The sequence below is a fragment of the Castanea sativa genome, chromosome 9 (genome assembly GCF_040712315.1).
Source record: "Castanea sativa cultivar Marrone di Chiusa Pesio chromosome 9, ASM4071231v1".
Lineage (NCBI taxonomy): Eukaryota > Viridiplantae > Streptophyta > Magnoliopsida > Fagales > Fagaceae > Castanea > Castanea sativa.
The window spans coordinates 10034812-10106900 of record NC_134021.1 but is presented as its reverse complement, the minus strand read 5'-3'; the positions used below and the strand labels follow the sequence as shown (position 1 = coordinate 10106900).

The window sequence follows — 72089 nt, the reverse complement described above, 5'->3', positions numbered from 1 at the left end:
AAATATGTAGGTATAGTCTAAGCATCATGTCTTCATAGACCATACTTTGTGGCCCATATTGAACAATACCGAGTCCAAGTTTTGTAAATTTCCACAACCCAACGGGACAAGGAAAGAAGCCCTCTAAATTATAAGTTATCTTCACATAAATGCTAAATTTTATTCAAATTGAATGTTATTTATTATTCGACCAATAAAATTATTTTTATGCATAATTTTTTACTACAAAAACTTGAAATTTAAACAAGTCATTGATCACATAATTATTGATTTTTTTTTAAATTTTCTAAGTATGGAGAATATAATAAGAACATACAATCTAATTATTAGGTTTTCAAAATTCACATTCAATAAAAAGATATAGAAGGCATTTGAAGGGTTTCTCTTCAAACTAGTTTGGAGAGAAACCTTTTTCCCAAGCCAAATCCTCATTGCAAAAATTATTATTATTATTTTGAGAAAAACACACACGCATAAGAAAGAGGTAATGGAGTTTTAACGTAAAGACGCACCAGAAACTCCACTTAAAAGTTATGGTAACTTTTAAGGGAGAATTTAAAAGTATAGTCAAATACCCAAATGTTTTAGGGTCCATGCACCAAATTTATATTCCCTAACTCATGGAACAATTAATTGATATAACTGCTAACCCCTGTATATGTATAGTCAAATCCCTATCATAAAAAGAGCTCCCTATCTATGTGCGTTTGGAAGTTTAGAGGGGGAGGAGAGAGTAGACGATATTAGGGGTACCGAGGAAGTAGAAGAGAGAGAAGGGAAATAGTTATCCATTTTCTTATTTGAATGTTTTAAAAATTATAATGTGAAAGGAGAGAAGATGATAATACATTATATAAATTGACAATCATCCTACTCATTTGTTTTATTTAAAGAAATAGATATAAATTGATATCATAAAAGTGAAATTGCAATTTTTTTTTAATAACAAGAAGAATCCCTCCCCTTTCCTCTCCTTCCAAAATCCATTTGAGGACTTAAAAATAAAGAGTTTGAAGGAGTATCTCAATTCTTATCCCTCCAAAGCCCAAATCCCCTCAAATCCCTTCCCCTTCCCTTAAAATAAAAAATTCAAACAATGTTAATTAAACACCCCTCAATCTCTCCCCTCTACTCTCATTCTCTCCTCCTTCATCCAAACACACCGTTCATTTGTGTCCATTTAGTTTTGTTTTTCCCCTTCAAGTTAACCTCATTGATACTTTAAAACGATGGCAGTTCACTTTTCTTTATAATTAACAGTATACCCAACTTCTAATCCCCAATATTATTGATAAAGTAAAAGGTGTGTCCATTTAGTTTTGTTTTTCCTTTCAAGTTAACCTCATTGATACTCAAACGATGATAGTTCACTTTTCCTAAAGATTCGCAATATACCCAACTTCAAATCCATAATACACACACACACACACACATATATATATATATATATATATATATATATATATATATATATATATATATTTTTTTTTTTTTTTGGGATAAGAATCCATAATGTTTTTGATAAAGTAAAAAGTACATTTGACATATTGTACATCCTTATGATTGGAAACTTAAAACAATAAATAGGATTGGATGTGATATGCCCAACCACCTTGAGGACCCTATTGTATTGTGGACTTCGCGTGAAAGAGAACGTTGTTAATGAGAATTTCATTATGCTACAAGTACGGTTCACATTGGTTAGGGGACATTGATCTTCATGAACATGGGCATTTACCATTACTAGCCCACCATCTAGGACAAAGACTGGCTATGGCATTATCTCCGTCGACTTGGGCATTTTAACAAACTATTTAAGAAATTTTTTGATATTATTTTTATGAAATATGTAAAAAAGTAGTAAAAAAAATCAGTTATTTATTTTTATTTTTTATTAAAAAATTTTAAAACTATTTCTTAAATAGGGTACTTAAAGGTATCTGTTAACAAAATCCAATTATAAAAAGCAGCTTGCTTATGTTTTGTTGATCAATTAATAATGTAATCAAGGCACGTATAATCTAAACAAATCAATATTGTACTGTAATTGAAAACTGATTAATAATATATCACTCTACAGGGATAAGTAATGTCACCCACCAATAATATTATAGTTCATTTGTGCAAGATGGGAAAATGGTTGAAATCCCAGGCTTTTAGGTGTGTTCTATTAATTAATTGAGTTTATGTCAGCGTCAAATTGAACAAAATATCTTATGGTTCTCATATCATCATTCAGCGATCAATACGTACAAAATTGTTTTAGCCTCAAAAGTCATCAATCAAATCATCGTGAAACTCCACAACAATGTCAAATTGTCAAAGTAGATATTAAGACAATTTCTCCACAATATTATTAACATTATTGAAATATTACTATTGTTTTGATAAAAAAAATCGAAATGTTAATTAAAGGAAAATTATTAGTTTATGAAAAGTAAAGTGTAGATTTTAGATAAAAGAATTGTACACTTTCTCCAAAAGTGCTAAATATTTGTCATTTTGAAAGAATCATTTTGCCTATAATATGCACTTTACATTCCATTATTCATGTAAACTAATATGCAATTGTCTGTTAATTGAAAGAGAAGTACACTAAATAGTGGCAGGTGCCATATCTTTATTTGGGAATTTTTAGTTCTCTAACTTCTTCTTGTGCTGGCAAACATAAAACGCAAGGAATTAATGTACTGTAACTATATACAATGCAAGGCCATCGGCCATCCACAACCAAAACATTTTTATTTCAAAGTTTTGACAGTTGTATAGAGTAATGTATTATTTAAAATTTTAAATGTCCTTATATTAGACATATTTTTAATTTTATAATATTTAATCTAAATCATAAAAAAATTAATTTTAATATAGATATTTGTAGGACGACTAAATTTCGAGTTTGAAATAAAGTCAAATAAGTAAAATAATTTCACAAATGCGGATTTGTATTGTTGAATGTGTGGTACAATTCTCTGAAGTTACAAAATAGTGATCCTCTAATTCGATCTCCTTGAAATATTTGTTGATTGAAATTATGGTAATGTGATTTTGATTTGAACAACGAATATCCTTCAATTTGGCTGAAGAATGGATCGAAGATGTTTGAAACAAAATTATAACGAATCTCTAGCTATGAGCTTGTTAGAAATTCTTTCTTCTTCACGTTTTTTGTGTTCTTCACTTGTTCTTCGTCTTTGAAGGTTTGTGAAGGAAGTTTTTCAGGATTTTAGAGGCTTGAATCCGTAGAGCTTTACTGATTTGTGGTTTCTTGAAGTTTCTGAAGGCTTTTGAGCTTGATTCCAGTGAACTATGAGATGTAGGCAAGTAGTTTGGATGATTCTGTTTCGAATGTTCTTCTTATTTGAAGGTTGAAGTTCTTGAAGTTCCTAGAGACTTTAAGGCTTGATTATAGCAGAGCTTTTGTACTTCTGAATCTTGGTGTCTTCCAAGATGTCTTCCAAGATGTGTTGGTGTCTTGGTCTCTTCCAAGATGTGTCGGTGTCTTCCAAGATCTCTCCCAAGATGTCTTGGTGTGTAGAAATGCCTTATGAAGGCTTCTATTTATATGAGTTTGGGGGTGGGTGAGCAACATGTGGCAAAGTTCGATTGGTGACATGTGTCACAATTTAATTGAAGGAGCTTTAAGACTTTTTCTCCAAGACACGTGGCATCTTTTGATTGGCTTAAATGTTTTGATTTTCAAGGTGACACATGTCAGCATCCGATTGGACTACCTGTGTCATTGCTTACACACGCTGGGCTGCTTATGTCATTGCTTACACACGTTGGGCTGTTTATGTCATTGCTTACATGTGCTGATGTGTGATTGGTTTTTGCATGCTTTTTGTGTCTCTATTTCAACGACACTTGGCAAATTTTTGTTGGTTTCTGAATGGTGATAGCAAAATCTAATAGCAGTACGTAACGCTTTGTAATTGGTCATACTTTGTGAATTTGGTAGTATGATGTGTCAGCTTATGATAGGTCAGAAATTTTCCCTCTCTACAATATTAATTTTTATTTACTTTAAGACTATGCTTAAAACATAAAAGGGTAAAGAGAAAGATAATCAAATTAATCTCAATAAATATAAGACGTAAAAAATTTGTGGATTGCTTAGATGATCATGAATCATGATCTTAGATCACTAATAAAACATTTAATGGAAGATCATGATAAAACATTTAGATGGCAAAGAGGTGATACACGGTTGGATCATGGTTGCCCTAGCCCCGCCCCATCTCTTCTTCGAGGAGAGAAAAACTTGTGCAAGATGAGTTGGAGATATTTTACTAATCTTAATTAGATGACTCTAACATTAATGAGATAAAGGGAAATGATGACTATGAGAAACTAAAAAAAGAAGAGACAAATGTTTGAAACTGGTTATAAAATATATATATATATATATTATAGCTATGATTAAGTTATATATATAATATAGATAATAGGTGGGAAATTTGCACTAAGCGAAGCAAAGCAAAACGGGTTAGGCAGGATGGATCATTTTTGACATCCCCTCATCTATATATATATATATGTGTGTGTGTGTGTGTGTGTGTGTGTGTGTGTGTTTTTTTTTTTTTTTTGAAGTACATTCAATAAACAGTTCTGTTTTCAATACTTTAGATTATTTTGATATACAACTGCTTGGCTGGTTCTACCGCCTTACTTTCAATTATCATTTACTTTGAATTATTCTATATATCTGTTATCTGTTGTGCTTCCGCCTTCTGCGCTGTAGTCCTTCCCCCTTTATGGTATCAGAGCCATTCTTTCCTTGGCCAATAGTGTTGTTGTGTCTTTTATATTCTGTCTGTGTCTGCCTGACCTTGTGATACTTCGTTGTTGTGTCGATCTTACCGTCGTTGGCGCCACCGTAGTCGTAAAGTGAATTCTGAGAACTGAATAGTAAGGCCCGTGAAGCCAAGAGAGCGTGAGGGCATGAGAGGTATACAGTTGATTACGATATGTGTTACGAAATGCAACGGTTGTGAGAAAAACATGAGTGTTATAACTAAGATAGATATCGATAGGATGTGGAGATCCGACTCCTCTGTTAGCTCTAGGACTGGTTGTCCTCCTGATATTGTGAATGAAGAAGACCTCACTGTTGGAGAAAGTGAGTACCCAGATTTTAGAAAATGGAATATCCCTAAGATTTCTACTAAAACTGTTTATGATCTAAATTGGACTGAAAAAAGTATTTTCTCTGAATATAGAGCTAGAACTGTTGAACAAACCTTTTCTATTTCCAAAACTCATGAAAAATGTTGTTTATTTTCCAAGAAAAATATTAATGAGTTTTTGTCCAAGAAAAATCTTAAATATTTACGCATTGGTTTGGTTCAAGTTGCTGTTAAACCTTTAACCAAAAAAGGAATTGATGCTTCTGTGCTTATGTGTTTACGTGATGCTAGATTTAAGAAATTTAATGATAGCATTCTTGGTATGATTACTGCTTCTTTGTATGATGGTCCTGTTTAGTTTGATTGTTATCCTAATCTTGCTCTTGCTTTGGATGATCCTAGTATTATTAAAGCTTTAACTTTGAACATATTGACATTTGGTTATGATATGGATGATGGTAGTAGACCTTTTACTCTTATTTACCGTATCTTTTATAGACTGCTTGATTCCCAGCTAACTCCTTGAGCTAGAGGACGTGATCCTGTTGGAAAAACCATGTTGATTCAATGTTCCACCCCTGATGCTAAGATCAAAGTCCCTAAAATGATTCAATGACAAGATATTACTCTTCCCAGAGAATGGACTTCGGAACAAATAGCACCACCTGTTAAACCTGTTTTTGATGAACTTGATCTTACTAAAATTGCTCAATATACTAATGGAACTGTTAAAATATTTTTTGATGATACCAAATGTTTTCCTAATAACAAACCTTTAAGAATCAATGAAGGAAGAAAATCATTTGCTGGATCTGAAAGTTTTGTTAAAAGAAATTCTGATGTTGATAAATTTTTGGAAAAGAATTTTGATAAACTTGATTTAAGGCTAAAAGGAGTTGCTAGCAATAATTCCCAAGTTAGCAATACTTATTATTCAACAAAACCTGAATTTCCTTTTGATATTAACAAAGAAGAAGAAGATGCTAAATCTAATGCTCCTTCTGGATCTAATTTTCCACCTATTGAAAACCTTAATTTTGAAAATCAATTACGTGTGATTAATATGATGGATATGAATTTTAAAATCCCTGCTTTTCAAATTGATATGGTTGCTTTAAGTAATGAATTCTTTTCTAAAGCAAACCGTGATAAAAGAAAATATTACCAAAGTACTTTTGCTCAGTCTGAGAAAGACAGAATCAAAAGGAAATGGAGAGAAAAAATGAATTTGCTAAAACAACATATTTTGTTTTTTGATTATCTAGAAAATTATTATGTTTCAAGAAATGAAGTTCACACTAATTACTTGAACGTAATAAGAAAATCCACTTTTGTTAAAAAAGAGAAGATTATTGTCCGGTCTAGTCATCCACCTCTTGAAACTGTTTTGATCACCTGTTCAAATAATAAAGAAAGCACCGAGGTAAAAGCCTCCCCTTTCAAAATTGCTAATGATAAAACTCCTGTTTTTGCCATTATTGAACAAAACAATTTTACTAATGAATCTTTGCACATTATTGGTCAACAACTTGACCGTATTAAAGAAAAAACTGTTGAAAAAACTGATGTTTCAAAGTTTGAGAAACCTTTGATTGATTTACCCAGTCAAAGAAAAAATATTGACTTTAAAACTTCTCAAACTAAGACTTTTGATTTAGTTGCCTCTCAAGGATCAACTGTTGAAAAAATTGAAAAAATGCTTGCTGATTTAAAAGTTAAAACCAAGCAAACTTCTACTTCTAGAAGCACTGCTTGTGCTATTTCAAGAAATGAGAAAGAAATTGTTTCTGATGAAGACACAAATTCTGACTCATTATCTTCTAATTCTTTAAAAAATGCTTTTGATGATGGTTTAAGTTTACCTGAAATTAAAAGATTTTTTTGGAAAACCCAATCCCACATCTTTTACAAAAAATTGGTATTCCAAACCTACTCCTCCTGATTTGCAGTTTGAAGAAAGATCTTTTCAAACTCAATTTTCTGTTTCTGCTGAAAAACTTTATGAGTGGAATATTGATGGTTTGTCTGAACAAGAAATTATAAACAAAATGGCTCATATGTCTATGGTTGGTATTGCATACATGAACAATCATGATAATCTTGATCACCTTAATATTGTTGATTTGCTTGCATCTGATTTTACTGGTTTTCTTCGAGGTTGGTGGGATTCACATCTCACAGAAGAATCCAGATAATCCATTGAACATGCTGTTAAAAGAGATACTGATGGTATGCCCATTTTTGATGAAAATATTAACCGTGGTGTCCCTGATGGTGTTAATACTTTGGTTTACACCATTCTTAAACATTTTGTTGATACTCCTTCTAATATTTCGTCTGGAATATCTGATTATCTGAATAATTTGAGATGTCCTACTATGTCTGATTACAGATGGTACCAAGATGTGTTTACCTCCAGAGTCATGCTTAGAAAAGACTCTACGAAGCCTTATTGGAAAGAGAGGTTTATTGATGGTCTACCTCCTATCTTTGCTCATAAGGTAAAAAATGAATTAATTGGTAAAAATGATTCTATTAATTTTGATAATTTAACTTATGGTGATATTTTCAGCACTATTAAAAACTTGGAATCAATATGTGTAATGATGAAAAATGGTTAAAACAACAATTAAAAGATAAGAAAAAAACTAAATATGAAATGGGTAATTTCTGTGAACAATATAGTTTACCTCCTATTGCCCCTTCCAGGCAAAAAGGAAAAAGTAAACATGATAAGGTTTATAAAAGTTATTCCCATAAAAAGCATAAAAGATACAGAACCCACTTTGTTAAACCCAATGATTTTTATGATAAAAAGAAATTTGCTTTTAGAAAACATGATAAACAAAGATCAGGTAAAAGTAAATGCTTTAACTGTGGCAAATTTGGTCATTTCAATAAAGACTATAACCAAAAACCTGGTAAATTGAAAAATAAGCTGAACATGTTAAAAATTAATGATAGTGATCAACATGAACTATTTTAGATTCTTGAATCTGCTACTTCAACTGATTCTTTTGAAGAGGATTTCTCCTCGTTTGATTCTTATTATCGCTCTTGTAGTGATATTTCTAAATCTCCCAATATTAAACTTGGTTGTAGAGATTCTTGTTGTAATGTGATAAAATCTGTTATAATGTTAACTAAAAGTAAAGAAAGCGATGATTTATTATTAACATTAATAAGCAAAGTTGAAGACCCCAATTTACAAAAAGAATATCTTGACAAGTTTATAAAAAACTTAACAAAAGATGAAAAGGTTCAAAAACCTAAATCTACGATACGTTTTGAAGAAACTTTGAAAAGATTTAATAAAAATAAATCCAAAGAAATAACTGTTAATGATCTTCAATATGAAATAAAAAATGTTAAACAAGAAATAATTCAAAAAAATGATGTAAAAACTATTAAACATGATAATGATCATCTAAAAAAAGAATTGTTAGTTCTGAAAATTGATAAAAATATAGATAAACACCAATCTGATAATGATGAGCAAGAAGACGGAGATGAATCCGATCAACAAGCTTCTCCTTCTGGTAGTGTTTTTGACAAAGTCTTGATTAATTTGATTGACAATCAACTGTCTCTTGTTAAACATATGCTGCCCAAATGGTACACTAAAGTCAAAATCATTGTTGCTCATGATTATGCTTTTGATGTTGTTGCTATGATTGATTCTGATGCTGATGTTAATTGTATTCAAGAAGGACTGATTCCTTCTAAATATTTTGAAAAATCTACTGAGAGATTGGTTTATGCCAATGGAACAAAAATGAAAATCAAATATGAATTGAATAATGCTCATGTTTGCCATGATAATGTTTGCTTTAAAATTTCCTCTGTGCTTGTTGAAAATATGACTGATAAAGTAATTCTTGGTTTGCCTTTTACTAATCCTTTATACCCTTTTCTTACTGAAGATGATGGAATTACTACTGATCCTTTTGGACAAAAGTAAAATTCAAATTTTGTTCAAAATATGAAACCCATGACAATGCTTTTAATCTGGTCCATGCTAAAGTTAAACACCTTAACTTCCTTCAACAAGAAGTTAGATACAAAAAAAATTATTGAACAACTTTCTAATAGAATACTACAATCCAAAATTGATAATTTTAACAAAATATTGATGAGTGATGTTTGTTCTAAACTTCCTAATGCTTTTTGGTATAGGAAAAAACATATTATTGACTTGCCTTAAGTTAAAGATTTCAATGAAAAAAACATTCCAACTAAAGCCCGTCCCATTCAAATGAATGCTGAAACTGTTGAATTTTGTAAAACTGAGATTAATGATTTGTTGAAGAAAAAATTGATCAGGAATAGCAAATCTCCTTGGTCTTGTGCTGCTTTTTATGTCCAGAAAAATGCTGAGATTGAGAGAGGAACCCCTCGCCTAGTGATTAACTACAAGCCTATGAACAAAGTCTTAGAATGGATTAGATACTCTATTCCTAATAAGAATGATCTAGTTCATAGACTAAGTAATGCTGTGATATTTTCCAAATTTGATATGAAATCTGGATTTTGGCAAGTCCAAATTAACGAGAAGGATAGGTACAAGACTACTTTTACCACACCCTTTGGTCACTTTGAGTGGAATGTTATGCCTTTTGGCCTAAAAAATGCTCCAAGTGAATTCCAAAATATCATGAATGATATCTTCAATTGTTTCAGCCATTTTACTATTGTTTACATAGATGATGTATTGATCTTCTCCAACTCTATTGATGAACACTGGAAACATTTGTACTTGTTTCTACACACTATCAAACGAAGTGGTCTTGTTATCTCTGCCAAGAAAATCAAATTGTTTCAAACCAAAGTAAGATTTCTTAGTTATGATATTTTTGAAGGACAGATTCGTCCTATTGATAGAGCTATTCAATTTGCAGACAAATTCCCTGATGAAATTATTGATAAAACCCAACTTCAAAGATTTCTTGGTTCCTTAAACTATGTTGCTGATTTTTACAAAAATCTGAGGAAACAATGTAAACCACTTTTTGATCGGTTACAAAGTAATCCTCCTCCTTGGACTGATATTCATACTTCTCTTGTTAAACAGATCAAATCTCATGTTAAAACTTTGCCTTGTCTTGGTATTCCAACAGTTAATGCCTTCAAAATTGTTGAAACCGATGCCTCTGACATTGGTTTTGGAGGTATTCTGAAACAAAGAGTTTCACCTGACTCATCCGAACAAATTGTTCACTTCTACTCTGGAGTCTAAAACACTGCACAACTAAATTATAGTACTATAAAGAAAGAAATTTTAGCTATTGTATTGTGCATTTCAAAATTTCAAAGTGATTTGTTGAACCAAAAATTTCTATTACGAATTAATTGCAAAAGTGCAAAATATATTATTGAAAAAGATGTTGAAAATATTGCTTCCAAACATATTTTTGCCAGATGGCAAGCTATTTTAAGGGTTTTTTTATTTTAATATTGAATATATTAAAGGTTCTCAAAACTCTATTCCTGATTTTCTTACTTGTGAATTCCTGCAGTGCCACAATGGCAAGTAAAGGATCCAAGGATAAGAATCCTGCGGCAACACCCAACCAAATTGTTTAAAAAGAACCTGTCTCCCCTGGAGAAATTTTTAACCGTTTTACCCCCTTAGGAACAATTCCTAAACCTAATTACTCCTCTGTTCTGGCTTCTGCCTATGATCTTTATGCTTTGACCCCTTGTTAACTAGCCAGTTCGAACTATTTATCCAAGAAAACCCAATGCTTCCCAATATGTTAAAAAACAATATTCCCAAAACTTGTTTTTTGTTGAACCAAACCGAGCTGCAATCAAGAATCCTCTCCAGATTGCAAAAACCTATTTCCCTCCAATGTTTCACTGGATTGCCGAGCATGGTGGTAAAAAACTAGAATATTATTCTGACATTTTACGCCAAGAGAATTCCATTGTTATCAATACTATTTTTGATTTACATGATAAAACCAAAATTATTTACCACAGTGTTTACTTGAAAAACATTACTACTGAAGCTAGTTGGGGACATTCCCCTACCTCAACAAAAAGACTCCCCAAGCACCCTATCCCATATTCATACCATGATTATATTGACGCTTGGTTCAGATTCATGCTTCACCAGAATGAAACAATGACTCATTCATGGTTTATTAACTTTGACAAAGAATTTGATGCCAATGTTGATTTACCTCTTTGGTTCACTCGTTGGTGGAATCAATTTGGTCCTGATATTGATATTTTCCCCAAACCTCTTGTTGACTGTTTCAATTTTTTTAAACAAGGCTTTAAGGTAAATGCTCATAATGCTAAATTCTCTGCCCTTCTCCACTTTGTTAAACGTTTCAAAGTCCCCTGGATTCTAAAATGGCAATATGAGAAAGAAGGAGATATTCTTACTAGACATTGGTATATTAAATGGTGGGACAAGTTTGGTTACATTTCACAAATATTGGACAATGTTTACCGAAGACCGCCTCCCTAGCATCTACTCTCTAGCGCCCAAACTACTTCCAAGGCTCCCTCTACTTCACAGGCCTTAGATATTGATAATTTGAGTAAAGATGATTTATATGTCCTTCTCAAGAAAAAGATTGAGGAAGAAAAGGAGGCAGAAAACAGAAATTCTAACGAAGAAGGTTCTATTGCTGAAAGTCCTTCATCTCCCTTACCCCCAACCTTATTCGAAAGATTGGTTTGGGCATGGTGAAGAATATGATGAAAATACTCTTGATTTAGGAGCTTGTTGATCCCCATGTTTGTCTGACCTGCACAATGGCTAATGATATTTCAATATTCACCCAAGGGTAAAAGTATTTACTGCTGCTGCCATGATCTCTTTATTGACTACTTTTGGCACTACCAGCCAAACCTCTTTCGGCCCCAAAAGCCGACTTGATTCCTTCCGGATATGAATAGTAAAAATGTCACTATTCACTTTGTACTATTCACTGCTTTATTTGCTTATTTAAAGGGGGTTGTCCCTTATTGAAAACTCAAAATTCTCTTCTAGGATTTCCTTTAGAACTCTCTCTAGGACTTCCCTTAGTTAAGAATATCTCACTGATTATACAAAGCTTGTAACTAGAATCAGGACTAGCTTTCAAGCCTTATACTACTATCCCTGTTGATCATTGTAATCTTGTAACTACTACTACTGTAAGTGTTTTGAAGTACATTCAATAAACACTTCTGTTTTCAATACTTTGAATTATTTTGATATACAACTGATTGGTTGATTCTACCGCCTTACTTTCAATTATCATTTACTTTGAATTATTCTATATATATATATATAATCAAAACTTTTGAAACTCTCACAATTTTTCACGTCAGCACAATATTTAAATAAAATTATCATTTTATTTAAATAAAATTATTTTTGTTTAGTCCAAACTTAACAAGGAATGAAACTCTATCTCTCTAATAAGTATAAATTAAATTCAAACTCAAACTCAAACCTTGATAATCTATATAAAAATAAAAATTCTGATAGGACTCCAAAAAAAACAAAGATAAAAAGAGACTTACTTTGAAAATAGGACTAAAAAAAAAAAGGACTCATGTTAGATTAAGAAAAAGAGAGAAAGAGAGTCCTAACCTGCCCTCCTCAAAGTCTTAACAATTATCACCTCAAAACCCTAAACTTAACTTCATTTTAAGATTCTAAAAAAAAGAGATAGACTCATGTAACAAAAAAAAAAAACAGTCAGGATTAAGAAGAAAAAGAGAGAAGAACTCCTGTTAGGAGTCTCTTTTCTCTCCTCAAAACCTTAGGAATTACCACCTTTAAACCCTAAACTTAACTTCACTTTAGGATTTTTAAAAAAAAAAAAAAAAAAAAAAAACAAAGACTAATGTTAAAAAAAAAAAAAAAAAAAAAACCACACAAGCAATATGATTCAACTTTCTTCTTTAATTAATCAATTTTATGTTGAATTTTTTTATATTGATATTATTAATAAAATTTCAATTCAACATATGTGGATATTTGTTTATATTGTTATTAATGAATTTTATTTTTTATGTCGAATTTTTTATTTGCTTTCATATGTGCTTGAGATTTTCTTTCTATTCTATTATTTTATTATGTTTAGAATTGATTTTCTTTTGAGTATTTGGGTTAATCTCCATATTTATATTGACATTGTTTTCGTGGGTTTGGTTTTTAGATTGAAATTTCTACTAATTATTTTTTTTATTGTACATGGCAAATAAAGCATCTCTATTTTTTTGGAGAAAAATCAATGATGTAACCTATGTCTTCCAGCCTATGGAACGATCAATTTTTATTTGGTATGTTATATAAAAATTTGTTGAATTTGGTTTGGTTTTGAAGTAGAATTTAGGAATTCTATAAATTTTGAAGTTTTAAGTCTTAGGGTTTTTGGTATTTCTGTCTCAAAAGGTTAATCTTGATTCTTCACCTTAAATGCTTTTTATTTAGGTTCATGTGATTTTTTGTTTTCTTATTAAAAGCTATGATTTTTTGTTGATTAATTATTTGTTTGGATTAATTTCAATTAATTATTTGTTTGGATTCAACATAAAAGATAATGAAATTAAGTATTATAATTTTGATATTGTTCCATGTTTTGAATTGTCTATATTGTTATTACTACGAGAAAGTCATAGTGCTACTCGAATTTAAAATTTGGTGTGTCTTCCTCATACCATGGTCTTTGTTTATATATTTGCAGTTTATATTAGTTTTGAGTGTGTGTTGGTGTGTGTATATAACTATTGGGAGTTTCGGTTACTCAAAAAAAAAAACTATTGGGAGTTTTGCTTTATTAATTGAAGAATTGTAAATTACTTTATAGGTTTCGGTAACTATGCACTTGCAACTTAATAATGTTCAATATTAGACAACACTTCTAAACTATGGAAAAGTATATAAATTAAATATTTCATCATTTTTTCAAAGTTAATAGCTTTTCCATGTATCGCATGGGTTAGCGACTAGTTTAATGTTAATTTTCGTTGCAAATTGGATCATGCAACATAGTCAAAGCAAAAACGCTAATGCTTTGGCTAGCATCACTATGTAAAACAGAGTAAAATTTGTCATTTTGTTCTCTTTTAGATTGAGGAAAATTGTCTTGCTGTTAATCTTTTCTTCTTTATGTGGTTATTTGTTTTAAAAAATATTTCGAGTACAACTTTATATAAAATAAATATAATGAAAAAGAATAAATAATCCTAATTATTCTTTTGAAAACCAATAACTATATTATGAATTTTGGGATTGAAGTTGTTAGGACATATGTGATTCATGTTAGGAACATATGTCATCATGTATTGGTTAATCCTTTGACAAAACGCACTTTACTTGTAATTAGGTAGATCTAGGATGTGTTTAATACTTCAAGGAACAAGGTTTCAAGTTCAAGTGTTACGGCCATTCAAATCTGTCCAAGAATCAAGTGATGAAGTGCTGGTTTTTAAAACTTGACAGCTAGTATCTATCAAGATTTAAAAAGCTATCTAAGCCCGAAACTCGACAGCTGCTAGACAGATAGGGTATTTATCGAGAATTATGAAAATCAGATTTTCAGTTCTGATTTCATTCCAATCCGTAAGTATGTGTTTAGGCTTCTTTTTTTCTCACAACCCTAAACATATATAATGATTATTTTAAAGACTGTCACGAGGAGCACAGTTGCACAAGTGTGAAGCAAAGTGTTGTTCATGCAAATTGTGACCAGAAACTTAGTTTGTCCTAGTTCTTCTTGAAGAAGTTGCTGTGTTTGTACACCGTAAGGTTTTGTGACCAAGCAACTTCGTAATCGAACTTTGCAGTCAACATCCTTCTCAAGTTTGTGATTAAGTCACGTATTGGGATCCGCGCATCTATTGGTTAGTTAAGTACTGGCCGTGCATTAGAAAGAGAGATTGTCACTATAGAATAAGTCCAATTAGGTATTGGGGTAAGGGTTCAACTGTAGGTTGATATAAGGTATTAGGATTCCTTTACTTGTAACTGCTTGTTGTGATAATAGTGAATTCTTGGGAGTGGTGACCTTAAAATCACCCGGTGGAGTTTTTGCTTTGGAGGTTTTCCCCATTCGAAAACAAATCACCTTGTCAACTTTATTTTTCGCTTCATTTTTTTTTTAGTTGGTAATTTGTTTGTGCTGCCACGTACATTGCATGTTAATTTGATTAATTAATAAACTTAGTTAATTAATCAATTAATTCATTACAAGGGGTCAATACATTCTTAGCCTATCAAAAGTTTTGTTATTACGACAATTTGCAACAAAAACATGAGGTTGTGTTATGTTGTGTGTTATGTCGTGTTCTTGACCACATATTGTATATGAAATTTCTAGAAAAAAAGGTTTCTCAAAAAACAATTTTATAAGACCACATTTCAAAACACATGGAACTTATGTATAAGGAGTCAATTATATGAGACCAAGACAGTCTCATAAGATTCCCTTGTTTTTTACGGTGTTCATTGTCCCTAGTTGAACTTTATGAAATTTGGTCCCCACTTATTGAAGGGCCAAGCTTGATCTTGGTGCTTTTTTTCACGATTTTCATTGTCCCTAGCTGAACTTATAAAGAATTAAAGATCCAATTAGCTTGACCTTGATAGGTGACTCATGTGTAATCTATTCTTCACAACTACTATATATAGAAGTATCAATAGTATCTCATTCACCACCAACATATCCATTCTAGCAAAATTTTGCTCTGTCCAAGGTTTCAAAAATGGACGCACAAAAGCTCCTCTTCACTGTTCTCTGCTTTTTCCTCTTATTCCTTCTCTCAGGTTTCCAATACTATACATAAAGCTAGCTGCTTCTTTAATATTTTCCATAAAAACCAAACTTTTCTAATACATGCATTTGTGTGATTCGTTTAATTATTGCAGGGGAACAAGTCGTTCAAGCACGTTTAGCTCATCACCACCACCACCACCGTCTCTTTGATTTTCGTCCATCAAAGCTCTTTGTCTTTGGAGATTCATATGCTGACACTGGTAACAACAATAAATCTGAAGCTAACTCTTGGAAATACCCTTATGGAATCACTTTTCCTGGAAAACCAGCTGGTCGTTACTCAGATGGCCGTGTCCTCACCGATTTCCTTGGTGTGTCCCTTTCTCTCTCTCTCTCTCTCTAATGATTTGCTTTTTTTTATTATTTATCTTTAGCTCACTTTTTGGTACAATGGATTTGCTTTTCATTGTGTATTGTCATAAATGGTGGGTTCCCTCTTCTCTGCTAGCTTGCCACAAACACAATGCCACTTTTCTTTGTTATTTATAATACTAGATGTCTGTGTGATTCTCTCTTTCGCTTAAATCTTGCATTATTGGATCAATTTTTTTAAAGTTTTTTCCTTTTCTCTTTCTATCTTGTCAGATCATTAGCATCCTATTATAGCTATGATAAACTCCAGTCTTCCTTCGCACAATCACTCATGTCTTCACGCTGCCCCTATCTATTTCACACTCTTTTTTTTTTTCCTCATGGCTCAAATGTAGAGCCTTCTTTATGAAAAAAAAAAAAAAAAAAAATCGTGGAATGGCAGTGTTGAGATGTGGTTTGAGAGTCCTAAAGATGTGAAAGTCATACAAATACAAAAACTACCATGGAATACATATGGATTTTTTTATCAAAAAAAAAAAAAAAAGCTCCACAAACTCTAGACGTAAAATCGTTGTAGCAACTTCTTATCTCTCAAAACCGGATGGTCAAGTTGGAGTCATTGTGTTGTGGTAGGCCAGTAACTTTTCTATTTAGGAGTTCTTATTTTTCAATTTGCATGAAAAGTTGTATTTCTGGTATAAAGTTGTAGTTTTGGTGTTTTGCTTAATTTCCACCATATTTGCTGTTTACTGTGCGAGAGTGGAGGTTAATTAATTTTTTGTGGTTCATGTTTGAATAAAAGAGAAGTAGGCGGGGTTAGTTTTGTTATTTCTTTTCCTCTCCAATTCTGATCTTTAATATAATTCTTTTATTTATTTGCTTGATTATAAAGTGAATATTTATGCATGAGAAATTTGGTTTGTTTTCCTATGATCTCACCAAATTCATGGAAAAGAAACTCTGGACTGTAACAACAGTCTATGATAGGTATGTAATAGTGATTATTAGCATTTGGATGCATTATAGTTTCTTATAGCATTATTCTTGAGAAATCAAAAGGCATATATTACACCTTTATCCAAAGCTTTTTTATGTTCTTGACATCATACTTTTAAGAATTGTAAGTTTTGATTTATAACTATTAGATTTTTCCAATGAGAATCTTCACTTGGAAATATTGAATTGCATATTTTAAGTTTGAAGTCACAAAATTAGGTAAGTTTGACAGATAATTTTAAAAGAAAAGATAAAAATTAAATTATAGATAGATGCCAATGGGTATCTGAATTTTTTATTTACAAGGCTTACATTAATTAGATTGGCTTTTTTTGGGGACGGTGTTTTGAAATTCTTTTATGTATTATTATAGGAGGTTGAATTTTTAATGAGAAAGTATACTGCTTTGATTTGTGATTAACGAGTTTCTATAACTTAAGGGTAGTTTTTGGTTTTCTTTTTATGTTATAATATGCTCATGAACTTTGAGGTTTGTAAGATTTTTTTTTGAAGTTTGTGAAAATTTTTGAATTATACTTTTTATTTTCCTCCTATTATTATTAGAAGAAAAAGTCCCCTAAGAGGGATGAATTGCACCTCTATAGATTTGAATTTGATTTAAATTATGAAATATATAATTTATTAGTAACTCCTCTTTAATTGTTAAATATGATCATGAATTGAGTTATGATTAATTGATTGATGATCAATGTGATTGACCAAGAATTTAAATTTATTTTTTCTCAATTAAAAAATATTAAGTGGTGCTTTCTCTCTCAAAAAAAGGAAAAAAGGTTAATTCAATTTAATTTATAGACAGTTTCCTACTGATATAGATTGTACTTAAAATTGTAAAATATTTAGTAATGTATAGATCCTATGAAGTTAAATATGCAATTATTATGTGCCTCCCTTAAAGGTAATATATGGACTTAACTAAAGTTTTACATCCTTCTCAAAAAAACTAAAGTTTTGCATGATGAATAATGTTTTTTTTTAGTGCATTGTGGTAACATGGTTGAGATTTCTATGCAAACTACAAAGTGAGTAAATGCTAAAAGAAATATTTACTGTATAGTGATTTCAAGGTCTCTCCGAAATCATAGGTTTTTCCATTTTTGTACAATGATTTTGCCACCACTGACCTACATGCAAGTATTTTTTTTTTTTTTTTTACAGTCTATATGCACTTAATTCGTCTTTCAAATAATATTTACTATTTGTTGTTTGCAGCATATATTGTTTGGGTTAAATAGTTGAACTATGCTAAATTAAGAAGACTTGCAAGATTAAAAAGAAGATTGATTATGAATGAACAATGATTTCTCTATTAGGAGTGACATTGCTTAGAGTTACAAACAATTTCATGGTATAGGTAGAATTAGAAAGACAGATCTCCATAGTTCTGACTTGAAAGTAAGTCCATAAAATAAATATATATTTTTGGCTTTTAAATAATACTATTTAAACACTGTTAATGAACATTGTTTTTGGAGTGATTATATTTATATATGATTATCTTCTCATGAAAAAAAATTTATATACGATTATAATCAGTGTTTTTGGAGTGATTATATTTATATAAGATTATAATTATTTAATTAGTTCTTTAGTCATTCAACAACATTAGTTATATTTTTAGACTAATATATGTTCATTGAGTTGATCTTACACCAACTTATGTCCTTAATTTTATTGGGGCATTTTGACTGAAAAATATAATATATACATACATGTAGCATGATTTTTGCTTTCAATTATATAATAATAGGCATTTTGACTGAAAAATATAATATATACATACATGTAGCAAGATTTTTGCTTTCAATAATAATAATAATTCATTTAGCTATTATTATTTTCAATAAAATTATACATTTTACGAGTTTACGCTTAACTTTGTTTCAATCCTTTTATGGATTCTTTCTAAATATTAAATTTATATTTTTTTTTCATGCATATATATACTCACACATGTAGCATGATCTTTACTTTCAATTATATAATAATAATTCATTTAGCTTTTTAAAAAAATAATATTATATTTTTTATGAGTTCATACCTAAAACCGTGCAACTTAGATTTTTAAATAAAAATAGATATTATTTTTTTTGTTCTTATCTTTTTCTCCTATAATTTCTAAGTTGATAAGTCTCAATTTGATTATAATCCAAATTCTTCATCTAATCTTTTTATTATTAAATAAATTATATTACAGTCATAAGAAAAGAAAAAAAAAACAGCAACTTTATTGGAAAAACAAAAGATAGAAGTTTTTGTTCATACTAATTTACCAAAAATGTTTTTGGATAAAGTTTAAAAAAAAAATTGCAAATAAGGTAATAAGTATTTGAGTTTAAAGTAAACACTTTCTCTTTCTTCTAAAAAAAGTATCTATATATAATAAATGTTTGTCCTTCTTAAAAAAAAGTTTGTTGTTTTTTTCTTTTGGTTATAAAAAAAAAAGTTTCCTTTTTTTGATAAAAAATGTTTTCTTTTTTCTTTCTATTCATATGACATTTTTTTTTATTCTAATTTTTATGAGATTTATGAGATAGCAACAAACAAATTGATTAGAAATCTTAATTCCAATAGGATTTAAATACTATATCAGATGAAACTCTATCTATCTATCTATCTATATCTATATATATATATATAGTGAAGTTTATTCTAATATATAAATGTCTAAATCTCATGACAGGTATGCATTCTTTCTTCATTATTATTTTTTTCATTTTGTTTAAGCTATTTTTCTTTAACTTCAAAAAAATTAATAAAAACTTCTCACATACGTTTTAACCCAATTCATAATATTAAAATTTTGTGTTGATTTATTCTTTTCTACAATAATTAGTTCAGGTTTTAGTTACATACTCACACTTTCATTTCTCAAAGTGGTTGAAAAAACAAATAGGTTTATTCTTTGTTCTTTAGTACATTTATATCTTAATTTATAGTTTGTGTTAATTTTTTAATTTTAAATTATGAATAAGTTTGATTATATTCTTTATATTGAATTTAAATTGTTGTTTATAGGTTTTTGGTTGTGTTATATCAAAAAAAGAGTTTATATAAATTTGGCAACAAAGCTAAATAGATAAGCCTAATAAACGTTTATTAATAATAGTTTTATCAATAACTTTTTATTAACTTGATTTAAAAAAAATATAATAGAGGGTTAATTTATTAATGTGATTTAAACTCTACTAAAACATTTTTAAGGGATTGGTTTAAAAAAAATTTAAAGTAATTTTCTAATTATTAACTACTATACGCTAACTTTTAACTACCAAAACCTACAATTGAAATACTAATCCGTATGAGATACCACGTCCACAGATTGATATCTTAGCTATTATATATTATACATTGACATTTTTTTTTTCTTTTCAAAAGAAGCATTTCTCTCCCCCCCCCCCCCTAAAACAAAGGGATTATAATAAGAATTAGATAGACAAGGGTAAGACTACACCATCTAAGACTACACCACCTTTTTTCTGCAATAAATGTTAAATTCAAAACATTTTTCCACGTATACACACACATGTAGCATGCAACACACAGGACTTAAACTTTAAGTTTAAACTTAAACTTGGTAAGGCGAAACTCACTCAAATTTCAGTGTCTTCTTCTATGCTTTCAAGGACAAAAATTAAATTCTCATGTGAGTCTCTCTCTACTTCAAATTTTTAAATGTTTAGTAATTTAGATTGTTCTTAATTATTGAATTAAGAATTCTACTTAAACATAATTTCAATTATTGTTTTGGATAGTTTTTAACTATTAAATTCAAGGGTTTTTCATTTAAATATATGTGATTAATTGAGCCTTAAAGTTCAATGTATTATTGAAAATCATTTTATATATATTTTTAGGTACCTCTACCATCTTCCATTCAATTACACACACACACACACATTTTATGATACCTTAGTCTCACATAACATGCCTTCATTATGTAACTTAAAAGTAAAATATTCATTTATTTTTATTATTTATTTTAAGTAAATTAATAAAAAATTATTTACATATGAATTTCGACTAAACCGTGCAAGGAATGCTAGTTATTTTCAATTCATAAAGACTACAAATAAACTCATTTTCATACTCTATTACACAACTTGCTTAAAAATTAACTGAGTTATGAAAAAAAAAAGGTGGTATGTATGTATAAAAAGTACTGTGTCCTTAGATTTATTATTATTAATTTTAATGTTATTTTAACAAGTTTAGATACGCAAAATTTATTAGCATCTTCTTAACAACTACTGTGTTCATTTTATAATAATTATTTTTTATCATCAAGATAAGATACTAATTGGTTTTTTTTTTTATGTAAGCAGAGTTTTAACACCAAATATTTTTCTTGACAACTAGAATCTTTACTAGTTGAGCTAACTGAAACCCACCACAACTATTAAATTGATGTGATATAATTAGTATTAATAAAAATAGTGTCAGTAATGGACTCGTAAGAGTAATATTACTCTTATCATAATTTGTCAAATAAACCGTTATAAATAGAAAATTATGAAAAATTTTGTATACCTACTCAAATTTTAGTGTTTATCACCTTTTGTTTTGAGGCTTATAGTGATTTTACAACCACAATCTTTTACCAATACAATTTTTCATAACTATTCTACGTGAAAAATTATGATTAAGCATCTGTCACTTTTACATTTAACTTTCTTTACTCCTCACATTCACGTTAAAATTATGACAAATTGTTTTAATGTTGAAGCTCCTTTTGTCCATCACCCTAACACTGTCTTCCTCTTTTTGTTTTTTAAATAGTTTCTTCTTTTTTTAAGTTGAACTGTCTCAATCACCCAAAAAATATATATCACTGTCTTACTTTGTCTCCTTCTCCTAGTCATTAACATTGAATAACCTCTGATGAGTGATAACTACAAACAAAAATCTTCTGTTCTCAACAAATTTGTACTTTTACTTGTTTCCATAAAAATTACTTGTCAAAAACTAACTAAACATTTAAAAGGGACAAGTAATGTGAGTTTATAGAATAGCAGAGGTGAATTCATCATTTGCTTATACCATCATTAAAGAAAATTTGAAAGTCCCCCTTTTCGTTTCCTTAAATTACTTTTTAAAATTACTTTAATTAGCACTCTTTTTTTTTTTTAAAGAAATTTCTTTAATTAGTACGTCTACTCTATGAACTTTTTATCCACTCTTTGTCAGTTAAAATCTATTCTCTCCTCCCCATAACAAAAGATGTAGGTTGGGATTGATCATTAGGTAACTTTTAATTATAATTAAAAAAAAAATTGGACAAGGTTAATGTGTGCCCTTAACCACATTAATCACATTCATTTTGAAAATTTTTTTATGAATAATTGAAAAAGCTATCAAAACAGTTAATTACTTTTTCGTTTTTCCATAAAAATTTTCTAAAATAGTTTATTAACGTATGCTTTAAGGATACGTGTTAGTAAATCCCATTGATAAATGCTGCGGTTGATAATATATATGGTATAGCAGTTGATAATTGTAGTATATATAAGTATATAACCACCCTTATTATGATAGTGACTTTTTTCTTGTAGTGCATAAGGTTCAACCGTTCAAGTAACATATTGCATGATTTGACTATTTCTTTTGGCTAGTGTTATTGCTAGAGTAGGACTTTTTAGGCGGTGGTGTTTCAAAAATACCTGATGCTTCGAGCACAACATTATTGAGTTTTCAATGAAAGCTTCACACGCTTTGAATTCTCTGATAGTGACATAAATTAAGTAGCATTTACATTTTTCTTTCAATGGGATGAAAATTGAACATATGATTATGATCGATCTGACCACTTCAATCTAGGCATCCCTGATCTTGTGCTTAATTTGTAACCATGCAGCTAAGTTCATAGGTTTGAAGTCTCCAATTCCATACAGATTGAGGGAAGATGGGGTCAATGACTTGCAATATGGCATGAACTTTGCTTTTGGAGGCACTGGTGTGTTCAATACGTTGGTTTCAGACCCAAACATGACCACCCAGATTGATTTCTTCCAAGAACTCATCAAAACTAATGCATTTAATGCTACGGACGTAAAGTCCTCTGTGGCACTCGTCACCCTATCTGGTAATGATTATAGTGCTTATGAGGTCGAGAATGGAACTGCTCAGGTGAGAACAATACACACATAATAATAATAATAATAATAATAATAATTATTATTATTATTATTATTATTATTATACAAATAATTAACATATTTTTGACAAATTAGAACTAAGGGGGAAGTATTGAAAATATACATATAATTGATTAGTGTATAATTGATTAGCACTAGGGTTGTAACACTCTCATCATAAACTGACCTTTCCATATAACTTATCTATTGCAGTCAAAATGTTATTTGTAGATATATAAAAATTTTCACAACTTGCTAAAATGATTAGTTGTGATTGGAACAATATAACATTTACATAAGTTTACCTCTAATAACACTATTTTAATTATTGTATATCAATCAAAATATGTTATTTCAAAAACAATGAATATATATATATATATATATATATATATATGATGGTTGTTTAATCATAAATCAAGGTGGTTGAATTCAATTATTTTAATAAGAACATTTTGCACGCGGATGATGTCAAATACTAATAGGAGTTGAGATTCAACATCGGGTGTAATTGAAACCAAGGGTTGATATTAAAGGATAGAATTTTAAATTCTATCAGTTATTAGATTAATTAGAAAATTTCTAAAAAAAATTTAAAACCATTTAGTCTAAGGATTGAGAAAAAATATTAAAATTTTAACTTTTAATATTATCCCTTAGTTTCAAATGCAGCCTCTCTTATAGGATTATAATTAGGATCTCTAGCTAGGGTTACATTATATAGTAATTTTCATGAATTTAAAATTTTAATTTCATTTCATAACAACTAATTTTAATTGATACTGTAACCCTTTATTGGATCTATTAACCACCACATCTTTATTGCTAATTTTTTTTTATAAAAAAAAAAACTATCATTTCAAAGAACTATATCATTTTCTGTCCATGCTCCAGTCCACTGCCTTGTGTTGTGCGCCCTGAATTCTCAATCATGTGAATAAGTGTCCCCACAGTCATGACTTATACGTACCCCTCCAACATATATATAGGACATCAGGAACAGAAAAATGTTTGTATTTCATGCGGGAAAGTGACCAAGCCACACCATTCTACCCCCATCTCCCAACTCCCAAAGTATGGTGAATTTTCGATTTACGTGGAAAGAAATTATTGCAGTGATGTCTGTTTCACACGAGATTTATTGGTCCTAGCTACTATATATCGAAGATTAGAACATGCTTAACCCTTTTGGAAGATGTGATGATAAATTCTTAATGTGTTTGGATGGTAGGTTGGAAAGAACAGAAAATAAGTAAAGTTTTGGATGATATATTTGATTTTTTTAGCTTTACACACACAAAAAAAAAAAAAAAAGGTGGAAAAGAGAAGAAATTATGAATGAAAATGTGCCAGTAAGTATGATTTTATGACTCACACCTGGGCTTTCGTCCACTACAAGCAAGAATCAAGTTATAAATGATTGACAAAGGTTTTTACTTGTTGAAGTAATGCGAGTCATAATGTATACAGTACAGCCAAAATGTTACGTAAAAGCATCAGCAATTCAGCATTCGCTATTACAGAAAAATTCTATTTTCACGCACCAAAATTTAGTTTACTACTTTAATATAGTATTTGATAATACACTCTATATTATATGTTTTATTTTTATGTTTTATTTATTTATTTATTATTATTTTTCTCACTTTTCTTTTCCGTCTATCACTTCAATAAGGAAAGTTTGGCTCTAGTGCACTGGGTTGACACGATTCAAACATGTGATAAAAATTAGATGCACATACATCACTAGTGCTCTTATAAAGCAAGCTTGACTCCAATGCCTTAGAAGTTGACACGATTCAAACATGCGATAAAGATCACATACATGTAGCAGGCTCCGATTCAATGCACTGGATTACTATAGTTAAGCAGTGTCCATATAATAATATATGAAACCTGCAAGAAAAGACAGCAAAATTAAACTCTGTTAACTTACAAGTTTCTTGTCTCCTTTGGGCTGGTTCTGTGAATTTCATAAGAATGGGCCCGGTAGTTAGGTTCTGTGGATCTCTGCGGTTCAGGAAATCCTGGTCACTGTCTTGTATCTGAACTCATTGGTCAATGTAAAATATATACATGTGAGTCATGTGTGACCCAATACCACTGGACTTATTTGGAGGGTCCATTGGTATTTTTTTTATATCCGACAAATGAATTAAGTAAATGTTATCAGATATTGGGATATGATCCAATGGTTTATTGGCTCCTTTCATGGACCATAGTTCTTGATGTGTCTCATATCCCTCCACCCCTACACATAAAAAAACAAAAATTGTTTTTTGTCGAGTTTTTTTGTTCAAACTTAAGATTCGATCACTATCTCATGCATAACGTAGGATTCCCATGCTTGCAGTTAATCAAAAGACCTCCATGATTACTAGTCGTTATACTATTGTTAATTTTAATTTCAAATTTCCTGTTTATTAACTTTATCTGATTTTAAAGCTTTTCTTTTACATCTATAAGATAGATCAAATCTTCTGATTTATCTTTCCTACTTCACCTCATACTCTACCAATAATAAAAATTTGCCATACGTACGTCTATTTAAATTCAAATATTATTTTCAGCCTTTTATTGTTTCAGTTTCCTAGTAAAAAAAAAACTCAAATAATCCCCACCAGCCACTACCACCGTTCCTCTACCACGACCACCACCAACTTCGCCGGCACTACCAGGAGGAGATCGTTGACGATATCAATAGCCATCCCATCCACTACAGCCTCCTTGTCTTCAAAAATCTTTGTCTAATATTAGTTTTGTGACATCGATTGGTGAGTACCCATGACCGCCATTCTTCTTCAAATCCATGGCTGGTACCCAGACATGGCGGTGGTGCAGCGTTGATGGTGTCGCCATCTCTGCCTGGAGGCGCTAGACAAGAGTGGTGGACCGGTGGTGATTGGTGGGGGATGTGTTGGTTTTTTTTTTAAAAAATTCATTTTTGGTAACTGAAACCGGTGGTGATGGATGGTTGGCCGGCAGGGGTGGGTGGCTGCTGATGACATCAGCGATCTCCTCTTGGTGGCGCCGGCAAAGGTTGGTGGTGGTGGTGGAGGAACTTTGGTGGTGATGGTTTGAGTTTTTTTTATTTTTGATTTATTTTAGGAAACTAAATAATAGAAGGCTGAAAATTAGATTTGAATTAAAATAAATGTATATGTAGCAAATTTTTATTGATAGAGCGTGGAGTGAAGTAGAAAAAATGAGGTAGATCTTATTGGACTCCTATAATAGAATAATTCTTAGGTACTTTCGGAGCACGAAAAATGGTGTTCACTCCTCTCACATTCATGGTGGGGTCCGCTCATTAAATTCATGATGGGATCCACCATGAATGTGAAAGGAGGGAGCACCATTTCACTATACTCCGAAACTACCTAAGAATTTTTCCCTATAATATATAGCTCAACAACATTGTGTCAACTGCCAACTAAAACTATGTCAGCAAACGTTAATATAACTAATTGTCTCTTATATATTCCAATTTAGTTTATTAATATTTGAAGTAGGATAAGGTTTACGTTTCTGATGCCAAAAAAGTAAACCAATTATCGGATTTCACTTTAATGGGTCTCATTAAGTAGATCAAATATATGAAAAATCAATTAAAAAGAACTGCTCAAATATTAAATTTAATCAAACTTTATTAGATCTCGTGTGTATATATATACACCTAAGTATTATCTCATCATTTGTTTTTCCTTCTTGGTTATTATTGTTTATTTTATCATGAAAATATATAAAAAGCATGGTTTTTAAGACAATATTATGCTAGTACTGAGCTTGCTATCTCAACCCATTCATTGTAGGGTTTTCCACCCTTCATTACCTCGGTGGTCAATCAACTCACAGTCAACTTGAGACGCATTCATGGCTTCGGTGTTGAGAAAATTGCTGTGACAGCTTTACAGCCTTTGGGATGTCTCCCTAGGAGCACAATCAAATCCTCATTCCAACAGTGCAATGGAACAGAAAACTCACTTGTTAGATTCCATAACCTTTTGTTGCAGCAAGCTGTGGCAAAGCTGAACAACGAAACCAAAGTTTCTACTTTCATCATTCTCAATCTTTATGACTCGTTCATGTCCGTATTAAAGAACAAAGGAGACCAGACAGGTGATTATTATACATTTACTTTCATTTTCAAAATATATTTTTCATTGACGTATTTTCTTTCATTTCTGGAATATCAAGTTCATCATTTTAATTGGGTTTGATCCATTTTGGTGTTCTAAGCTCAATCTCTAATTTTTATAGACTAAAATGCTGTCCAAGCTACCCCTAAAGATTTTATTTTAATTCAAAATTTAAGGGTAAAAATGTAGCAATTCAAAAAATGAGGGACTAAATTGTAATTGGAGCAAACAATGAGGTAAATTGTTTCTCCACAAAATATCAAATCTGTTAATTAAGTCAAAATTTTAACTGTTTCATTTTAATTCAAACTTTACTGTGTCACTTTGAAAGTTTGTAGATAAAATAAAAAGTTTCATTTTACCCCTTTTTATATGAGGAAAGGAATGAATTTTATGCATGGACTTAGAATAGAACATGATAATTTGTGGGCTTTCAAACTATCTGGGTTGGTGTGTTTATTGCTTGGGGCCTTGGGCCTTTGTCCTAAGTTATAAAAACCCTTCACAAATGAGCCATGTGTGGCCATTCAGAGCCTTATTCGATTACTTTGATTCACTTTCAGGAATCAAACAAATTGAATTCTAGTCCTGTACTAATAGAGCAGTATCTTCATCTTCAATTTGTGCAGGAAGTACGAAGTTTGAGAACCCACTGAAACCATGTTGTGGTGGAATAAGCAGTGAATATTCCTGTGGAAGTGAAGATAAGAATGGGACCAAGAAATACACAGTATGTGATGACCCCGATTCAGCATTCTTTTGGGACTCAGCTCATCCTACACAAGAAGGATGGAGTGCTGTGTATTCAGCTTTGCAAACCACTCTTGAACAACTTTAATTACTAGGCTTAACAAGAACGACGAGGTTTAAAAATTATTGTGGTGTAATTTGTTTGTTTTGTAATTTCCTAGTTTCTATTATGTCTTTATTTGTCTGTGAAGCCATTTTTGTTCAGTTGTAACTTGTAATATGGTTTGGGGTTAGGTCATATGTAAGAATGAAAAAAATAAATTTGCATAATCAGCATCAACATGGGTATGGGATCACCCCCATTTGTCCTAGGTGTAGTCAAGTTGAGTCCACAATTCACGTTCTGCGGGATTGCCCTTGGCCTGTTCAATATTGCCATATTGGATCTCACTTCTTGGGGCCCCTTATCAATCGCGACTAGATTGTCTTCCTATTCACACATTCTGGGATGGGAGGCTAATGTAATAGCTGATGGACTAGCTAAAAGGACTAGCTAAAAGGGAAAGCTTGCAACGAGACAAAATTTTGGTACATGATTGCGTGAAAAGTATCTCAGGATGTTTGTTAAGTTGATACTCTTAAAAAGTATCATGTAACAAATTATATACTTTCTTAAACTGTTTGTTTGATTAAATAAAATTTCTCCTTCGTACAAAAATAAATAAATAAATTTGCATAACCCCAATATATATATAGTCAAATTCCCAAATAGTCAAAAAAGAAAATTTGAAAGTTTGACTCAGGTATTCCTTCAAATTTTATAAAAGAGCTCCCTATCTCTATTGACTCTTATCATGTGTTTGGAAGTTTGAAGGAAGAGGAGACTCAGGAGAGAGTAAAGGGTATGGAGAGAAACCGAAGAAGTAGGAGAGCTGGGAGGCAAATGGTTATCAATTCCCTTATTTGGATATTTTTAAAATTAAGCAATGGCAGAAAAATAAAAATCTCTTCCCTTCGTTAGTTTTTTTTTTTTTTTTTTAAATTAAAATGTGAGAGGAGAGGTAATAATTATAATACATTAGCCTCATCACACGCGCTTTGCGCATGCAATGAGGCTTTTTTTTGGGTCTAGTATTATAATTTTCAATTCATTTCAATTTTTAGATTATGACAGCCAAAAAAAAAAAAAGCCTTAAAGCTATCATTTAGAGAGATTAACCTGCTTAGATTGTTTTTCAAAGTGGATGGAGAAGTTTTTTTATTTGGCAAATTTTTGGATAAGTTTGTTTTGAAGACATGAATTAGTAGAAGAATATCCTAATTTGTAAGCATTTTAAGTCAAGTTGAAGATATATTTTTACCAAGTTATCCCTACGTTTTGTCCCTGTTTATCGTAGGGTCTAAGTGTATTTTTGAACTACATAAAATTTTAGTTCAAAGAGGGAAATCTTCTTATATATAGTATAAATGATGCAAATCAACAATTATACTTTATACCACTCTTTTGTTTAATTTAAAGAAATAAGTATAAATTGACATCATAAAGGCAAAATTTGACAACTTTTTTAAAATATAATATAAGTGGAATCTCTCTCATCCCCTTCCCCTCTAGACTTCTTTTTGGGAATTAAAATGAGGGACTTGAAGGGGTATCTTACCCCTCCAAATCCCTTCTCATTCCCTTTAAAAAAAAAATCTAAACAAAATTGATCAAAAACCCTGTAGAATCTCTCCCTCCCCCTTCATCCAAACACATTGTTTATTTGTATCCATTACATTTTGTTTTTCCCTTTCAGTTTAACTTCATTCATACTATGGTAGTTCACTTTTCCGACTAATTCACACTATTCCCAAATTCTAATCCTTAATACTGTTGAAAAGTAAAAAGCTACATTTGACATGTTCTACATGCTTATTATGATTGGAAATTGTAAACAATAATAGGATTGAATATTATATACCCAACCACCTTGAATGAAGACCCTATTGTGGACTTGACCTGAAAGAGAATTTTGTTAAGGAGAAATCAATTATGCTATGTACAAGTACAAATCACATTGGTTACGGGACATTGATCTTCATGGACACAGGAATTTACCAATTCTAGCCCACCATCTAGGACAATGACTGCATTCAGTTTTGGTGTTGACGTGTGAGTGTATTCCCTTATCTCATTTCTTTCTCCTATATATATATATATATATATATATATATATATATGTGTGTGTGTGTTTCACACAAAAAAATCTATGACAATGACTGACTATGGGCCGTGGCATTGCAAAACTGAATTAGTCTTTACAACAATTTATAATTTAATACGCTTCACGTGGTTATTACACCTTCTAGCATGTGCAGAAAAGTGTCAAATTCAAAAGTAGTTCGCTTTTGTTGATCAATTAATAATTTAATAATTCACTAAAAAATAAAGCAATTAATAATTTAATTAATCAAGGCATGGAATCTAAACAAATCAATTTTGTAATCAACAACTGTTTATAGTTTATACTACTTTACTTATACCGAAAATGATATCTTGTACCCGGCATATATGCCGGGTACACTATATACCACTTCTACATATGCCGGGTACACTATATACCACTTCTACATATGCCGGGTACACTATATACCACCTCTACTTATACATCACTCTACAGTGATAAGCTATGTCACTCACCAATAATATTGTAGCTTCATTTATGAAAGATGGGAAAATGGTTAAACAAAATATCATATAATTCTCATATTATCATTCAATGAGCAAGATGTACAAAAATTGTGAAACTTCACAACAATGTCAAATTCTCAATGTAGAATTGTAGATATTAAGAAAATTTCTCCAGGAATTTTTTTATTATATATAAAGTTGAAATATAACTATTTTTTTGATAAATTGAAATGTTAATTAAAATACACGGAATGATTACAGGTCCAATATCTTTATTTAGCTGTTTTATGGTCAAATTTCTTCCTTGTGTTGGCGAACATAAAACGCAAGGAATGTACGTAGTGCATGTGCAAGACCATACACAATCTGCATCCAAAACGTCTTTATTTTCAGGTTTTGACATTGTAATTAAAGAGGTTAGAGAGTAACATATTATTTAAAATTTTAGAAGATGCAATAATAGATATATTTTAAAATTTGTAATTGTTGAATAAATTTTATGGGTCATATAGACAATTACCTTGGTAGAACAAAACACCTACTTGACTGATCTTACTCTATGATTACTTTACAAACTCCTCTTGATCTCTAGTGTACCTTTTTGTTGCTAGAGAGGCTACTAGAGTCTCTTCCTAAATTCCACGCTCCAAATTCTAAGGCATTGTTTGATGGTGTCTCTAGACAGATGGTCTTTTGAGAGAGCACTTAGAAAATTATACGTATATTTTTTCAGTTCGTGCAATATTCACTTTTAGTAAATTAGTTATCTGACTATTATAGGATTCTCTCAATATTCACTCTTAATAAATTAGTGATTTAGGGTCCGTTTGGATAGAACTTATTGCTGAAAACTGAAAATTGAAAACTGAAAATACTGTAGAAAATAATTTTTAAATGTGTGAATAATACTGCAGGACTCATTTTTAATAAAAAATTGCTGAAAAAGTGCGTGAACAGTACGCGCACTGCACGTTTTGTCCCCACAGCAGAAACAGGAAAAAAAAAATGCAAAAAGCAAAACACAAAACGCAATCATCCGGATCCAAACAGGCAATTAATGTTATAAGAGTATTTAAATACCAATAGAGATCAACCCACAATTAGATGAGTGATCCCTAAAAATACTCAACCATTAAGTATAAATTATTCAACTACTGATTTTGACAACTAATACAAGGATCAATCAGTTTAAATTTATATTCACTTATTAGATAGCCAATATAGATGAATCATAGGCCATGGGTTTTGTATTGGGTCAAACGACTCAAACCTAGCCCACTTGCTAACAATAATTTAATCTAAACCATGAAATAAATTAATTTAATGAAGATGATGATGATGATGACAATGACGATTTTTATATACTTTAACAAAAATTTGTAACATAAGAAGAGTAGAGAGAAAGATAGTGCAACTCATCCCATTAAATGGATGACAAAGTATTTTGTGGATTGCTCAAATGATCATGATCTTCGAACACTAATGCAACATTTAAAGTCAATTTTCATTGAAAATTGGATCATATGTTTATTCACAACCAGATTTTCCTTGTGCAATTTTGACTGACTCTACTCTACTCTGCATCCAAACCAGACATAATAGTGCAATGCTTTGGTTAGCATGGCTAAGTAGTACAGAGCAGAGCAAAAATTGTCATCATATATATATATATATATATATATATCTCTTTTTTTATCTTTCTTATATTGAGAAAAATTGTCTTTTTTTTTTTAAACTTGTCTGGTTTATATCGTGTATATAAATAAATTGTAAGTACACTCTTATATGAAATAAACAAGAAAAAAAATTTGAATAATCTTAATGAATCTTATTATATTATAATTTTGGGAATGAAGTTTTGTTATTAGGCTGAATTGAAGCAAGAAGATGCTGTGTTGTATGAGACTCTTGTCCTTAACAACCATCACACATAAAATTTCTAAGTTCTCGTATGCAGGAGAGAATATGTCAAGAAACAATCTCCTAAGACCAACTCTCATAACAAGTAAAACACACAAACAATTATATACTTGCTTCCTCGTATAGGCTTTGCCGTGCGATGAGGCTTTTAATTTTTATTTTTTGGGTTTACACATCTTACTCATGACAGTTTTGTTTTATTTTTTATTTTAAAAAGAAGTTGTATTAGTACTTAACTATTAATGTAAAAGAAAAATGTGAAGGTGGGAAAAAAACAATTTAGTGATTAAAAAAATGGTATGTTTGTGGAAAAAATAGTTTTATTTTTTATTTTTTTAAAAAGAAGTTGTTGTAGTACTTGACAACTAATGTGAGAGAGAAATGTGGAGGTGAGAGGAAAAACTTTTTTTTTTTAATTTACCTAAAAATTAGGAATTTTTAAATTACTAATTTTACATATCTAACCCTATAATTTAACCTTAGAAAAAGATGAATTTGAGAGTATTTTGGACATTTAAATTGAGGATCCTAAACAAGCTAAACCCCTTAAATAATAGTACTAGCCTCATCACAAGTGCGGACGCTTTTTATTTTTTATTTTTTGGGCTTACACGTTTTACTCATGATAGTTTTATTTTATTTTTTGTTTTAAAAAGAAGTTGTATTAGTACTATTAATGTGAAAGATAAATGTGGAGGCAAAAAAAAAAAAAAAACAGTTTAATAATATAAAAAAATGATACGTTTGTGGAAAAAAGCAACCATATATATATATATATATATATATATGGGGAAATTACATTTTATCCACCTGTGATTTGCTAAAAAAACACTTTACCCACCTGTAGTTTAAAAATTGGTACTTTGCCTACCTGTAGTTTAATCTGTTAACCCAACGTTACCCACCTCATTGCCTGCCGTTAGTCTAACACCATTCCACTAAAAAAAAACAATAACAATTTGGATCAAAACACTTTCCTCTGAGGAAAAAAAAAACCCCTTACCCGTATAATAAGAACAACCAATTCCAATTCCAATGAACCATTTCATCCAAAAACAATACAACTTTAATATGAATTTTCAACAAAGTAAAAGAACCCAATTCATAATTCCAAAACACAATGCCAAGAACAACATTATTATCTCACTCTCACATGAATAACATACTTATCAGAATCAGCCAAATCCAAGAAACCAAAGCGACCCATTTCCTAATTCTCAAATTTACCCTTGAAAAAACAACAAAAGACAACAAATTGGGTTTATAATCTGACCTAAGAAACATCCTCAGCAATGTTGTGACCCTCAATCTCAGTGGCGAAGTGAGGAGGAGGATGGGTTTGTCCTTGTTTGGAGTGAAGTGAAGAGTTTGGACTTGGAGGTTGAGAGCTTCAGCTTGGGTTTTGAGGAAGGAAATGGCAGAGGAGTAGTCTGGGTTTGGGTGGGCTGTGTTGATTTGAAGGTAGCGTTGGAAGCGAGTGATGGGGGTGTCTTGCTGTTGTTGTTCTTGGGTTTGGGTTTCGGTTGACAAACGGAGGAAAAGGAAGAGGAAGGGTGAGAGTCGAGAGTAATGGAGGTTTTCCATGGCTGGAGCTGGAACTAGGACTATTTGTGCGGAAAGAGTGAGAGCTAATCTTCATTATCCCATAAATAGGGCGAAAATGGCCCTCTGCCACGATTTAGCCAAAAAAAAGAATTGAATCTACCACTTATTTTCTATGAAGTAACCTAACAGTAATGAATAAAAAAAAAATCTTATCAAAATCGCACCTGTTGTTTAAATGAAGAGAGAAAATCTTCAATATCCTTCAAATGGGTTTTGATCGGACTACCATCTTCTCTTGATGTTGAAAATTTCATGAGTTGATCTTGATGGAGAGGACCATAATCTTGAATAGAGGATATACGGGTAAGGGGGTTTTTTTTTTTTTTTCCTCAGAGGAAAGTGTTTTGATCCAAATTGTTATTGTTTTTTTTTAGTGGAATGGTGTTAGAGTAACGGCAGGCAATGAGGTGGGTAACGTTGGGTTAACAGATTAAACCACAGGTAGATAAAATGCCAATTTTTAAACCACGGGTGGGTAAAGTGTAATTTCCCTATATATATATTAAAAAAAGTTATATTAGTACTTTAATTTTTTTGATAAGTAGTTATATTAGTACTTGGCAACTAAAATGAGAAAGAAATATGAAGATGGGAAAAAATTGTTTTTTTTTTTTTATTTAGCTAAAAATTAGGAATTTTCAAATTACTAATTTTACATATTTAACCCTCTCTCTCTCTCTATATCTATATATATATATATATATATATATATATATATATATATATATATATATATATATTGTGGGGGGTAAGATTTATAAAACAAACAAATGGGTTGTGGGCTTGATCAATTGGTACCAGTTTGTCTTTTGTCATTGGGCCCCTAAGCCCACGAGTCAGCTTATACTATGGACATCCGAGGAACCGTCCGAGGATGAATGTCTCCTCGGATGGGCCCAGTACGCACCCTGGGCTTTGCCAAGAAGATTAAAGGCAGAGTCCTGGAAAAACTATTGGATAAGAGGGGGATCCAAGTACCCTCTAGAGGCAACAACGTGATGAAAATATTGGGAAAAAAGGTTGCTACCTCCACGTTAAAGACCCTGCACCTACCTCCCTGGCCGCATTGATGTGGAAATGACCCCTGAACAATAGAATAAAACTTTCCAGCTATTATATAAGGACTTCAAGAAGGTGGTGGAGAGGGAGATCAAAAAAGGAGCAGAAAAAGAACTAAGAACTGTAATTTTGACATAAAAGAGAAGCAATACATAAATCGTCCTCAGCTGACGTCCGAAGAGGTTCTTTTGTCACATTCGTTTATCATTTGCTAATATTGTGGCATTCTAGCCTGCTTGTCAAGTTTCCAATACCCCTAAACTAGATTTCAAATCCATACTCTACAAATCAAATTGTTTAAGGCTCATTGAGCCTGAGCCCACGTTTATCCTTGGGTGCAGGTGCAATTGTGCACTGACAATTGGCGCCGTCTGTGGGAAGTCTAGTGTTCAAGGAACTGGAACACCATGGCTGACTTAGGCTCACACCATGTAGAATCTCAAGGATCGCAACCTGAAGATCTTTTCGAACGTCTTGAGCACCGGAGGGATCGAGAGGGAAGCGTTCACACTGTATATCCTGGTGCGAGTCACACCCGCGGTGAAGGCAGTGCCACCCATGAAGATGAGGCTGAGGCCATGCAAAGGGAGATAAACCACCTCAAGAGGAAGCTGCGCCGCGTCAGACGAATGCGTGCTTCACCCCCATCTAATTCTTCTTCTAGGGAATCCCGGGGAAGTAGTTACAGTACAAGGTCGTGGTCGCCCCCCAGCAAAACTTCCTCTTGCGAAGAGGGTGACCTATTAGGTCGTAAGCATAGGAAGCTCCCCTCTAAGGGCTTGGGGAACGACGCTATGAGCCGGGCGCTACACCAACTTTCCAAATCGCCATTCTCGCGTAGGATTGAGAATGGGAAGCTTCTCAGGCGGTTCACTCAGCCGACCTTTACCATTTATAACGGCCGGCCAGACCCGGTGGAACATGTGAGCCATTTTAATCAGAGAATGGCGGTGCATTCTCACAATGAGACCTTGATGTGCAAAGTCTTCCCTTCTAGTTTGGAACTTGTTGCTATGAGATGGTTCAATGGCCTAAAATCGGGGTCTGTCGGTTCATTTGGGGAACTAACTAGAGCATTCGCGTCACGGTTTATTACATGCAGTAGAGTTCCTCGGCCGTTGGATTCCCTTTTATCTATGGCCATGAGGGAGGGTGAGATGTTGAAAGCATACTCCGACAGGTATTGGGAGATGTTCAATGAGATAGATGGAGATTTTGACGAGGTGGCGATTAATACTTTCAAAGTGGGCCTTCCCACTGATCATGATTAAGGAAATCCTTGACCAAAAAACCCGTACGGAGTGTACGTCGCCTCATGGACCGTATTGACGAGTACAAAAGGGTTGAGAAAGATCAACAGCAGGGAAATGGTAAGGCGAAGGTTATCCCGCAGGAGAAAAGGGATTTCAGGTCGAACAAGTATCACAACAATAAGCCGAGGAGAGATTACTCTGGTCAGTCTGGTTCAGCCACTCCTCAAGCAGTTAATACTGTATTCCGAGAACCAGTGCACCAACTGCTGGAGAAAGTCCGTAAGGAACCCTACTTCAGATGGCCTAGTAAGATGGCGAGGGACCTTGCGAAACAAAATCAGAAGCTTTTTTGCCAATATCATCAGGATGTGGGTCATACTACTAAGAGCTGCCGAACCCTCTAGAACCACTTGGAGCAGCTTGTTAGTGAGGGAAAATTGAAGCAACACCTATACCAACCTAACGGGCAAGGCAGTCAGTTTGGCTCAAATAATCAGAAGAATAATTCATCTCGGCCGTCCTTGGGAATGATAAATGTTATCTTCGCTATACCTGGCAGGACCGGTTCATGTCCTACCAGAGTGATGGCAGTTTCACACTCCCAGGCCGAGGAATCAGGCTCGAAACCGAAGAGGCTGAGAGTGAATCTGCCCGTTTTGGGATTTTCAGAGGAGGACAAGGCTGGGACCATCCAACCCCATGATGACGCCTTGGTTGTCACTTTGAGGATAGGGAATTACAACGTCAGAAGGGTGATGATTGACCAAATCAGCGGGGTAGATATTATGTACCCTGACTTATTTAAGGGGCTGAAGTTGAAATATGAGGATCTTACCCCTTACGACTCGCCTTTAATAAGTTTTGAAGGGAAGGCCGTTATACCAAAGGGACAGATTCGGTTACCCGTACAATCTGGCTCGGTAACGGTTGAGGTGGATTTATTGTGGTCGACGCATATTCCCCATACACAGCCATCCTTACCAGGCCCTGGCTGCACGCTTTGGGCGCTGTCTCCTCCACCTTGCATGTTAAGGTAAAGTTCCCTTCGGGGGAATACATTGAAGAAATTTTGGGCAGCCAATCAGTGGCCAGGCAATGCATATCGGCTGCAGTACTACGTCAGGCCGGAACGGAGTCCTCGGCCTCAGTTGTTAAGGACTTATAGCAATTAACGACTTTGGATGCGCCCGATGCAGTGACAACAGAGGAAGCCACATGCGAAGACTTGGAGAGATTTCTAATAGTCGATGATCCTGAAAGGTTCTTTCAAGTTGGTGTACGCCTACCATACCAGGAGAAGATGGAGTTGTTGGAGTTTCTGAAAGACAACATCGATGTCTTTTCCTGGGATCCCTATGAGGCTCTGGGGGTAGACTCAAGCTTCATTTGTCACCATTTGAATGTCAACCCTGCTATTGTTCCTAGAAGGCAGCCACCTCGGCGTTCCTCTAAAGAGCACCCCGAGGCTGTTAAAGAGGAGGTGCTCAAGCTCAAGAGGGCCGGGGCTATAAAGGAAGTATTCTACCCAGAGTGGTTGGCGCATACGGTCGTGGTGAAAAAGAAGAACGGAAGCTGGAGAGTATGTGTGGACTTTACAGATTTAAACAAAGCCTGCCCAAAAGACTCGTTCCCTATACCACGCATCGATCAGCTTATGGATGCCACGGTCGGCCATCATCGGATGAGCATTTTGGATGCCTTCTAGGGTTATCATCAAATTCCATTGGCGGCGGAGGATCAGGAGAAGACTGCTTTTATTACTCCAACAGGGAACTATCACTACAAGGTTATGCCGTTCGGACTGAAAAATGCAGGGGCTACTTACCAAAGGATGATGACCAGAATGTGTGAGTCGCAACTTGGAAAGACCATTGAGGTATACGTGAACAATATGGTAGTGAAAAGTAGGACAATACCTTTGCACGTGAAAGATTTGGACGACACCTTTCAAGTACTTAGAAAGTACAAGCTGCACCTTAACGCCTCAAAGTGTTCTTTTGGTGTGGGTTTCGGAAAGTTCCTAGGTTATATGGTTACTCATAGAGGGATAAAAGTGAACCCGGCATAAGTCAAAGCCATTCAAGGCTTACAACCACCTCGTAATCCGAAAGAAGTTCAGAAATTGACCGGAATGATCGCTGCTCTCAGCAGGTTTATCTCTCGGTCAGCTGACCGGTGCAGACCTTTTTTCCAGCTATTAAATAAATGGAAAGGGTTCCAATGGTCTGAGGACTGCGTTGTAGCCTTCCAACAACTTAAGGAATATCTTTCCTGGCCACCCATTATGTCTTGGCCGGAGGTTGATGAAGTCCTGTTTGCGTATCTGGCAGTGGCCGTCCATGCGGTCAGCCTGGTCCTTATAAGGGATGACGGTGAGGTGCAAAGACCGGTCTACTACGTCAGTAAATCCTTGAATGAAGCCGAGGTGCGATATCTACTTTTGGAGAAGGCACTTCTAGCCGTAGTTCATGCCACACGGAAGCTTCCTCACTATTTCCAGTCCCACACCGTTGTAGTTTTGACCCAACTGCCTCTCAAGTCAGTGTTACGTATTATTGACTACTCTGGAAGGGTGGCTAAGTGGGGAACTATTTTGGGAGCCTTTGATATCAAATACATGCCACGCATCTCGGTGAAGGGCCAAGTTCTCGCAAATTTGGTAGCAGAGTTTGCTGAACCATTGTTGGAAGAAACTGTGAAGGAATCACACATTGATGAGAAATCAGTTGGCATGATTACAAACAAAGGACCTCCGATTTGAAAAGTGTCTGTTGATGGCGCAGCTAACCAGAGAGGGTCTGGTATCGGACTTGTTTTGATATCCCCTGAGGGAATTGTCTTTGAAAAATCTTTGAGGTCAGCGTTCTTGGCAACTAATAACGAGGCCGAGTACAAAGCAGTCTTGGTCGGCATGAATATGGTGCATAGGATGGGCGGAAAGGATGTTCATATGTTCTCAGATTCTCAGTTAGTGGTCGGCCAAGTGACAGGAACCATGGAGGCTAGGGATCCAAGAATGCAAGAATATTTGACCCAAGTCAAATGTTTACAATCAGAATTTGATTCTTTTATCCTTTCTCACATTTCCAGAAGTGGAAACACACATGCAGACTCATTGGCCACCTTGGCGACTTCCTCAACTCAATGTCTGCCTAGGATTATTCTCGTTGAAGACCTGTTGGAACCCACTCTGACCACTGTCAAGGCCATCTATATCCATCTGATAAGGCCCGGACCTAGCTGGATTGATCATGTAGTATCGTTTTTGAAAAACGATATTCTTCCCGAGGACAAGTCTGAAGCAGATAAGATTTGTCGAAAGGCCCCTCGTTTCTAGCTATCCGAGGATCAAAAACTGTATAAACGCTCCTTTTCCGGACCATACTTGTTATGCGTGCACCCTAACCAAACGAAGACGCTTTTGGAAGAATTGCACGAAGGAATTTGTGGAAGCCATACCGGGGGAAGGTCCTTAGCTCATAGGGCTCTAACTCAGGGATATTGGTGGCCCAATATGCAGAGGGAAGCTCAGGATTATGCAAGAAAATGTGACCAGTGCCAAAGGTTTACTCCCAACATTCATCAGCCTGGGGGAACCCTTAATCCTCTGTTAGTCCTTAGCCTTTCGCTCAATGGGGATTGGACATAGTAGGTCCTTTTTCGAGGGCTGTAGGAAACAAAAGGTGGCTACTTGTGGGAACCGACTATTTCACCAAATGGGTCGAGGTTGAACCCTTAACAAATATCAGGGACGTCGATTCCAAGAAGTTTATTTGGAAGAATATCATCACTAGATTTGGGGTACCACACACAATTATTTCGGATAATGGTATTCAATTTGATAGTAGAGCTTTCAGGAAGTATTGCAGTGACATGGGTATCACAAACAGATACTCGACTTCAGCCTATCCTCAGGAAAATGGGCAGGCCGAGACCGTTAACAAGGTCATAGTCAGTGGACTCAAGAAGAGGCTAGACGACGCGAAGGGCAAATGGGTAGAGGAGCTACCACATATTTTAGGGACGTATCGAACTACGCCGCACAGGTCCACTAGGGAAACACCGTTTTCTATGACCTACGGTGTCGAGGCCGTGATACCCTTAGAATCTGGCTTCCCCACCCTGAGGACGAGCTCTTTCAGTCCAGAAGGTAATGGTGGCCTCCTAGAGAAAGGCCTGGATTTAATTGAGGAACGGCGAGAGGCCGCCATGGTCTAAATGGTTTATTATCAGCAGAAACTTAAACGGGAGTATGACGCCCACGTAAAGCTAAGGCCGCTAGCGCCTGGGGATCTGGTGTTAAGAAAAGTTATGGGTACCGCCAAAAACCCCGCATGGGGAAAGCTGGGACCAAATTGGGAAGGACCATATCGGATCATTTTTGTGGCAGGCATAGGGTCATATCGACTAGCTGATCTAGATGAAAAAATTGTACAACGCCCATGGAATATAAACAACCTTCGAAGATATTATTACTAATAAAAAGCACTTGTGTCGTTTGCGTTTCAAATTCTGAATATCTATTTGGGTTTATGTCTTATAATTATTAAGTATCAAACAAAAACTTGGTGATGCATGGTCCTCGGACCACATACCTTGTGGAAATTGATATATTATTAAGTATCGAATAGAAACTTGGTGATGCATGGTCCTCGGACCACATACCTTGTGGAAATTGATATATTATTAAGTATCAAACAGAAACTTGGTCATGGACGATTCTCGGACCACTTACCATGTGAAAATTGATATCTCATCATTTGTTAAACAGAACCTTAGTTATGCCGGGTCCACAGACCTTCTACTTTGGGGAAATTAACATCTTAAGTTACTATTATTAAGTATCAAACAGAAACTTGGTCATGGACGGTCCTCAGACCACATTCCTTGTGGAAATTGATATCTCATCATTTGTTAAACAGAACCTTAGTTATGCCGGGTCCACAGACCTTCTACTTTGGAAAAATTAACATCTTAAGTTACTATTATTAAGTATCAAACAGAAACTTGGTGATGCATGGTCCTCGGACCACATACCTTGTGGAGATTGATATATTGTTAAGTATCAAACAGAAATTTGGTCATGGACGGTCCTCGGACCACATACCTTGTGAAAATTGATATCTCATCATTTGTTAAACAGAACCTTAGTTATGCCGGGTCTACAGACCTTTTACTTTGGGGAAATTAACATCTTAAGTTACTATTATTAAGTATCAAACAGAAACTTGGTCATGCATGGTCCTCAGACCACATACCTTGTATAAACTAATGTCTTATTATTTATTACAAATTCTTAAGCATCAAGCGGAAAGTTGATAATGTAGGGTCCTCGGACCCCTTGCCTCGGCCAAATTAACGTTCCAAGTTGCAAATTCTAAGTATCACGTTGATATGCGCGGTTCTCGGCCCATATGCCTTGTGCAAATTGGTGTTGTACTTACTATCAAAACGAAGTTTGCTTTAGAAAGGCTAGCAAAAATCCATGTCGTGTTAATATTGAGATTTTGATGAAGTATTTTTGATCACTTGATGCCTAAAATTGAATTCTAAGTTAGCTTGTTAAGTGCTATCATTTTGTTGCACATGTTGTACTCTCAAGGTGTAATTTGTGAAGCACAAGTTAAGCATGTGTATTATTGTTTAAAGTAACGATAGTTCAACTATTGGAATTGGAGTTAGTTGTCTCATTCATTCTTTCTTTGTGTGCTAATGAGAGCTCTAATGGTAAACACAAAAATAATATAAATACAATTCAAATGAAGGTTAAACAAGACAGATTTTCATTAATTGTTCTTGATATGCATTACAAAGAAAATCTCAATTACAAAAAAAAAAAAGGGTCCTAGGTTCGGTTCTAAGCTTTTGGAGTGGGGTCTTGCTGGGAAGTACTGGTGGCCTCAATACTCTTTAGTTCCATTTCAAAGGAAGACAGAACTTGTTTTCCTTTGTCCGCTGCAGTTGGTGGGGGGACAATGGGCTCAGTACTTTGACTTAGGGCCTTCTCAACACCTTCACCATGTTCCTTCTCTTTATTGGAACTTGTAAGTTCTGTAGGAGCTGGATGGGCTCTGGGATCACTAAAGGGGGCGCAGGAGGAGCTGTCTCAGGGGCAGGAACGACAGCAGGAGTATCTTCTATCTCTTGTATGTCCAAGGGAAGCCAAATCTTCTCGGGCCTCCTCAGTTCGGAAGTTGAGGGAATCCTTGTTGCAGTTAAGGCTTCCCCCCAGGCCTGCTGGCAGTATTCTTACATAGAGCCGTGAACTCTTCTGTCAGCTGGTTTTGTGTGGCCTCCACCCCTTCGTCGTAGGCTGCCTTCTTCACGGCCTCCAGCGAACCCTTGAAGGTACGAGCCTCGTCCTTCATCTTCGCAAGCTCCTTCTCAAATTTGGAGCGATCCTGCTGAGCTTTAGATAGCTCTTCATCCTTTTGATGAAGAAGCTTGCGCTGCCCCTCCACTTGGGTCTTCATGGTCCTCAGGCTAGCCTCAGCGCCGTCCCTTTCTCTTTTTAGACCCGTTAGTTGAGAAGTCAGCTTCTCGTTTTCCGCGAGGGCCTGGCCTAGGGACTTCTCGGTTTCTAACCGAATCTCCAGCTCCAGTCCAGCTTTCTTCCAAGAATCCTCCACCCACTTCTCGGTAGCAAAGACTTGCTGGACGGCCTGTAACATGATATTAGATTATCAAATGTGTAAAAAGGTCTCCTACGATAAGTTAAGAACAAAAAGGGGGGGACGAAGATAAAATTTGAATATTTACCAAGCCCAAATCCCATTTTAGTGAAAGGAACAGCTGGGACTGAGTCATTTTGTCCAAGGCCTCCATGTCCCTGGGCAGCAGGAGAGGACGTTCCAAGGCCTCGGCCAGGTGGAGGGCATGACCATGTTGGAACATCCTGATGTTGGACTGGCTGGAGATAGGTGCCCCGTCCAGCGTGAGCTCGGGAGACCAGTTAGCCAGTGCACGTCGCACTTCGGCAAGATCCCGAATCTCCCCGCTTTCCACTGAAGGAGCACGTCCCTTGCCTTTGTCCAGCTTCTGCTGCTAAGGTTGCTGCTGCTGTTGTTTCTATTTTTTCTGCCTTTCCCCACCAACCTCTTCGGCCTCTCCCTTCCTCTTCTTCTTGGGCCCCTCGACGCGAGGCTTAGGATCGGATGGAGGAGGGGGTGGCGACAAGGACGGGGGGACTTTAGATCCCCCTGTTCCTTTTTTGGCGACTCTTTCGCCCCTTTGTTGCATCAGCCCTTTCAGCATATCCATCTCTTCCTTTTCGGAGCTGGAGTCGGGGCGGGCAACTACCAAACCTACGGTCCCAGAAGTCTCGGTAGGCTCGTCCTCCTCGTCCGAGAGTACGACGAAAGGGTTTCCTCGGGGCCTTTCAACATCCTCAAGTTGGAACAGATCTATTTCCTCGTCCAACGAGTTTGGCGAGGAGGCTTGTTCTTCTGGGACGTCGGTCGTTTAGGAGTGCACCGAGAGTGGAACTACTGCGATAGGGTGCACGTATAGGATGGTATTGGGTTCGTCGGGAATATCGTGGTCGGAGAGAAAGTGCGGCCTTGCTACGTTTATTCTTCTGCGTCGCCTGTCCCCCGCGATAATCGCATTTTCTATCTCCTAGAAGTCCGTTGATATAGGATCATATCCTAATATCAAGTGTGCCGCTCTCACTTGTAAGTCTTCACTCACAAAGACTTCTGAGCGGAGAACTCAATTTAGATCGGCGACGTTGCAATGGCTCAGGCGTGGGCGCACGTATTGTTTATCTGCAAGGAAAAATATCCAAGAAGAAGGACATGGTCAGACTGATGATAGACATCAAAGCAAAAGGAAACAATGTGCAATAAAAGTTGAAAAATGGTAAAGGTAGTAGGATTTAATTAGGGGTTAGTAAATCTAATTCCTAAGAAGTCACACTTGGATCTCCCCATTCGACTGGGCAGTGGGGACCGTCATACCAATTCCCTGAGGCGATGAGGTAGTCGTCCTTCATGCCTTTGTTGGATTTGGGCAGACATGAGATCAACCTAACCACACTAGACAGCGACTTAATGTAATAACCTACGTTTCTAAGTTTGTGGCATTCGTACATGAAGGCAACATCGTGCCATGTGAGGTTCAAGCCCATCTGCTCCTTTAGAGCGTCAACACTTCCTAAGACCCTAAACACATTTGGTGCGCACTGGTCTGGGCATAACCTATGGCTACGGAGGTATTCCCTAGTCACACTTCTCATAGGGAGAATCATTCCACCTTCGATGAAGGCGATCATGGGAATGATGACTTCTCCCGTTTTTCTAGAGCCTCCTACGGCTTCTACCGGGCAGTATTTTAGACCTATGTCATTAGGAATCTGGTATTTGGTCATAAACCCTTCAATACCAGCGTCGGTATCTACTAGGCACTTGAACCTACCCATTTAGGAGAGTTGAAAATACAAGTTTTAAGAAGAAAAGAAGTTAAGAGTGGAGCCGAGGACAGAATCCGAGAAGGGAGGAGCAAAGAAAGCAAGAACTTACGGGGTTTGGTTATGCAAGTCTTCACGAGTTTCTGGAGAGAAAAAACGATGACTGATACTTTGATGTGATTGAATTCTGGAGAAATGAATGAAGGCGGGGATTTCCAAGCGTTTTGACGTGCGGGAGGCGGCCTTGAAATGGGATTTGTCCCGCTCAAATTTTCGGGGGGCGACCAGGACCGTTAGATGTTCATCTCACCGTAGAACGTGGGGAACAGGGTGTAACTTGCGGTCATAAATGTGCGCATTTCGGGATTTGAAGCGCCAGACGACGTTCTCTGGGAAACAAAAGGACCCCCACACGCGTGGCGATGTACAAAGCGTGCGAGAGGTATTCTGGTCGGATCAAAACTCTATTTCTCTCCTCGGATGAGGGAAAAATAAAGTTTTGAGGGGCTATTGTGGGGGGTAAGATTTACAAAACAAACAAATGGGTTGTGGGCTTGATCAATTGGTACCAGTTTGTTTTTTGTCATTCGGCTTCTAAGCCCACGAGTCAGCTTATACTATGGACATCCGAGGAACCGTCCGAGGATGAATGTCTGCTCGGATGGGCCCGGTACGCACCCTGGGCTTTGCCAAGAAGGTTAAAGGCTGGAAAAATTATTGGATAAGAGGGGGATCCAAGTACCCTCTGGATACAACGGCGTGATGAAAATATCGGGAAAAAAGGCTGCTACCTCCATATTAAAGACCCTGCACCTACCTCCCTAGCCGCATTGATGGGGAAATGACCCCTGAACAGTAGAATAAAACTTTCCAACTATTATATAAGGACTTCAAGAAGGTGGTGGAGAGGGAGATCAAAAAAGGAGCAGAAAAAGAACTAAGAACTGTAATTTTGATATAAAAGAGAAGCAATACATAAATCGTCATCGGCTGACGTCCGAGGAGGTTCTTTTGTCACATTCGTTTATCATTTGCTAAGATTGTGGCATTCTAGTCTGCTTGTCAAGTTTCCAATACTCCTAAACTAGATTTCAAATCTACAATCTACAAATCTTATTGTTTATGGCTCATTGGGCCTGAGCCCACGTTTATCCTTGGGTCCAGATGCAATTGTGCACTTACATATATATATATATACACATTAACTATCTATTTTAAATAAAGTTTTTATGAAAAATTGAAAAAGTTGTCAAAATAGTTAATTACTTTTTTGTTTTTTCATAAAAGTTTCTTAAAATAATTTACTAATTTATGTCATAAGGATACACGTTAATAAATTCTTCAATATATATATATATATATATATATATATATATATATATATATTTTTTTTTTTTTTTTTTTTTTTCACGCAAAACTGAAGAGAAGGATCTCATAGAACCTTTCATTAAAATAAGATAAATGTTATGCTCGTGTAAATTGGTGCAAAAGTAAAGACTCCACATTTTTTATTTTTTTATGAATAATAAAGACTCCACATAGGGCCATAGGGGCCCCGCTTGTTGAACAGCCAAGGAGGTATCATGAACTTTACTACGTGACTCATGTGTAATCCTTCACACCCAGGCCACTATATATTTATAAGTATCAATAAACACATCCATTCCAGCAAAGTTTTGCTTTGACAACGCTTCACTATTACTATTATGTACACCCAAAAGCTCATCTTCTCTGTTCTCTGCTTTTTCCTCTTGTTCCTTCTCTCAGGTTTCCATCACCATAAAGCTAGCTAGCTAGCTAGCTTCTTCTTTCATGGTACTGATTTTCCATCAAAACCAAACATTTCTAATACATGTATATGTGTGATTAATTGCTTGCAGGGGAGGAACAAGTGGTACAAGCACGTTTAACTCATCACCATCACCACCACCACCACCACCACCATCACCGTCTCTTTGATTTTCGTCCGTCAAAGCTCTTTGTCTTTGGAGATTCCTACGCTGACACTGGCAACAACAGGAAATCCGAAGCTAGCTCTTGGAAATACCCTTATGGAATTACTTTTCCTGGAAAACCGGCTGGTCGTTTCTCAGATGGCCGTGTCCTCACCGATTACCTTGGTGTGTTTCTCTCTCTCCTTCTCTCTCTCTCTAATGATTTGCTTTTTTAATCTTTAGCTCACTTTTTGGAACAATGGATTTACTTTTCCTTGTGTCTTGTACGTGGTGGGTTCCCTCTTATCTCATAGCTAGCCCACTTTCCTTGTTATTTATAAGATTAGATGTCTGTGCGATTCTCTGTTTCGCCTGTAAATTTTGCATTATTGGGTCAACTTTTTACTTTTTGTTTTTGTTTTTCCTTTTCACTTTCTATCTTGTCAGATTATATAGCATCCTATCTTTTTTTTTGCTGCAGATTATATAACATTCTTGTTTCTTACTTTGTGTCGTACTTGATAGGAAGCTTTGTACATTGTGGAATGTTACACAATGGTTAACTTAGGAAATTGCTTTATGGAAGTAACATCATATGAATCTTAATATGGGTCCACTATTAAATTAGAAAATTAACCTCTGAATAGTAGTAATCACTATTCATTAAAAAAATATTAATCATAAACGTTTGTGCCACCTTTATTGATTGCTGTACATTTCTCTTCATTTCACCAACTATTATTAATTCAAAAATACTACAAATACACTTATTTTCTCACTCAATTTTACGTTTTATATAAAAATCGATTCTAAATTATGAAAAAAAGGCAGATTTATGTAAAAATATTTTTAAGCTATTATTATCATTTATTTGAGATAAAAATCATATTCTAACCTAGTCTAAGTTAATGTATGTAAAAATCTAGAAATGGACTCATGTCTGATGGTATTTTAATGTTATTTTAACAAGAACTCTAATATGCAAAATTTATTATCATATTCTTTACAAATACTGAATTGATATGATGTAATTACTAATTAGTAATACTGAAAATAGTGTTGGTTCCCATAAGGGAATAAAAAAGTGTCGGTAATTGGACTCATGTGAGAATGTCAGAGTAATATTAGTCTTATCATAAATTATCACATAAGCTATTATAAAAAATAAAATAAAATAAAATAATTTGTGAAATATTATGAAATTTTTTTTTGTGTCCCGACTCTCATTTCAGTGCTTGTCACTTCTTGTTTTGAGTTTTATTGTTGAAACTTGAAAACTCCTTTGTCCATCGCCCTTAATACTTTCTTCTTTTCTTCAAGAAAAAAAAAAAAAGACTTTATTTATTTTTTAATTTTGAGTTGAACTGTCTCAATCACCCAAAATATATATCACTGTCTTTACTTTGTCTCTTCCAGTCATGATAACATCGAATAACCTTAGATGACCACAAACAATATCTTCAGTTCTCAACAAATTTGTACTTTTACTTGTTTCAATAAAAACTACTTGTCAAAAACTAACTAGGCATTTAAAAAAGGGCGAGTAGTGTGAGTCAAAAGTATAGTTTAGGTGGATTCATTGTTTGCTTAGCTTCTTATATCATCATTAAAACAAATTTGAAAGTCCCCCTTTTTCTTTATTTAAATTACTTTTCCTTTCTATCAAAAAAATAAATAAATTACTTTTCCTTTTCTAGATTACTTTTTAAAATTACTTTAATTAGTGCTTCTATTCTATGAACTTTTAATCTAGTGATGATTTCTTTGTAGATTAAAGTTTTAAACTCTATTCTCTCCCCTATCCAAAAAAAAAAACTCTATTCTCTACTCCTCATAACAAGAGACATCGGTTGAGACGTGATCATCAGGTAATTTATCAAAGCGTGAGTTTTATTTGCTTACCAAAAAAATTTAGCACATGTTACTAATTGATACATCATACATGTTGCATATGATAATATTGTTCTATATGTATAGTAGCAGACTGGCGGGTTTTTTATTTCAGGTAGGTAGAAATCAAATCTCAAGTCTATTATTCGAGGACAAAAAATTCTACCAATCGAGCTATTAATTCAATAGAACACGGCTTGTGTCTAATGCATTAGTGCACTGAACATGTTGGGGATATAGGCATGTGTTCAAAATTGAATAATGTCATGTGTCCAATGTAACTAATGCACCAGACACCTCTTCCCAACTCAATATATATTTATATAACCAACCTTATATGAATTAATGATAATGACCTTTTTGGGCTTGTGGGGCATAAGGTTCAAGTAATGTATTGCATAATTTGACTATTTCTTTTGGCAAGTGTTATCTCTAGAATAGGACTTCATTGTTTCTCCTCGAATACAACATTATTAAGTTTTCAATGAAAGTTTCACACGCATTAAATTCTCTGCTAGTGACATATATTAAGTGGCATTTACATTTTTCTTTCAATGGGATGAAATTGAATTTATGATCTGACTATTTCACTCATAGCATCCCTGATCTTGTGCTTAATTGTACCCATAATGCAGCTAAGTTCATGGGTGTGAAGTCTCCAATTCCATACAGATGGAGGAAACTCGGGGTCAAGTACTTGAAATATGGCATGAACTTTGCTCATGGAGGCACGGGTGTGTTCAATACGTCAGTTGCGGACCCAAAAATGACCATCCAGATTGATTTCTTCCAAGAACTCATCAAAACTAACGTGTTTAACGCTTCAAACATGGAGTCCTCTGTGGCACTTGTCACCCTCGCTGGTAATGACTACAGTGCTTACAATGTCAGAAATGGGTCTGCTCAGGTATACACACTTTTACATATAAAATAATGCGATTGATTACCGTAATTTTCGATAAATTAACATTTAGTACTGACAGAAAATTCTATATATATAATTAAATAGTTGGGAGGATTGATTTAAACTCTGAATATTTCATCAAAGAAATTTATTCCATAGTGGTCACAAACTCACAATATTATTGTTAGGTACATAAAATTTTTCATAACTTGTTAAGATAGTTATTATTGAAACAATATTATTTTTATGCAAGTTCACTAATAATAGTCTAACATCATTTTGTTGTATATCAATTAAAATATATATGTTATGTCAATAATTTTGAAAACAAAAATTATGAAAATTGTTTATAAATTGATGCGGTTGAATTCCATAATTTTGATAAGAACATTTTGCATGCTAACAATTTCAAATGCTGATTGAGATCCGAAATTGGGTGCAATTGAAACCAATGGTTAAGATTAAATGATAACTTTTTAACTTTTTCTCTAAGCCATTAGATTAGAAAAATTAAGAAGTACTACTATTTTGGTCCAAGGACTTGGAAAAATGATTAACCTTTTAACTTTTAATCTTAACTTGAACCCACATGAATTTAAAATATATACTCCTCACATAAATTTCATTCCATAACAACTAATTTTAATTGATACTGTATCTTTTATTAGATCTATTTAACCACTACATATTTATTGTACATTAAAAAAAGAAAAAGAAAAAAAAACCACTACATCTTTATTCATTTCAAAGAACCACTATCATTTTGTGTCTATTATGCTCCACAGACCACGGTTCACGGCCTTGTGCACCCCTGAATTCTCAACCATGATAATAAGTGTCCCTACTGACATGACGTACACCTACCCTTCCAATATATTTAGACATTGGAGCATAAAAATGTTTGTATTTCATGTGAGAAAGTGACCACACCACACTCTATCATATCTTCCATCAACTTCCATATTAGTTAGAAATAAATACTACATAAATATCTCGCTCTTTTTCCTCGGCTTGAATTAAGGCATGAGAAGATATCAATTGATTCAACTCGCCTAGTGATGCATGTAAAGGGCTGTTATTGAGTAGTCCAGGACTGCACTCCCTTCCTTTCACACAGGAATAAGTCTCACCTATCATGAGTGAGAGAGGGAGCATAGTCTCGGACGATACAATAATTTCTGCCTAAGAATATGGTTAACCCATTTGGATGGTGTGATGATTTCTTAACATGTTTGGATTGTAAGTCCGAAAGAAGAGAAAGGAAATAAAATTTTGGATGATTTGATAAGTTTTATCCTTTAGGGTAGGCTGATGACTCACACCTGGGAATTCGTTCACTGCAAGCAAAAACCAAGTGATAAATGACTGACATAAGGTTGTTTCTTGTTTCTTGCTTCTTGTTGAAGTAATTCGAGCCATTACGTCTACCCAGAACTTAACAGTGCAGCCAAAATATGTCTGCAAGAAAAGACAGGCAAAATTAAATTCTACTATTAACTTATGGATTTTACAAATGTGTCTTAAGTACACACAATAGTATATCATTTTTTTAAAAAGTTTTATCGGGATTGAAAAAATTTTGACGATTTTTTCAATTTTCGATAAAATTTTTCCAAAAACAGATTTTTAGGGCATTAACCGGACCCTTAACTTATTATGTGAATTTCATAATCATGGACCCTGTAGTTGGGTTGGGTGGATCTTTGTGGACCAGAAAATCTGGGTCTGTGTCTTTTATCTGAACTCATTGGTCACGAGTCACTCACGAGTCACTATAAAACATATATACATTGTGACCCAATTCCATTGGACTTATTTGAGAGTCCATTGGCACCTGCTTTGTACTCAGACAAATGAATTAAGTAAATGTTACCAGATATTAGAATCCACTTTAATTGGTTTATGGGTTCCTTTCGTGGACCATAGTTCTTGATGTGTCTCACACCAAATTAAAAGAGAAAAAAGAAAATATGAGTTTTTTGTTCATACACTTCTTTTGGATTTGATCGCTATCTCATGCATAATGTAGGATTCCCATGCTCGCAGTCACTATAACCGACATATTAGACACTTTACCTAATCAAAAGATCTCCATGATTACTAGTCCTTATACTATTGTTAACTTTATTAGCTTCATCTAATTGCTCAACAACATTGTGTCAAGTGTCAACCAAACTAACGTCTTCAGCAGACATGATATATGACTCATTTTTCCCTTATATATTCCAATTAGTGTATTCATATTTGAAGTAGGAAAAGGCTTAGGTTTTCTGATTCCAAAAAAGTATACCAATTATCGGATTTTACTATTTAATGGGTCTTATTGAGTAGATCAAATATATGAAAATACATTTAGAAAGACTGCTCAAATATAAAATTTAATCAAACTTTATTAGATCTCTTATACACCTAAGTGGCTAAGTATTACTCTTATCTCATCATTTGTTTTTCCTTTCATGGTTATTGTTTATTTTATCATGAATGTATATATATATAAAAAGCATGGTTTAAGACAATATTATGCTAGTACTAAGCTTGCTATCTCAATCCATCTATTGTAGGGTTATCCATCCTTCATTACCTCAGTGGTCAATCAACTTAAAGTTAACTTGAAACGCATTCATGGCTTGGGAGTTAAGAAAATAGCCGTGACAGCCTTAGAGCCTTTGGGATGTCTACCTTCGAGCACGGCCACCTCCTCATTCCAACAATGCAACGGAACTGAAAACTCGCTTGTGAGTTTCCACAACCTTTTGTTGCAGCAAGCTGTGGCAAAGTTGAACAAAGAAACCAGAGCTTCTACTTTCGTCATTCTTGATCTTTATGACTCGTTCATGACCGTATTCAAGAACAAAGGAGACCACCTAGGTGATTATACATTTACTTTACGTTTCAAATAAATTTTTCGTTGGCATATTTTCTTTCATTCCAATATCAAGATCCTTAATTTAATTAGGTTTAATCCATTTTGATGTTGCAAGCTCAATCTCTAATTTGTATGGACTAAAATGCTGTCCAAACTACCCCTAAAGATTTTATTTTAATTCGAACTTTAGGGGTAACAATTGAAAAAATGTGGCACTAAATTGTGAGTGGACCAAGCAATAATGAGGTAAATTGTTTGTCCACAAAATGTAATTTAGTCAAAATTTTAACTGTTTCATTTTAATCCAAACTTTAAAATGTCATTTTGAAAGTCTCTAGATTTTTACGCATGGACTAAGAATAGAACATGATATTTTGTGGGCTTTCAAACTATATGGGTTGGTGTGTTTGCTTGGGCCTTTATCCTAAGTTATAAAAACCCTTGACCCATGAGTGGCCATTCAGAGCCTTTTTCCTTTACTTTGGTTCACTTTCAGGAATCAAACAAATTTGAATTCTAGTCTTGTACTAATAGAGCAATATCTCCCATCTTCAATTTGTGCAGGAAGTACAAAGTTTGAGAACCCACTGAAACCATGTTGTGGTGGAATAAGCAGTGAATATTCCTGTGGAAGTGAAGATAAGAATGGGACCAAGAAATATACAATTTGTGACGACCCCAAATCAGCATTCTTTTGGGACTCAGCTCATCCTACACAGGAAGGATGGCGTGCTGTGTATTCAGCTTTGCAAGCCACTCTTGAGCAACTTTAATTACTACTTAACAAGAACAACAGGGTTTAAAAATTGTTGTGGTGTAATTTGTTTGTTTTGTAATTTTCTAGTTTCTATGTCTGTTTTTGTCTGTGAAGCCATTTTTGTTCAGTTGTAACTTGTAATATGGTTTGAGGTTAGGTCATATGTGAGAATGAAATAATAAATCCTTTTTTTTTTTTTTTGGTTTTAACCACAATCTTCTGGGGTGTTACTGTTATCATCAGAGTCTTAGATTGGAGATGCAAAGAAACAGTGATAATGAAAATTGAACAATTATAAGGGTCACATAAAGGCAGTAACACTAAATTTGGGATGATCAAAGCTTGTCTCAACAACTTGTTGAAAAGCCAGATTTCCTTTAACATAAACAGTGTAGGTTCATTTGGTTGGCAAAAAAGGATTAAAATCTATGACAGTGAAAAAGGATGAAATGACTCAATGAGTTGTCATCTCTATGATCGATGGGAAGAAATTTGGGTTGGGTGAGATTTGAGTTTTTCAAATCAAGCCGCCAAAATTATCTTCCAAATTGGACGAAATAATAAAAAGAAAAATGTGTGATAGATTTAAAAGGACATTTGTATTTCTTATCATTTTATCCTCCTAACATAATAATTGTGCTGTGTACTTTTTTTATTTTAATATTGCGTCAATTTAACTAATCAAAGGGTTTTTTTATATATAAATTGGATTTTAAATAAAAGTAAATTAATATAATAAATATCATGTGTTCGCTTTTGTAAGATGTCATCTATTCTTTCACTTTTCCATCCATGCGCGAAACATACATAGTAAAGTACCACTCTTTCATATAAAAAGCCCAAAGAAATGCTACAGTGGCTCAAACATGATGGAGCTAATCTTTCAAATATAAAAAATAAAAAAATAAAAACAAAAAAGTGATGTTATGTATACTTCAATTTTACCATATAAACCTTTTGATTGATGTCTCAAATTATAAATACCAAAAAAAAAAAAAATCTAAAATTACTACCAATTATATTGTAAAAGTCTTACAAAATACATATGATATGACAAAAAATGTGACTAGTAACACTTCAAAAATATTATAAATAAATGTCTAAATTACTTTTTTGTGATTAATGACACATCAATTTATATTACTTATCTCTAGTAAAAATTATAGTATCTTTAGCATCACTCAAAAAATAATTAATAAACTTATTTATTCAATTGGTATGTGAGATCAATTACATTTATATCAACAAAAAGAAAAAATTCATACATTACCTTATTAATTTGTAAGCTTATTTAGTAAAATTAGTTATAAATTTAATATTTAAAAAAAAATTGAGAGGAGTCCAATTGTTTTCTCTCTTCTAAAAAAAAATTGAAGATGTTTTTGTGTTCATTTGATACAATTTATGACAAATTTAATTTTACTTAAAATATATGTTGAATAAAAATATTAATATACAATGAGACTTTAAAAACAGTACATCCTAAAATAGAATTTTTTTTTCGGGGAAATAATTACAATATATTATTAACTCCGCAGCTCAAACCATTTTTCCCTTAAACTCCTAAATACTTTATACATGAGAATGTGTAAGGCCAAATAGGCATAAATTTAGTGGTTCATTCCCCCACTCCCATTTTTTTCCTATTTATTTTTATAATTAGAGTTAGTTATTTAAACTCTAAACATTTCATTTTGAAACATAAAAAATGTTAGTTGAACTACAAAACTTTTGACCAATTTTCTTCCCTTTTACTTCTAAATAGTGGACCATTATCTTTTAAAAAATTAGGGCATTAATTATACTTTTCTAGTGTAAGACATAAGTGCTTCAAGCACCCCCACATTGGAATGATCATCACATATATGCTTATATATATGAGGAGACTAATAAGTTGTTTGACCATATAATTACACATTATGAATCATAAAATTTATATGGTACAACTCTCCAATTATAGTCATAAGTATGAGATATATTTATATCGTGCACCGGCGACCATCTAAAGTGGCAGACATGTGTGGTTGCGCAATGGCAAGTATTGGCCACACCATGATCATACGGAACTCTCCCTTAGAGTCCGTTTGGATGTTGCTGAAACTGAAAACTGAAAAATACTATAGCAAAATAATTTTTTAATCTGTGAATAGTGCCGTGGGACCTATTTTTAATAAAAAAGTTGTTAAAAAGTGAAATTTGTGGATCCGTAAATAGTGTACGATGTGCACTGTTTATAAGAAAAGTCAAACGTTTTGACTAAAAATAAAAATAAGAAACGCAAAACGTGCGATTGGGAAGCGCATTTTTGCGCTTCCCAAACGCACACTTAGATTCTATTTTATGGTTTTTGACGCCCAATATATATATATATCCTACTTTTGAAACACAAGCATGTATAAACTTTTGTGTAATGTGGACTCCCAAACGCACACTTAGATTCTATTTTATGGTTTTTGACGCCCAATATATATATATATATATATATATCCTACTTTGAAACACAAGCATGTATAAACTTTTGTGTAATGTGGACTTTTCAACTCTCTCATATTGTATGGCGCAAGAGTTCCTTCTAGAAAATGAAATGAGCAAAAATCAGACACGGAATATAAGCATTATAAAACTTTTGCATGTGTTTATTGTTTATGGACTTATCCTCGGAGTAGATTTATTTTTAGGGCCAGTCATTGGCTTAGTTTCATACATTTGAAATGGGGAAGAAAAAAAAATCCATTTGAAAGTGTGGCGGCTCCAAATTTTTTTTTTCAAAGTGATTATTAAGAGACTTAAATTATATAAAATTTAGTAAAAAAGAACTTTATATATTGATAATATATATACATACAAACACACGCAAATACATAAAGTCTTAAAATTTCTTTTTACAAGTTTTCTTATTTTAAAATTGTTGTATGAGAGTTTCATTATCAATGATATAATAAGCTACATCTCTTTCCAAATTTTAGTTAAATAAAATATTCTTGGCTTTTTTTGGTTTGGTAAGCGTTTAATATTTTGTTAAGGGGACCAAAGTTTAAGGACAAAGTTTGCCTACAAATTTAGGCTATAACTAAGTTTATAGTCAAATTTCATGTCAATCAAATGTTATTTATTATTCGATCATAAACTAATTTTTTAGGTATAATTTTAGACTACAAAAACTTAAAATTTAAATATTTAATTGATGATATAACTATTGATTTTTTATCTTCTTGACATTTTGCAATCGTGAATGATAAAAAGGAAAAAAAAAAAAATGTAATCTAATAGTGGATTTGTCAAAATTTACATCTAATAAAAAAAAATTGAGTGAAGTTATAACCTTAATTTACAACCAAATTTATTTTCAAACTTTGTCCAAAGTGTAATTATATATGTTGGACCTAGAAAAATTTAGGGTAGTCACCAGTGTTTTTAAAAGAGTAAAAAAAGTCAATAAAATTTTAAAATTTATTTATAATAGTTTTTTTTTCAAGGTCAGGATGTCTCCTGACCACCTTGGCTTCAATGGGGGAGCCGCCCATGATTTGAAATAGAAATCTTATCCAAATTGAGTTGATTTGCCAACTCCTGAGTTTTCCTTAATGCCTGGGACCATTTAAATTGAATGCAATATTTTTTTCCTCAATTTTGAAAGGTTGTCTTTGGTGTCGAGGCTCTATTAAATGCTCATTTAATTTCACAAATAAGACCGTCAATGAACTAAATTGTTTACAAGCAACTTAGGTTCAATTTGGAAAAAAGTTTGTTTATAATTGTTTGTTTAGCAAATGAGACAAGCTCAAGGCATTACTACTTCTTCTTCTTTTTCTTTTTTGGAGCAAAAGTAAGTTGATTAATTTATTCAAACTAGAGAATTAAGCACGAGTACATGGGTTAGATCAAAATGGGACATCCTCCATCCATACAAGGAGATCATGAGCATCAATCGCTATATTTGCCAATGCTTGGGCAACAGGTACCATTAATTATAGTAGCGTTTGAGATGGTTAAATAAGCAATGCCATTTTAAAGAAGAGGCCTAAACTTTTGTATCAAACACAATATTATTATCGTAGAGAGTTTAGGGAGATTCACAAGTAGAGAAGGTGTTATAGCCAACTCCTTGAAATTGTGATTTGGATTATGTAATGAGATTTATAGTCCTTATTGTAATCTTATGTAATTGGATTTTATAAGCCTGCTTAATATGTAATAATAATGTTGCGAATGTTTATATATTATTTGGCTTTAAATTGATGTAGGATAAATTCATGTTTGTTGAAGAGTAAAAAATCTACTGTGTAATACTGTAATGACATGCATGTGTATTTTTCAATTATGTTTCAATATATTATAGTTTGACTTTCCAAGCAATATATCATAGTTCCGCAAGCATTGGAGTTCGATACTTTGATCTCATAAAACACAAATAATTAAGAAAAGCACTTGAACTGTCATTTTGGTTGCTTCCATTCCAATATTATTTGTCGTTACATTTGCTTAAAGTGGTTTTTAAAAAAGCAATCCAACTGAGAAAACTTCTAAATAAAGGTGATAAGTGATAAAATAACAAAGAGCCGTGTAGCGGTACCTCTGTACCATATTTTTTTTGAGTTTTGAGTAATGATTGTTAATGGTAGCAACACATTGTGTCAATTTGGCTGCAGATACTATATATCATACTCACTCATTTCGTATTTAAAGTCAGATAACACAAAAAACTGGTGCAGACAGGGCAGTTGGGCCATCGACCTCTTTGACTATTGTGGCATCCCTATCCCCACCAATAGTTCTTTGTTTTTTGTTTCTCCCTTTGTTTTTAGCTAGCTGAATCCCACCACAGCAAAGCATGTTAATTCTCCTCGTTAATGATGATGATGATGAGAGGAAGTGGGTTTCTAGAAAATACTATAATTTTTCGGAGAGACAAAGAATAGTGAAAAAGCCAGGGCGAAGCCGTGTTCGTATTTGTTTTCTTCTGCTACTTTGTTGCATTATGTGTTGTCCAGTCACAATTTGTGATCCGCAGTCCTTTTCTTGTCTTTTGTTGTGTGTTAAGTCCTTTTCTTGTATTGTTTGGATAGAGGTATTTGAAGCGGAAGTTTTTTTTTTTTTTTTTTTAAATGATTTGAATGGAGGAGGAAAATTACAATTCTTTTATATGATGAAAGTTTTATGAATGGATTCAGTTTTATCTACATATATGGATTTGAAATAACTAGGGGGTAAGATGTCACTTCAAATCTATAATATCTCAACTATTTCTTTTTGGAAAAATATTTATGGCTCAAATTCTAATTTGTTGTCAAATTTATATCAAGCAATTGTTCTTGAAATTTATTGACTTTAAATCCTCAAATCCAAACCTAACTTTAGGCAATTCCACACGCCCAATACACTTGGATGGTAAATAATCCAAACCGTTTATTTCCTATTTTTTTGTATTAAAAAAAAAAACCACTCTCTAGAGGATACCAATATATATTACGGAATCAACCACTCAACCTTCTATTTGATTAACAATCTCATAAACATGAAATTGCACACATATAAAGTTGAAAAGATAGATAATATTACGATTTTTAATTTTAATGTATACACATAGTAATATAAATATTTTGATCAAGGACTATATATATATATATATATATATCTATAGGGGGAGTTATTACAAGTACAAAGTAAGGTGGTGAATTTGATTTTGGTTAAGATGCATGTACCTTTGAGTTTGAGGTTATTTCTAAATTGTTTCCTCAACTTTTAAAACTTACAATTTACATACTCGAGTATTACATTATGTCAATGTAATCCTTCAATTAATAGAGTTCGTCACATTTCTACCGTTAACTTAGCAAAAATGATGTTTTTTCTGTTTTTACATGAAAATAAAAAATAAATAAAATTATAAAAAGAGATAGTTAATAATAATAATAATAATAATAATGAAAAAAAGCCTTTGGTAAACTTAATTATTAAGAACTTTGACGTGAAACTATTGCTAAAAATGGAGTTTCATATTAGTGAAAGAAAGAAAGAATATAAAGAATAGAAGTGCATGTATAGATATTTTCTTGGTTTAATTTCCCTTGAAATAAATGCATATCTAAAGCTTGAGAAAGAAATAAATGAAATCTTAAAATTAAATAATAACAAGCAATGGATTCCAATAGCGCTATTTCTCCTTCTTCACATTGGAAGAAGTTGCAGTGGAAAGCTTTGAAGTTTGAACACTAGTGTTACCCACTTCCTAGGTCGAAGGATCAACTTAATTTGGTTGGTTGGTCTCATTTCTATAGTTATAGTGCATGCAGTGGCAGATACTGGGGTACTCAAGTGGGGTACTAAGTGCTAGGTGAGCTGCTAGTACCGTCTTTTCAGACCCAACTCTCTCTCTCTTTTGTTTTGGTAGGTTTGATTTTTTTTTTGCTAAACGGTTTGATTTTCTTTATCTAATTGCTTAGTTAGACATGCATAAAAATCAAACAACCTTACCTTCCATGCACCACCCATTCTAGCATACCAACAAAAAAAGAAGAAAGGAGAAACTGACATTTGAGCAAAGTTATCACCACAAACATTGATCTTATATATGCTGATTGGACACCATCTGCTTAACATGTTGCTCTGCCCAACATATATGGAATCGATGAATCAAACACCATAGCCAAATGCCGGCAGTGATGGTTTTTAGTCTTTTGGAGAGGAACACAAAAAGGCAACTTCACGTGGAGTTCATCAAAAGACGCAAACGCACTTCTCGCAAATCTTTTCATCTAATTGAAAACTACAACAGTACGTACTACAGGTGATTAATTTATACGTGTCCAGCGGTGCTGACTATATAACAATAAAAAAAGGCCAGTATTTGACGAACTATTGTATCTGTGTCTCTCTTTGGATAGAAAATAAGATGATATTACGTGTAAGTTTGGATTGGGTCGGAAAATAAGATGATATAATAATTTAGTTTATTTTTGTTATTATTTATGAGTTTTACGGTATTTTTTGGTATTATTTATGAGTTTTATTGTACTATTTCAACTAACTTTTACCTTTATATACCGTACTTTCAACAATAAATTTTTAGTTTCAACAAAATAAGCGGTATCCAAACACACCTTCCGTATAAACTTTAAGGAAAATCTTATTATATATTAGGGTATATGTTAATTATCTATTTTAAGAAATTTTTTATGGGGAATTAAAAAAATTGTCAAAACAGTTAATCACTTTTTCATTTTTCTATTAATTTTTTTTCTAAAATGGTTTAATTACTAATGTATATCCTAAGAACACATGTTAGTAAAACTCTTATACACTTGCTATTGTACACTTATAGTACATACTCTCTCTTGAAATTATGCTTTTAAAATACGATTTTAGTTGGCATGGCCGTGTGTGTATGGAGTGGCGTAGCTAGACTATTTTTTTAGAGGGGCCAATGTGTAAAAAAAAATTGTCATAGAAATTACAAAGAAGATGAGGGGTTTTTTCAAAACCAGGCCATGGCCCTCCTCTGACCTCTCCTCCCCTCTCCCTCCACCAGTACTGTACTATAAATAATGTACATGTTAGTAAAACCCTAATACATTTGCTATTATACACTTATAGTACACACTCTCTCTTGATATTATGTTTTTAAAATACGGTTTTAGTTCACGTGGCAGCGTGTGTATGCAGTGGCATAGCCAGACTGTTTTTTCAGAGGGAGCCAATGTGTAAAAATTTATTTGTTATAGAAATTGCAAAGAAGAGGAGGGGTCTTTTCAAAACTAGGGGCAGCCATGGCCCCCCTCTAACCTCTCCCCCCCTCCCCCCCTCTCCCTCCACCAATTTTGTACTGTGGATAATGCACATGTTAGTAAAACCCTTATACATTTGCTATTGTACACTTATAGTACACACTCTCTCTTGAAATTATGTTTTTAAAATACGGTTTTAGTTCATATGATAGTGTGTATACAGTGACGTAGCCAGACTGTTTTTCTAGAGGGGGCCAATATGTAAAAATTTATTTGTCATAGAAATTGCAAAGAAGAGGAGGGGTTTTTTCAAAACTAGGGGCAGCCGTGGCCCCTCTCTATCCTCTCCCCTCCTCTCCCTCCACCAGTTTTGTACTGTAAATAATGCACATGTTAGTAAAATCCTTATACATTTGCTATTGTACACTTATAGTACACACTCTCTCTTAAAATTATGTTTTTAAAATACAGTTTTAGTTCACGTGGCAGTGTGTACGCAGTGGTGTAGGCAGACTATTTTTCCAGGAGGGCCAATGTGTAATAATCAATTTGTCATAGAAATTGCAAAGAAGAGGAAGGGTGGCAGCCATGGCCCTCCTCTGACCTCTCCTCTCCTCCCCCTCCCCCCTCCAGTACTGTACTGTATATAATGCACAATAATAAGCATGTGATTATCATTGCTCCGTATACTCTGTATTGAGAATGGGCAACATGTTACACAAAAGTAATAAATTCTCCTCTAATATATGGACACCCACTAAAGTACACCAATCGCATGGAGTACACAATATAGTGACTCTGTCACCACTCAAATTATTTGGTCAGAATTGTTTTAAAACCTGAGGATAATATCCTTTGTCAAATATCAAATGATTAAAAATATGTATTGGAGCCACTATGGGCTAGTCAAAAGTTTTCACATTGAACAATTCTTCTTGGGATTTTCATGATTTCATATTCTTCCAACTCAAGAAATCGCCTTGATGGCCTAAAGGCACTGACCCCGGCCCCATTTCTCTGGGTGATATCTGGGGTTGGACTCCCTCACTAATTCTTAAATCCCAACTCAAACTCCCACAAGGAACTTGGTACAATTATAATTTTTTTACAATTATGGTCAACTTTCTTTTTTTCTTCATATATATGAATTCCACTAACTATTATATATTAACAAAAAAAAAAAACAAAACACAAACACAAGAGTAAGAGATGTGATCCTTTTCCCCAAAAAAAAAAATTAAAAATAAAAATAAAGACCTTAAAATAGATCTAATGTTAGCTATTACAAAAGCTATAGACCATGAGGAAGAACAAGCAACAAATGGATCAAAGGCATTTAAAGCATTCCCTTCCAATATAAAATTAGTGATCAAATCCCTCTTCTTTCATTCCTTCCATAGCAAATAGAGCCGGTTTTTGCTTCCGCTCAACTAATCACTAGAATTAATGGCCTGAGACCATATGTTTAACACTTTTGCCCTATGATTTCGACAGGTCATAGGTATCATCGTTCAATTATTTTTAATAATTGCGTCAAACCTCAACTTTCTCATCCAAATCATCTTGCAACTAATATCAACAAATAGTAAGAAATTTTGAGTTTCCTGTTGTTTTGATTTTAGCACCTTACTTGGACTCACGACCCACCCGGTCCAGTCCAATGGGTCCCTGGTGGTTTTGACTAAGGTGGGTGGTCGAAATTGGATCTTAAAATTCACATAAATCAGATATTTGAGCAAGTATCAAGTTTATAGTTAATAAATAAAAAATAAAAAAATCTGGACACCCAACTCAACTAAAGTTTTTAATTCATATACCTTTAATTACAGGTGTTTAATTTTCATTGAAAATAAGGATTTCATCCTTAGTTCTTCATATTCATTTGCTTATGAGCAATGGACATACACAAACAATTGATAACATTTTTGACACTTGCTAATGTGGCAAGTTTGTACTAGTTCTCATATAAGCTCACCACTGATATCACTTCTTTACTTATCACTAACAATTTGTTACGTCAGCAAGTGTCAAATTTGTTGTGTTTATAAACTTTCTCTTTGCATATAGCTTTTTATTCTTTGTCAAGTAATCTCTCTCTCTCTCTCTCTCTCTCTCTCTCTCTCTCATATTTTTCGTTTGTCGAGTTGTCAACCCCTTCGTGCCCCATCGTCGTTTGCGATCACTCCAAGTAGTAGTTTTATAAAGTCATCCCTTTCTCAAGGAAACTACTCATTCTCAGTTCCTTTTCAGCACAAAAAGACTGTGATGTTCCGTCCACAACTAATGTTGTTGTCGTTCCTCCTTTACATATTTGTATTATATTATGATGATGAATGTTGACTTTTGTGATTGAATTATATTTGTAATGTATTAGGTTTGATTTTTTCCCCATTTCAGATCAAAGGCTCATGGATCTAATTTATTTCCATGTTGGGAAATTTGTGTTGAAAAGTAATTAACCCTTTGAATTCTAACTAACCACCCAAATATTGGAGTGATCAATTTTGATCATTCTAATGGTCAACGGTGTTGGGAAATTTAGACCCCGGTTAATAGAATCAACAAGTTTTAAATTCAAGTTGTTAATTAGATTTATTATGCATAAAACTTGTTAAAACAAATAAACATCAATATCATGTCAAATATAAGTGCAGCGGAAAAGTAAATAAGATAAGATATGATGACCCAGGAAAACCAATGAAACCAACCAGTTTCACAGTAAAAAACCTGAGGGAAAACCTTCCCGAAAAGCAATTCACTATAGTAAAGAGAAGTTTCAGATCTAGTACAAAACATTTGTCCCTAGACTCTACAATTCCCGTAAATGAACTCACAGTAGAAACCTTCTACCGCTTCAGAACCTCTGAACTCTTCAATATATGAACGCCACCATTTGATGCACAAATCCCAATACGTGACTAACTCATTTGCACGAATCTCAGTACATGACTCACTCACCAACTTGAGAAAGAAGAATGTTGGTTGCAAAGTTCTTCACTTAATCAACAATGAAGATCAAGAAGCACTTGGTTACAAAACCCTAAGGCGCAAAGACGCAGTAGCTTCTTTCTGAGAGAATAAGGCTTCGGTCACCTTTTTCATGTGTTCTCCTTGTATTCTCTTATGTGATGACTTCTAAAATAAGTCTTATATATGTCTAGGGTTGTGAGAAAAGAAACCTTATACAAATACAACAACTTGGCCCCAAAAATCAGATCTGAAAATTTTGATTTCCGTAACCTCGATAGATAACAGGTGTCGAGCTTCATTAAACCTCAATAGATAGCTATCTGTCGAGCAGCTGTCCACAAGTGTTCAGCTATCTGTCCAGCTTTAGTGAACACTTTTTCTTCACTTGTTTCTTGGTCCAATCTTCATGGCTTTAATATTAGACTTGAACAACATGTTCTTTGAAGTATTAAACACATCCTAGATCTACCTAAATACAAGTAAAGTGCGTTTTGTCAAAGGATTAGTCAACTACATAAAATTTGTGCTTAACAAGCGGGTCTAAAGATCCCTAACCTAAAATAATGGTTGGATCAAATGATGGGTTTATCCCAAACCTAATCTGACTCGACCCATGAACACTAGTAACAACAACCCACAACCACTAGTGGCAATGAGGGTGTTAAAAATACCACCACCCAAAACCAACAAGAAAATTACCAAACCTTACACAGGCATAAAAAAGTTGAAGAATGAAAGAAATTGCCCTAATTTTCACAGCCAAACCATGACCACCAACAACGAATGAAAAAAATCGATTGGCAACAATAGACAACGAACCAACAAGCTCAAAGAATGGACCATGATGGCACTCATGCTGCTAGCGACAAGTCTTCATTGGTGAATCACAAGACTCAATTGCTTATAGATCGATACTTCCACAATTGTGAGAGAATAGAGTGATGTAGAAGATTTGAGAAATGGGAAAGGGGTAGGGTTTGAATGAAAAAAAATATATATATATATATATATATTTTTTTAAATGATGAGATATCATTTAAATAGGGAAAAGAAAGAAATAAAGTCTGATATAGATTGATATAAAAAGTGTATTAATAATTTTTTTTTAAATAATGGAATTTCAATTAGAATTGAGCTAAAACTATTATAAGAGGTTGGTGTGTATGCTTTCTGAAAGAAAATTCATTTTGTTCCTGAAAAACGTTTTAGGCATATTGACAAGGCTCATAGTGCATGATTGAAGTGCCTAACTAACTTTGGAGCTTAGCAAAAGAAATGTTTACTCAACTGTTGGGGGCACCTATATAGCTGACGCTGGATAGGATACCAGATTAGAGTAAGCCACTCGGGTAGGTGCAAAAGCAGGGGGGACTATAATAAGTCTATAACTGTACCTAGGTCACAAATTTTCAAAGGACAGCCTCTGACCCTCTACAAATGCCGATAGCAACCTAACAACTAAAAAATTCACCCAAGATTAAAAAAACAGTGAATAGCATATGCAATACTAACGTCAGCTATGTAACTAATTAATTCATTGCGAGAAAATCTACCGCATTTGGTGTATGTATTTTTTTTTCTGGGTGAATCCCATTTAGAGCACCAGCATTGAATGGGCTAAACCCATTCTTTATGCCAAATTATAAAGTAATATAGCATTGAGGCCCAAAACCCTTCTACATTGAAAGTTGTACAATACTAGAATTGTAAAAAAAAATGCAATTGAGGTACAGTGCGATTCTAAATGTAGAATCATAAAAAAAAAAAACTATTTTTGATTCGATCGTGGTCTTCTCTCTCCGATCATTTCTGCTCTCTCATCTCTCTTTCTTTCTATCTTTCTCTCTTTCTTTCTACTCTCTCTTCTTCATGGTCTCTCTTCTTCAACGGCATGGAGGCAACGGCGTGGAGACTCGATCAGCTACTGTGGTGGAGGTGTGGAGGTCGTGGGTTTGTTCATGAGTTTCCGGCGTTTGGGTCGGATTTGGGTGGTGTTGGGGTGGCGTTTGGGTCGGATTTAGGTTGGCATTTGGGGGATTTGTTCCGATGGGTTTGCAGGGTTTGATGATGGATTTTGGTTTTAGATTTTGATTTTTGATTTTTGATTTTGATTTGGCTGGATTTTGCTCAGCGGAGGTGGGTGGTGTGACCGAGAACAGTGGAGATTGGCGTGGGTTTTGACAAGATTGGCGTGGGTGTTGACAACGGTGGAGATCGGCATAGGTAGGTGGTTTTTTTTTTCTGGTATATGTGATCGGCGTTGTGGTGGCTGTGGCATTGTGATTGGCGTGAGTTTTGACGAGATCGGCGTGGGTGTTGACAACAGTGGAGATCGGCGTAGGTGGGTTTTTTTTTTTTTTTTCTGGGTTTGCTGGTATATGTGATCGGCGTAGGTGGGTGAGAAATAAACTAATAGAAGATTCGGGAAGGAAGATAAAATTGAGAAAAAACAAAAAAAGAAAAAATATATTTTATTGTGAAAATATATTATTTTAACGAGTAGAATAGAAAAATAGAAGTTTTGATGTTGAGTGTATTGAAAAATGGTATTATATAATTGATAAAGTGGTTTTTTGATGGTAAAATAGGATAAAATTGAGAAAAATGAATGTAGATGCTCTTACATACATCGGTGTATGTAATATCATCCCATTTAGAGCATTTTTATTAAGTGTGTCAAATGTCAAATATTTATCATTTGATACATCAAACTATAAAAAACTACTTTCATCATTGTTTTAAATGCCATAATATTTGGTATTGATAAACAGTGCAATCTCAAATTTGAGACCGCACTGTTTACAAACGGTAAAACTTATATTTTTTTTATTCAGGTGGGGCCCACTTAATAAAAATTAAATGAAGTTATAAAAAAATGAATAAAAATATTAAAGAAAGAATATTTAAATGAAATTGTAAAAAAATATAATGTTTGATATATTGTAAAAGTAGTGTTTTGAAATTATAAATATTAAAAATTTTACAATTGTTGATGAGAATGCTCTTAGTATACATTGATTTGTAAAATTAAACACGTAAAAGGGTTGGTTAACAGCTGTTTGGAGGCAATGATTAAGGTTGAGTTTTTTTAGTTGTAGACGTCATAAATAATTTAGTTAAAGGTGTATTTATTTATTTGTCTTTGCTGCTATCCAATACAATAAGATTAAGATGGAACCGTTAACAAAAGACAATAACAAAACAGTGAAACTGGATCCCGGTACAACTTATTTAGAGCATCTCCAATGGTGTAACTAAAGGCAAAATATTATCTATAATAGAGAATGAGACCATAAAAATGGTCTCCAATGGATTCTCTATACATGAATTTTTTTTTTCTCATGAACAGTAGCTCATCAAATCTGATGAACTACTGTACATTAGCAATCCCATTTTTGGGATTAAAAAATTATCCGGTCCTTTATTATATCAATTCTTTCTCGCTCCTCCACATTTCTTTTTTCTCTCATTCTCTCCATTGCTTCTTTTTTTTTCTCTTATTCTCTCACAAAACAATTCTTGCTCTCATAAAACTAGTATAATTTAAATAACAAATCTAAAATCAAAACAACAACAACAGCAAATCAAGAACAAAAAAAAAAAATTTAGAACAACAATAAAAAATCAAGAAAAAAAAAATATAAGCTGATCTAAAACATTCTCTCTATTTCTCACATAATCCAAACACAAAACACAATCCAATTCTTAAAATAAAATTGAATCAGAACAAGCAAATATGAAAAAAAAAAGAAAAAAAAAAAGAGCAAGCCGATCTGACCCAGCCTGGTGGTGGGGAGGAGGACGAGCGGTGGTGGGACAACGGACGTGGTAGTGCTGCATGGCCTATCTCCACCGGCTTTGTCCTCTTGGCGACCTCGATCTCCACCGACGGTGGGGCGACAGACAAGCAGTAGTCTCTCTCTCTCTCTCTCTCTCTCTCTCTCTCTCTCTCTCTCTCTCTCTCTCTCTCTCTCTCTCTCTCTCTCTCTCTCTCTCTCTCTCTCTGATGTGCTAGAATGTTCTTGAGGTGAAAAAGAAAATAAAAGAAGTAGGAATAGAGATAGGAGTTGTGTGGAGGAGAAAAACAAGAAAAAGAAAAAAGAAAAAAGGAAATGAAACGTGTATGGATGAAAATGAAATGAAAGAAAGAAAAATAATATAAAAAATAAAAAATCCTAAATGAAAAATACTACCTTAATATTTTCACAATAAATTTTAAGTAATAGATTGTTATTAGTTAATATTGGCAAGTAAAAAAATAATTCCAGTGGTGGGTTCAAATTAGAATTAGTAATAACTTTCCACATAAATTTTGTTGTGAAAGTATTGCGTAAAATGTTGTGAATATAACACTTCTCATTGAAAAATATAGTTGTTAAAAAAAGAATAAATGATGATTAAAAAAATAATAAACAATAAATGAAGAAATAATATTCAAATGAGATAGAGAATGAGATAAATAATCTGTTGGAAAGTATATTTAAAAAAGTGGATAGATAATAGTTAAATATCACTGTACATTCTCCAAACAGTATAAAAATATGGAGAATCTACTAGAGATGCTCTCATAGAGATCATACACATGGCAAGCATCATTCTGTTTTCGTCATAACAATGAAGTGAAAGCTAGCGACTTTTCGTCACTGTCGCAAAATAAATGTAAAAATTTTCTTCCTTTTTTTGCAGCATTTGATTTATCAATTGGGAGAAAGAGAAAATTTACTATGAGTACGAGAACAATATTTCAAATCTTTTTTCATTTCTATTTATAAGCTAGCTTTCTCAATATTTAATTTTATCTTCAACAAAATATTATGGTATGTTTAGATACTGTTTAATTTGCTGAAAATTAAAAACTGAAAATACTGTAACAAAATAATTTTTAATTGTAAGAATAGTACTGTAAGATCCCATAAACAGTGCACGGACTCACTCAAAGTGCTAAAATGTGCTTATCAAAAAAAAAAAAAAGATGAAATGCTAGATGCGCTATTTTTCATCCGTATCCAAATGGATACTTATTTTGACTTCTTTATTTGTTTTTTCTTAATTCAGTTTATTTTCTTTTATAACTTGTGAAGTAAACGAAGTGAAAAGTTAAAAAGAGATAGCGAGCAACATAAGCAAATATTAAAAAGGACATATAACTAACTAATCAACAATCGAATCTGTGAATTGCAGTTAGTTAATTAACCTTCTTTTTGAGAAGTTGAAAAGGTTATCATGCAACATAATCAAGCTTTTAAGCAACAAAACTCACGTTTAGGGTTTAATTAGGCATGCATAGCCTTTCCATTTCCAACTGATCATATGGCCAAACGTCCATTTCCAAGCAACTTAAGCACATGCCGTGCAGTTCTAATATCCTGTTAAACCAAGCTGATCGGGTACTAAGTGTTGCGATAATTATCACTAATTCCAGTAATATTACGTGTACGTGCATTTTTTGTCATGTTAAAGTTAGGCATGCAATGACCTATGATTAGCAACTGGGTTTATTCATGTGGTTGTAAAGCATTCTCTTTCCCCTCCACTCCTTTCTTTTTTGGTTGGTAACGAGATTTTTTTCGTCTCTTTAAATCAAATGCTATAAGTATAAACTATTTTATAATATTTTTATAAATTTTTAATGTAGTAAATTCTTAGTGGTTCTTATCTAGATTACTACTAATATCATATTTTTATTTACTAATAGCCATAAATTACATTAGTCATTTGTAAAAATATTTGTGGCTGTAGCATGCATTACATCTCTCTCTAATTACTTTAATTCTTTTGGCTTTGTATACAGTGCCGGCTCTATATGTAAAGCAGCTAATGCGGCCGTCTAAGGCCCCAAGTAGAAAAAATGTCTACAAATTTTAATCAATAAGATTTTTTTAATATTATAATAGTATTAATTAAGTCCAAATATTAACCAAGGAATAAAATAATATGTTTTTGTCAATTGAAAAATAAGAAAAAAAAATATTACGTTCACAATACTTTCAAAATAAATCCTAAGAGATAAGTTGTTACAATGTATTATTGATAATAAAAAATTAATTTCTGTAATGAGTTCAAATTAAAACCGGTAACAAATTAACACCTAAGATTTATTATGAAAATATTATGAATGTAACACTTCTAAAAAAAAAACAATACAAAAAAAAATTCACAACATTTTTCATAAGTTGAGTTTATAAACTTTTACTAGTTTTTATCTAAATCTCCCCCTAACATCACTTTTTTATTTACTACTATCAAATTATGAATCTGCCACGTCAACAAACGTAAAAAAATTTATCAAATTTTTTATCTATAGACTTTCAAAAAAATAAGTCTACATAATTCATGTTAATTAATAATAATTTTGTATTTAAAATAAAATAATTAAATTTAAATAATACTTAAATTTTTAAAAATTATATTTAAATATATAAAATATCCCCATTTCAGTTTCGCGACCCTAGATACATAAAGCGGCCCCTGTTTGTATATTGCAGTGAGTTACAACATGAAACATGTACAAGAAAAAAAAATCAACCTTATTTAATTGTCTCCGTGACCATTCGAAAAGATAAGGTGACAAAATGCCAATGGAATGCTGAGTAAACCTAGCAGGCTATCACCTATGGCCATAAATGACTGATGCATCAAAATCTGTAAGAAATTTGACCATAGCTACTGCCACAATAAAGTGAAGATATGTAGATTTTAGCAGCAAGAAAAACAAGGGGTGCTGTAACTTGCCCCCATCGTTTCTTTTATTGGGAACATCCATGCCCCATATACTTTCCACGAATAATCCAGCGGGTATTGCATATGGATATATCTACGTCACACATGCTGTCACTGCAAAAATAATTTGAAGGACTTTGTGGCTTGTGCAGCACGTTGATTTCCTGTGAAACAAGGCTTCTGATCGAGAGTGTGATATTTGTGCACTTGAGTTAACAGGTACGGTCTTATTTGCATCGGCACTTCCTTTTTTATCCCGATATTGAGATATTTATGGCTCATTCGATTACACGTATAAGTATAAGATAGAGAGGTATGTGGCTCAACTGACACTTTATTACAAAAATCTTGATTTACTCTGTAGCGACCAAATTATTAGTGATAACCAAAAAGTCATTGCTAATAAGTTGACATCAGTGACGATATCGACAAAAAAAGGGTATACTGTATAGGATAGAGATAACAACAATAACTCAATAAATAATAAAAAATTCTCTCATTTTCCCTCGGTGATGTTATTTTCAAGGCTGCTAATTTATTTCCTCATGGATGAGGGTTTTTTTTTTGTTTTTTTTTTTTGTTTGTGGAAATCCCTCCTGATTAAGTTTATATAATTACCAATTAATCCGACAAATATGGTTAAGTACAAATTTGATGAAAAATGTTAGGATTACAAAAAATTACATATTTTTTGCAGCGAGTTATGAGTAGTGAAGGTGTAGACTTATTATTTATTCTCTACCACTCACAATTCATCATACTGAGAATTATGACAAAAATTATGATCTTAATATTGTTCAAATTTGTTACCTCAAGCTCAATTGTGCCTTAGACTTTAATTTCATCTTGAATTTTTTTTTTTTTGAAATTGAATTACTGAATTTTGTTAATACAAAAACAAATTGTATATCTTTTGCTTCAGTAGGAGAATAACAATCATTGATATGGAAAACTTTTTAGTGCACATATCTATGACTATATAGTACTGATATTAAACGTTTTAGACTATATGATGCATTCACGGAACACGACTTGGTGATTACGTATTACAAATCTTTTCTATTTGTTTTTGAAGAGGAATAAAAATGAACACGACGGGTCCACATGGCTGGATGTGACAACTAACGACACGGGAATGACGGATTGATGGTCAACAGCCAAGGAGCTCGGATCCACAGAGGACGGATAGATACAGCACAGTAGTCAT

The 72089-nt window shown here is 33.5% G+C and overlaps 2 protein-coding genes across 2 annotated transcripts; both read left to right on the top strand.

Moving 5' to 3' along the window:
• The first annotated feature begins 15743 nt into the window (after positions 1–15743).
• On the top strand, positions 15744–28538 carry LOC142610088 (GDSL esterase/lipase At5g03610-like). Its single transcript, XM_075781801.1, has 5 exons — positions 15744–15900; positions 16003–16221; positions 23094–23365; positions 27186–27492; positions 28142–28538. The coding sequence occupies exons 1-5, from the start codon at positions 15840–15842 to the stop codon at positions 28348–28350; spliced, it is 1068 nt and encodes a 355-aa protein (XP_075637916.1). The 5' UTR covers positions 15744–15839; the 3' UTR covers positions 28351–28538.
• Positions 28539–46735: 18197 nt separating this feature from the next.
• Positions 46736–53677, top strand: LOC142611233 (GDSL esterase/lipase At5g03610-like). Its single transcript, XM_075783286.1, has 5 exons — positions 46736–46884; positions 46998–47237; positions 49577–49848; positions 52407–52713; positions 53276–53677. The coding sequence occupies exons 1-5, from the start codon at positions 46824–46826 to the stop codon at positions 53482–53484; spliced, it is 1089 nt and encodes a 362-aa protein (XP_075639401.1). The 5' UTR covers positions 46736–46823; the 3' UTR covers positions 53485–53677.
• The last annotated feature ends 18412 nt before the right edge of the window (positions 53678–72089 follow it).

Bases quoted from the DNA above. Each gene is read 5' to 3' on its own strand.
- LOC142611233 (XM_075783286.1), top strand. From the start codon at position 46,824: ATGTACACCCAAAAGCTCATCTTCTCTGTTCTCTGCTTTTTCCTCTTG. The intron at 46,885-46,997 runs GTTTCCATCACC...AATTGCTTGCAG, and splicing joins CCTCTTGTTCCTTCTCTCAG to GGGAGGAACAAGTGGTACAA. The intron at 52,714-53,275 runs GTGATTATACAT...CAATTTGTGCAG, and splicing joins GAACAAAGGAGACCACCTAG to GAAGTACAAAGTTTGAGAAC.
- LOC142610088 (XM_075781801.1), top strand. From the start codon at position 15,840: ATGGACGCACAAAAGCTCCTCTTCACTGTTCTCTGCTTTTTCCTCTTA. The intron at 16,222-23,093 runs GTGTGTCCCTTT...GTAACCATGCAG, and splicing joins TGTCCTCACCGATTTCCTTG to CTAAGTTCATAGGTTTGAAG. The intron at 23,366-27,185 runs GTGAGAACAATA...CATTCATTGTAG, and splicing joins TCGAGAATGGAACTGCTCAG to GGTTTTCCACCCTTCATTAC.